The sequence below is a fragment of the Solanum lycopersicum genome, chromosome 8 (assembly GCF_036512215.1).
Source record: "Solanum lycopersicum chromosome 8, SLM_r2.1".
In the NCBI taxonomy this organism is placed as follows: Eukaryota; Viridiplantae; Streptophyta; class Magnoliopsida; order Solanales; family Solanaceae; genus Solanum; species Solanum lycopersicum.
In genome coordinates, this window is record NC_090807.1 from 59,399,358 (window position 1) to 59,471,446 (window position 72,089).

Below are 72,089 nucleotides of genomic sequence, written 5' to 3' on the forward strand. Positions count from 1 at the left end.
CGTTCTTACGCCTCAAACCTTTTTTGTTATTGTCAATCCAAAGACTCCCCCACATGTCTTCACTTGATCATATCACATTATTTTTTTCCTAAATCTATCATACATAGTGTGCCTCTATAAAATTCTTTTTTATTTCGATACGTGAGCAACTAAACCGAAGTTTTGAATAGCAAATAGTAGAATTTTGTTGCAATATATTTTCTTGAAGTTAGAATTCATTGACTGTGTATGCACTGGCTCAGAAGTAGATGATGCCAATTGTCAAAGTGTAGTTCACGGGTTCACTCCTTTCCTTTTCTTTGGAACTAGCAACACTCTATGCATTCTCCATTGCATAAATCATGTAAAAGAATTTTGAGCTTCTAAATTTATAGGTACAAACACAACGGTTGAAGTTAATAATGGAGGTACACCAGCACAACTATTTAACATCCTTCACTTGATTTTGTATAGAACCAAGACCATTCTCACTAGAAATAGAAAGGTTCCAAATCGGATGTTGTGGTTAAATTATTTTTCATAAGAGATAGTACTCCAAATATGTCAATTATTTTTAATAATTCCTTCATTTTTCATGTTACTTTTTCTACAAATAGTATTCACTATCTATTAGAAAACAATAACTTATAATATTATTTTTAAAAATGAAGCCCCTTAAAAAAGGCACATATCTTTTTTTTTTTGAACTGCCAAGCCACCCCTGAATTAGTAATGTTCATCAACAAAAACTTAATATAAACAAGACAGGTAAAAATGTTAAGAAGAGTTCTATCACTATGCTTATAATTAAGCTATAAACTATAACCAACTCCAAATGGAGACTCAGAAACTCAGCGGCATTTCACAGAAACCTTGGCGGAACTCTGCCACGTTGAATAGTTTTTGATACTATTAAAGTATTGGTAAAATGGAAGCGACCTTTGTAGATTGTCAACAACACTTTGAAGACCATTCTCTTTTTTGGAGCGTATGCTGTATTTTCCCTTCTTGATCCCTGTCTAATGTTCTGCCAGACAAATTGATATTCGTATAATGGGACGCAGAGTGCTTGAACCTACTTCTGACGGCATAATATATGCAAGTTTCTCTAGGATCCTGAAATTAATGATCATTCCCTACTCAAACACGCTCGTTCAACGCATCCGCTGGAAAACAAATACACTAACAAGGCCGTAACCACAGATACGAAAATGAGAGCACAGACCTTGATACATCACAATACTTCATCTGTCTCTATCAACCACTCTATGTAGTAGCTGAGAAATACCCATCCAAAAGCTGACTGGAAGGTGATACTTGAAGTGACTGATCAATGCTGAACTTACGTCACAAGCAAATTTCTGGAACTCTGGCTTCACCACCAAGCGAATCAGCATTGCTGACCACAAATCCGGAGCCAATTTCACTGCACGTCCTAGGGAATGAAACCCACTCAACACCCTAACCATAATACCATGTTCCTGAAAAAGAGAGTGAATAATAATTCTCATGAACCTTGCTATGTCTGAAACCAGAAAGGACCACTAGGAAACAGAAGTAACAAACCAAGAACTTAAGATGCAGACTATGAAGTGGCCACCAAATTAAACAAGAAAACCACAATCTGTCTGCTCACCAAAGCAAGAAACTGAATTTCGAGAGATATAGAAGAAGTGACAATGATATCCCATGCAACCATTCATAATCAGTAAATCACACCAAACAGAATCACAATTGGTAATTTTTCTAGTAGGATGATATATTTTCTTATAATTAATGAACTAGTAAGATCTACTTTAATTTGTTTTTTATTAGACTGAATATTTGGAGTTCAGTGGTGACGGTTAAATTGCTTCGTCAAGCTAATAGTATCGTGATTGTAAGATCAGAGTACGATGTTAACAATAGTAAAATATACTTTTACGTTGTTTTGATAATAAGCACTGTTGCTCATGATTTGCATAAATAACAAGATGAAATATACCTCATATCCAAATAAACGTCTCGCTCGAAGCTTCTCATCAAGAAGATTATTTAGAAATTCATCTTGATAGAAAACATCAGCTGCTTTAACTATGTCTCTGACAAGGAATACACGGACTCTTGAACCCTTGTCTGACAATATAAATTGGAAAAGGTCTTCTGTTGCAGAGACTACAGCCCGTATATCGAATGATCCCAATGGATCCGAGTAACTCTCCTGAGTTTCTCCTTCTGTTTCAGAAGCCTGCTGAGATATTGCTGCAATCTGCAGGAAGATACACACTTAACAATTCACATACAGGAGTCCTAGACAACCCATCCCCAGCTTTATCAGTCTCTGTGTCAACAGATGCTGAAGTATTTGAAAAGATCAAGCTTCAGGTAGTTTTTCTATTGTTTATCTTACCAAACAAAAAGAACAACAGAAAAGCTGACAACTTCCACCGAGTACTCATCACAACATACTATTAAATAAGATCATATTAAAAGGAAGACCTAGAAAATTCACACAAACTTTTCACATATAATAATTTTTGAATCCAGCAGGAAAAGAGCTAAAACGGCCTTCTTTTCACAAATAGTCGAAGGTTCTTGTTCAGGAAAGAAATAAGCCTCACTTGTGCTACCTGCAAGAAACAAGTATAACAACACAGAGAAAGAATAAATGACTTACCAGTCTCTCTAGACGATTCCATCTAATAGAACCATCATTGCGGATGAGAAGCTCTCTCAATATTCTCCTCATATCAGGAGTTGGATCTACCAAGAGTCTTCCGATAACAAAAGGATATGCACTTTCAACAACTTTGAAATCTGGATCCAATGCTTTTGCAGTTCCTTCAAGAGATCCAAGCGCTCTTATCACCAAAGCATAGTCAGGAGGAAGAGAAAAGTTGAACTCGTACATGACATCATACAATTGATTCATTATGCCCTGAAATCATTTGAAGTGCCACTTAATGCTTGCAAGGTCATGAAGCAAGCTAACAATCATGTCTCATTGAAGAAGATATCCAAGGAGAGTACTGAGGCCTTGTATAGCTGGGAGGAGGCAAGTGACCTTGCAAAAGACGGAACTAGATGGAGAATTATCCCCACTTCAATATGGTGGGCAATCTGGAAAGAAAGGAATTCCAGATGTTTTGAAGGCATAGAAAATAGTGTGCAGGATAATAAACTAAACTGCATTTTGTTGTGACGTTTTTGGTGTAATCAATTATACTCGAAAGACACTGTTTCTATAGTTGATGTTTTAGACTCGATATAGAAATAGAGTATAATAAACTAATTTGTTGTGACGTTTTTGGTGTAATCAATTATACTCGAAAGAGACTGTTTCTATAGTTGATGTTTTAGACTCGATATAGAAATAGAGTAGGAGTGTCTGGAGTGCATTTGTATATAAGGTTTGAGTATAACCCATGTATTTTTGTGATATAATACAAAGTTACCAGTTTAAAAAAAGGAAAAATGTACAAGTACCCCCTCAACCTATGCCCGAAATCCCAGAGACACACTTATACTATACTAAAATCCGATTATCCCCCTGAACTACCCCTTTTCAGACTAAGTGGCACTAGCTTGAAAAAACAGAGTCAAAAATCATTGGGCCCACAAGATAGTGCCACGTAGGTCAAAAAGGGATAAAAAATTATTAATAAACTAAGTTCAGGGGGTAATAATACCTTAGTATAGTATAAGTATGTGTCTGAGATTTCGGGCATAGGTTGAGGGGATATTTGTGCATTATCCCTTTACAAAAATATAAAATGAAAAGAAAAAATAAAATAATCGCAACAGGTCAACCAAATTCTGGAGGAAAAACCATCCTATAGTACAATGATGGGATGTTCATCCCTAGCATATTCCTTAGACAAAGATGTGATTTGAGAAGTTAATCACACAACTCACGAAATCCAATCAAGCAGCTCTAACCAATCCACCTGAGATTGTTTAGGTAGAGCCACTAGAGTACAAAGTAATTACGATCCGCATAGAAAAATGTAACATTTGGTTTATATCTTGTCAACATCAAACATCAATTCCAACCTAGTTGGAGTTAACCACATAAATCCCTCAATATTCATTCCCCTCCATTGGACTCATTTTATTTCAATACGAAGATTCAACAACACTAGAAGTTCTCTTCTATGGGCAATAGCTCCAAACAGACTTTGAAGTGTCTCCGCAAATACCGAGTCTATTGCAAGTGTACTAATACACCTCAGCCTAAACCCAACTGCCTATATGAACTTTTTGCTTCCATTGTGTTCTACATTTACATTAAGTCGGCATTTGATTCTGAGAGATGATAAAGCTTTTTTATACAACTTGTGATTTTAGGTCTAGCTTGTCCACTTTCATCACCTCCAATTATTATGAAGTCATACATACAAACAGACCTTATGGAGGTCTACAAACAACAAGAATATACCATCTTTGCATCCTTCACTGAATTTATCCTGTGTGCGCGAGCTACTTGCACCTTCTGCAAGATGCTATCATTTCTGATGTTAGCATAAGTAGACATCCATTTTAAAGTAACACTTCTAGAAGGTTAATTTCGTGGATGAATGATATTGTTAGTCTTTTAACAACGCTATAGAACCGGGTTTTCACTTTGATGAGGATTCAATCACATCACACATCTGCTGACTCTTCCATTTTCAAACATATCATGTTAATCATATGTCTTACATCACACATCTGCTGACTCTTCCATTTTCAAACATATCATGTTAATCATATGCCTTATGTATCATCTTATTCTCCTATAACATTAAATTGAAATACCTCAATTGTTGTATTTAAGCACCAAAATGTACCATCACTGAAACTCTAATGATATATGATAATCCTTCCAAACAATTGCAAAATTCCTTGACGAACAAATACAAATTACAAGTCATTGGCATGCGATCTTTTATTTTTTTTTGATAACTGGTGTCCGGGCTTGCTTTCGCGCACCTCGACCAATTCCATGGGATACCTGCCACCTTCCTTCCACCAGTCATTGGCAATGTGATCTTTCTTTGTGCTTTCACAAAGGAAGGATTTCATCTCATCTCAACTCAACATTATTCAAGTCTTATGTTTGTCCTATGTCGACTAATCCTAAAGTCCAAACCTCAGGTTGCATCTCCCTCTTAATCTATAGAATGCATCTCCAAAGTTCAAACTTCACTTTGACTCCGACTAGTCTCATCACTAAACATCACACTTTCTACAAAGCGCATATATGATGACCAGGGTAAACAAGAACCGGCTCATTGTAGATCCTTGATATAAACCCACAATTACGGAAAATCTCTCTATATCCCTACACTGTTCTCACACGTCATAGAGACCGTGACCATCATGGGCCGACAAATGATTGTGAGTATGACTGCTTCAATGGCGTATGCTGGTGCTTTCTTAATGGTGTTGAAGAAACAAAGAAATATAGAACCGGAAGTGATAAAAACAAAGAAGAGATAGTGGAACTTGGCCAGATGGAAGGGGCAGTAGTTGTCTCCAGAGGCAGTCACACTGATCAACTCAGTTCAAACTTGGATGACATTCCAACTAACATAATGTCACTGTTTCCTACCTCAGCAGGGATTATCAACAGATTGGACAGAGTCAGAAGGAAGTTCCTATGGCAGGGGAATAAAGAAAGGGAAGGGTATAACCTAGTTGAATGGAAAAAGGTAACTGTGGAAAAGAGATAAGGGGAAGTGGGTATAAAGAACTTGAAAAACCACCACAAGGCCCACAGAATGAAATGGCTCAGGATAACTTGATGAAGAGGGTATAACCTTATGCCCTAGATGTTTACTTTGTGGAGACAAGACAGAAACTGTAAACCACCTCTTCTTGCACGAAAAGTTTACAGGACAATTATGGATTTTTTTTTTAATTTTGAGGGGTATATCTTGGTCTATGCCAGGGAAGGTCACACAGACATTCCAAAGCATGAAGAGATAGGGATACATGCCAAAAGCAAAAGCAAATGGAGAATCATACCAGCCAGCATATGATGGACTATCTGGAGGGAAAGAAATGCTAGGTGTTTTGGGAACATAGAGAATAGTATTAGATCAAACTGAATTATAACTTAAATTCAGTGTTTTTGGTGTGACCAAATTTGGTCTAATGATCCTGTATCTATTATTGATGTTCTGGATTTTCATTATAGACATAGGATCATAGGATTCTGTAAATATGGTTTAGTACAACCCATGTACTACTCTTCTCTTATATAAAAATACAAAATTAAAGGCCATAATCCTAACTAAATTCCAGTAGAATAAATGTATATTTAAGTTGTCTTATACTACTATTTTCCTTATTTAAATCACTAGTTAAGAACTTACCTATTATAGGCTTTAAAGTAACCTGATTGTGAAAAGGAACTTCAACGGTCGGTGGATATTAGGTGAACTCCATGAGTAATACTTATGAGGGAATCTATGTACTATCTTATGGGGACAATATACGGAATAGATATGTAAGTATTAGTAATACATAGATTAAAATAGCTAAAATGACAAAGCCAACCCAGATAAAATTCCATTGTGTTTTAAGTAGTAAACATATTAATACATTATACGCTATTTTTATATACGTCAATGCAAACATCCATCAAGGGATAACCCATTATCACAACCCCTAGATAACTATTCCTGGATAACTTGTCTTTAAGCCAAACATCTCGTAGTGCTGAAGGTACTCTCTTTGTGGCTTTTTTTTCTTTTGGAAGGGGGGGCTATTCAGATCAAAAGAAAATTCCCTAGATTAACTAGATTGCACTGCTTGGTCTTTCTTTATTGCTCTACCATAATACCTATATGTATAAATGGGAGAATGAGCTTTATTGGGAAGCTTTCTCAAACTAGGAAAAAAAATAATAGAAAAAGGAACAGAGAGGGAGCAGGTTAAGAACCTGAAAATCTTGGGATTGTCTGGTTCCATTACCAAAGGACGCTTGCAAAGCTTCTGAAACAGATTGAATGTCTACTCCATCAGGTAGAAATCCCAGAGAAAGAAAGTCATTTGCTAAACCCAGAGAGTCTCGATTAACGAAGTGAACAAGCTGCAGTGCACAGCACTTATCAACTACCAAACATGAATTTATTACGAATACTTGCCAGCTTTTGCTTACAAAATCAATTACGTTAAAAATAGGAAACCCCATGCGTGAAAAATAAATAAGCAAATAAATAAATAATAATTGCAAAGATCCTGGAGTGCAGTCATCTGTTGAAACACTGGACATGTAATAGATCAATAATACTTAGACAATCCATGCAGACATCAAGATATGCAATCAGTGGCGGATCCAGAATTTCTTAGTTATGGGTGCTCAACTATTTGTAATTTGAAGTTGGTACCAAAATGGATGCTCAATTTTACATATTCATACAAATTATATTAGTCTTGTCTCCAAATGTAATGTGTGCTCACGCACCCATGCACTTGAATGTGCATCCGCCACTGTATGCAATGCCCTAAAGAATTGAAGTTTCAATTTTAGAAATTGTTTAAAACACATGCCAACACTATCTTGCTTTTGTAATGCAGTCATCTATACGACTTTGGGATGCGCAATAGGTCAATAAGAACTTCAGACCCCATCCATGTAGACATTAATATGCAATGCCTTAAAGAACCAAAGCTTCAAATTTAAGGACTATCTAGAAGCGCATGCCAACACTGGAATTAAAGATGTGACCTCTTCCTATAGCAGTATTCCATAAACTCAACAATGAAGTTCAAGGATATAACAGAAGCAGAGCATATGAAGATACACAGAATATTTTTAGACTTAGAAATGTAATGCAACTGCCAAAAAAAATAAAAAATCAATCCCAATCAGATCTGAATCATGAATAAGTGTAAAGCTAGAAAATAAAGCCTTTGCTACCAAACCTCATATCTCTACAAAGTAACAATAGGAACAAATAGTTGATAAGACATTTAGTGTAAAATTTTGTAATTCAATGAAGTTCTCACATCGTCCTAAATTTATTCACTTTTAATTATATAATTATAATAATAAGAAATTAGAGCATTCCTTCCCAAATCAAATCAAATTGATGCTCTCGCTTCCTTCTCAAATCATACTCGAAATCTGATGCTGCCTACATCATCTTACAAAAGAGTTTGGACTTTGGAGAGTTATTTTATCTTGTTTAACTCATTCTAAAAGATTAATATGTTTTTTCATTTTTTGTGCTTTTTTCTGGAAATCAAGAAATCAGCGTTTCACAGAGTTAATGCTTTAATTACAAGGTCTTTAGCTCATACACATTAGCTTAGCACTTAGCATGTACTACAGATTCAGATGCCAAGTATCACACCTTCATACTTCATCAGCCTTCTACTAAAAGATTGTGGTGGAGCTCATTTGTGATTGTATGGAGAGCTCTGTGTTTTTACAGAGAGGTTGGTAGATTTTCTGTCTTTTTTGGGCTTAAAATAGGATTTAAGGCACGAAATGGGCAGAGCTTACTTCTTGTCTGAAATGGACAAGTATACTCCTAGTGGAGGCAACAAGGGTTTTGAAGGTATCACTGCTGGAAAAAGACAAAGTTAAGTTGGGGAAGAAAATGATGAAAAAGAACATCACCCCAAAGAAGAGAGAAGATCTAATAAAAAGAGTACCAGTGGATCAGAAAATAACTGTAGCAAACAGGTGTATCGACTGGAAAGAGCAATAAAAGGGGAAATGAAAAGAGGAGGTTTGGTTGCATAGGCAAATGTTGAGAGGATGAATAAAATTAAAATGCTGTAACACCTCTAGATCTTTGATTTATATTTAGAGCCCCAAATCATTTTCTATCACAGCATTCTAGTATAGAAGCTATAGAGCATATAGGAATACGATTGCTTCACTAATATACATCACCTACACTCATGCATCTGAATTTCTTTGTGTGATCCCACCAGTTTCAGCGTACCAAGAACAACAGATTTACACTTTGTTTGGATCATTGTTACCCATTGTTTCATAATATATTGTATTGTATTGTACTCTTTGTACTTTATTGTATGGTAGATACAATGTTTGGCTAGATTGTATTGTTTGTTGTTGTTTAGTAACATTTTAATTGTTTGGTTTGATTGTATTGTACTATATTATAATTTATAAATTTACTTAAATATTCTTAATTATTCTAGGGTAGGAGGTTTGACTAGATTTAAATAATTAAGGTAAAGGGTAAAATAGTATTTTAAAATATTATGTAAAGATATAATTGAAAAAAGAAATTAAGTAACAATGAGAACACACCAAATTGATTGTTCCATAAAATAGGGTTTCCATTGTTACGTAACAACGAAATTTAACAATACAGTACAATACATTTTAAGTAACAATCAAAACAAACATTGTAGGTATAGTAACAATAATATACAATACAATGGATAACAATGATCCAAACATAGTGTTAATTAACTCCTTTTCCTTCCTTTCATTTCAGAAAGAAATCTCACTCAAAGAGGGATGCTCAGACAGAATAGAAATAGAAACAGTTAGAAGAAATATCCAAAGAGTAAATGCACGGCACACTCCAAAAAGAAGTCCTACAATCCAGGTGTCCCGAAGAAAATCCAAGGGATGATTTCATCGGGACTTTGTCTATAATGTATTGCAAGAAAGTGTTTTTTGAAAAAAGGTATAGCAGAAGAAAGAGAACTAAAATACGTAGTAGAAATATTCATTCCAAACAGCTCAAGTTTTCAAAACAGTGGTAACCAAAACCTACACGAGCAACTATAGGTCTCGTCTTGCAGCCCCACGTTAAACAAAAGAAATCACTCACTCTCAAACAATTTAAACTTGGATGAATGAACATTCTACAGGAATTGATGGACCACAACACACAGTGATATGCAACAAAACAGGATCTCAAAGACATTCAGAAAAAACTAAAGAGCAATGTCTGTCAGTAACTGCAAATTATTGATGAAGCTAGTTAATACTACTTGAACTAAAGGTGATGACATAAACCCAAACAAGTAATAAATGATGACCACATGAAATGCATCCAAACTATATCTCAATACTCCAAAACAGCAGTCAGTCAACCATGAATGATGAGAATTTATCACTAGAGCTGACCACTTTAATAAGTCCAACACGATAGTGACGTGGAATGTCTCCCATCATGCCAAAGTCAAAATAGGCAAGAGATCCATCCTCAGTAGCAACTAGGTTCCCAGGATGAGGATCAGCATGGAAAAACCCCACCTCAAGCAACTGCCTCAATGAGCAGTATAACCCCTGATAAAACAAAAGATATTTCACAAAGTTTAAGAACAGCCCAGAAAGGAGCAGATAAACTCTACTAAGGACGACAACTTCCTTTTTATTTTTTATTTTTTGTTTAAGAAAGACAGCTATTTACTTCCTTTTTATTTTTTATTTTTTATTTAAGAAAGACAGCTATTTTTTTTTTTTGAGAAGGCAAAGACAGCTATTTACCTGGTCAACAAGTCTCCTCCTGTTTAAGTTTGCCTTCCTCATTCGACTTTCATCTGTCAATTTAATCCCATCTATCCACTCCATCGTAAGCACCTCCTTACGGGTAAAGTTCCAGTATATTTTAGGGACCTTGATACCAACAGTTTTCTGACACTCGACATTATCAGTTACTGCACTCCCTGGGACAGTTTTCTCTTTATCTGTAAGTAAAAGCTAAGTTAGTGTAAATTGAAATGAACAGGGTTAAGGAAATATTATACTGAGCACTCAAAAAAATTTCACACGCATTAAAGTTCACTTATTTTAAGGTTGCCAAATATTGCTTTAGATCACTAAGCTCTACAACCTAGGGACACATTGTCGGGAAAAGGGAGACGGGAGATGATAGAAAAGGGAAGAACAGAAAATAATGCGAGAGATGAGAGAGAGTACAAGAGTTCATAGAGAGACCATTCACGGAGTCATACTCATGAAGTAGAGTATGTTCAAACAAAGTGCAAAAGAACCCCCAATTACAGTGAGAGAACCAAAGACCAAGCTAGATTCTCAAAACTATTGAAACTGAAGTGACAGAGAAGATAAAAGCATATATAGCAAAATAAAATCTAATAAACAATAATAACCTCAAAGGGCTTAGATTAAACTAAATATTAATAAAAAGAAAAGGCTCATAAATACCCCTCACATATGGAAGAAGGTTCATAATTACCCTCCTTCCACCTTGGTCTAAAAATACCCCAACATATTTTTTGGCTCAGAATACCCCTAACCTACTTGAAATAGCTCAAACCCCCCCCCCCAAATCCCACCCCAGACATTATACTCTCATGACCCAAATATATTCCATGACATTCAATCTACATTTGTGCTGACTAGTTCCAAAAAATGGAAGGGAAAAAAGATATTCCATAATACCACAACTAATAAAGCAATGCCTGGAAGAAACATACTACTGCATGCATAAAGAGATGCGAATCTTTCGGCATTTTGTGCTTCCAGGATGTAGTCAATTTCTTCGAACATGTGTCTCACCTATCCATTCAAGCAAAACCCCTGGGGTTAGCAAGTATATAATAGACAACTATTTAAAAGAAGTCATATTTACAGAAAATGGGGAAATAAGAGGATAATGAACCAATTAGGAAATGAGACATATGATGAGCTAAAAGCAACTACTAAAATACAACTTTGCCGGCTTTCTTTGATTTAGTCTGTTAACAAAGAATAGGTTAAGAACTAGTGGTCAATTGATAGTGTCATCTTTAGAGTAAACTCGAGATATTTTCCTCTGCCCTGATAGCTATTGGTTGAGTTGTTCAGTTTCTAATCAAGGATTTGATCTATTAACTGTTGCAGCCGTTTCATTCAGCTGTGCCAAGTGCACCTTGTAAATTTGACTATACATGCATTAGCTGAGTCAGAATTCACCTCATAATCATTCCAAAGAACTAGCAATAGACTAGTAATATACTCCTTGAGATAAAGAAAGTCTTGATGTATAACCGATCACATTTGGAATTTGGAATCTCACCATCTCATTGACAGCTACCAACAGATCCTTACGAGCTTTTGCAAATCTTTTTAGTTGGCCACCAATCATGTGAAATAACATAGCGTCCAGTGTCAGTAAATGAGACATATGAGGCCTCTGGACCTTAACAGCCACCAGCTCCCCAGAATGCAAATGAGCTGCAAAACTTGAAGCCAAGAAGAAACATTAAAAGCTTGAATACCATTGTGCAACGCACTCACTCTTCCAAAACCTGTTACGTTCCCCCAGTAGATTTATCTTCAAAACGAATTAACCTACAAAGAGACGCCCAAGAGCCAGAAGTATTATAGGAATGAATGCATCATGACATCGTAATATCACCAGAATGAATTAGTTGGTGCTAGAAATGTTAGAAGAAGTGAATGATATCTTGGATCAACAGAATGACCAATTTTTTTGTCTCGATAACCACTCTTAGGGAAGGTTCCACGTGGGGTTGGATATAGAAGGTTCCTTCCAGAAGATAAGGTAAAAGGTTAGGAAAAGGAAGAAAGTGAGAAGTAATGAAACGCCATAGAGAACTAATCAACGACAAAGGCAGAGAAACACCCAAAAAATTCAAGCTCTAACCTTTATATACTTGGCCGAGAGATGCTGCAGCAATTGGCTCCTTGCTAATGTCAGCAAATACTTGTGAAACGCGAACACCCAACTGGGACTCAATAGATCTTCTTGCAAGATGAGTTGGAAATGGGGGGATTTGATCCTGGCAAGATGAGAAGTACAAATTAAAGGATAAATACATTATGTTGAGAGATCTTATCCAGCTTTCAAAAATACAAAACTTCTTTCCTCCCATTTTAATTAAGAAATAGGGCTGGAAGGTAATTGTAGAATAGAAGGCCACAAGCTGGAGATGCAAATCAGCCATTTTAAGGATTTGAACTTCCTTTTGAATAAAGGTTTGAGGTCCAGGATATCTTTTTGTAATAAAACATTTAAAAGATGAGACATGCTTGGGACAAATCAGCATAAAAGAAATGTAATGGTAGTTGGGATATGACCATAGTAGCAGCACTGAAGTTTTAAGTTTACCTGTAACTTTGCAAGTTCTTGACAATACACTTTTGGTAATATGTCCGGCCTTGTGCTTAAAGCTTGTCCCAGCTGTTATTCAAACAATTGCAGAATTAACCATAAGACCTTTTTCCCTGCTGGAGACAAGTTACAAGCTCCTGTTGGAACCCAGGGCTGATGCACCATGTAAGCAATCTGAAATTACAAGGGCTCTTTGGCCCATTTAACCACATAGAATTGATATCACACATGACTATATGTAGTCAATAAAGAAGAAGCATATCACATCAGCAGAATATTTTTTCGATAATGGTGTTCTATCTATCATATTGATGAAGTGGCATCACTGATCAAATACATTCTCTTGCCATTTCATGGATACATCAAAGAAGACCTCAATTCACCCCCATCCCACCCCCACCCCACCCAAAAAAATCATTTGAGTACATCAGAAAAATAGATGCAAGTGCAAATTTCTAATCCCATCCTAAGCAAAACCAATTTGAGGGCAAGAACAGAAACAATCAACCATCTTTTTTTACATTGCAAATAACTGAACAACTTTGGAGGATTTTCCTCAATTCAAAAGGGATCATGTGAGTGATGCCAAGAGATACACTTGAAGTGCAGGAACAAATATAGCACTCATTCAGAACAGAAAGAGAGATGGAAGATTGTCCCTGCTTGCATTTGGTGGACAGTTTGGAAAGAGAGAAAACAAAGGTGTTTTGAAGAAGATAATAGCTCTACCCAGAGTCTGAAGATGAAGTGCCTAGCCCTTTCCTTTTTTAGGTGTAAACATGCATGTATGGAAGACATAGAATCTTTCTGCTGGCGTACTAGGATCTTTGTAAGTAGGTTATAGGTTAGTGCCTCTTCCTATATTCCCTTTTAAATATGGGCAGGTGCAGATTTTATGCATCAAATAGTTACATCAAAAAAGAAACCTTCTAAAAAATAAAAGCAACGAGTCCCATCTACATATAATATCTTAACCATTCTTTTGCCAACAAGGAAGCAGTAAATGCACTCTTTGTACTATATATACACGTAATTAGTGCCACCTACACCTTCTTCTCAATTCTTGTTTTGCATCATTCCTCTGCCAATAAGTAAGATATAAAAGCATAATTTGCACAAAATACCTAGTAAGGAACAAAGTTTAGTTATTCTCTAAATAAGTATTTCATCTTTGTCCACTCTTCTCCTAACCCACATGTTTGTGAATAGTATTTACAAGGTAAGGCAATTGAACTCTGTGATTGAATGAGTTTCTAAAGTGCTGGCCAGGTTACACGACCGATTTGTAAGACTCTGATTCTTCACCCCAACCCACCCCTCGGTTGATCAGTAAAGCAGGGCAGACAATTTCTTGAGAATAGTATAATTAAATAAAAAAAATACATAAAGTCCAGGCTACACATGTTCCTTGGTTAGAGCAGAATAACTCAATAAACCTCTCCATGTCTACTTAAATTCTTTCATATTTGAATTGATATCAACATTTCCAAAAGGACAGGCAGAAGCTTCTGGTCTACTCCTATGTACAGGTAACCGGAATTCAAAATATATCATCCTGACTTAAAAGAGCATGTAAGAATGAAATTTCCTCCATTAGTTTAGGATGTGGATGCTGCTTGACAATCAAATTCAGTGCGTGAAATTAAATGTACTAATCTATTAGCTATAGAAAGTAAAGAAACCTGCTAAGTTTAAATACGAGCACTTCTGGCGGTCAAAAGCTTTTGCCTAAAAACCAGAGTTTCCTATCTAGTATTATCTATATATAATAGGGAAAATAGATTCTGAATAATATGCCTCTTTGAGGTCTCCGGTTATGCCTGTAACCTGAGCTTAAATATCTTCTATATTGGCGTGTCAATGTATTCCACAATCTGAAATGCAAATTCAGAATGGAACAGAGAAGTGAGCCTGGCCTCTGGGCAGTGGCAGACTTCACCCAACAATTTATGCTCTTTCCATGTAATGATGATGAGGCACGACATCATGTACATTCTCCTACGAAATTAGTTGTAAGCCTATTGAAGCAGTATCCTCACCCCTCGTAAAAACAGCACCAAGAACAGAAGTGGTAATAGACAACATCACAGCAGACATATATGAATACTTCTACAAATAATGATGATGTTCTACACCAACATAAGAAGATAAGATGGTCTTAACAGATAGTATAGCTTGCCTTTATGTAGAAAGGACCCAAGTCGATAAGAGTTTCTCGGAACTGCAAATAAAAGAAGTAAACTCATTGTTAAGGTCTGCGTGGACAACCAATTAATCACTTGAAACTCAGTAATAGATGGAACCATAAACAACAGTAAAGAACAAATAAAACCCAAAACAAGAAAGCCTCTGTCTTACTAAAATCTGAAAACCAATCTAGTGAATTATTTGAAAATACACATTAGATGAAATATGACTTATAAGTGGGGCAAAGTAGGCTATGGGTAGAACCACAAAAATTAATTATCAAACCAAGACAAACCATCCTCATCCAACACAAAGTGCAATGCAACTGACACCGTATTTTTTAACAGCCAAACTCTTTAAGGAGCAGCAATTGAATGATTCGCAGATGTAGAGGTGTCAACAAGCTCAGAACAATTGCAGGAAAGCATATCTTAATACTTAATTCAACAGCAGGTGATTGCTTGACAAAAATGCATTGAAAAGTTCCCATTCAAATCACTATAATAAGTAAATACCTAAATGAAGGTATTCCGAGTAAAATTTAAAATATATAGTATTAAAGAACTACATTCAAATACAGTGTTGCCCATTTTCGCCATCTTTATTTTTCTGTCACATCAATAAGGAAAGGGTGTTTCGAGGCACACTAACTGTTACTTGGGATAAATAAAGTAGTATGGTTAAAGCATGTGAAGTTAGTTCCAGTACTCGCAACAGAAGAAGAAATAGAGGTTTTAGTAGTATGGTTAAAGCATATGAAGTTAGTTCAGGTACTCCCAACAGAAGAAGAATTAGAGGTTTTCCTTTCTCCAACTTTTCCATTTTATCATAGCAAGATGCTAGAAAATACTGAACAAATAATGGAAGTCATTTCACAGCTTTCATGCTCTGAAGCTGAAAAATCCATTTGATACAATCTTGCTTTTCTGTCAAAATGCCTACAGAACACCTACAGTGAAAAATATCTGATCCATTGTATGCAATAGACAGAATAGACAGCACACTGTCATCTGTCAATAGAACACCTACAGTAAAAAATAGCTGATCTATTGTATGCAATAGACCGAATAGACAGCACACTGTCATCTGTCAATAGAACACCTACAGTAAAAAATCAAACCTTTCGGATAGAACTTCATTTGAGAACTGAATATACCTTAACAGCACGTCTTCTTAAGTCATGGACAAATAAGCGCCAGACGGTTAGCTTCAACACATAGAACGAAATAATGGCTGCTCTGTACAAAGCCATGAATGGGCCAAAACGATATAATGATGAAAGGCTTTTCGACTTATAAGTAAGTGCATGACCGAATTCGCTTTCTAGTGATTCCTTCCTCAACCTAGCATACTCAGCGGTTGGCCTTTCTCCATGCACACTGGAAAAACCAGTAGAAAAGCTGCATCAAAAGCGCATTAACTCATTAATTCTTTGGGAATAAAATGTTCCACTACAGAATGTATGCACAAATGCTAGACTACAAGATAAAAATGAGGGTGGTGAAGCCAATAAATTGATCAATAATGCAAAAGAGAAGTACAAGGGCGTTTTGGAAACAATATTGAACTGGTTCAGTAATCAGTCACAAATCAAGAGAGAGAGGAGAACAATATTCATTCACTTACTATTTTGGGGTTGACACAAAATTGCCATGGTTTCCAGCTAAAACAACCTCAGGAAAACTACTGGATGAGTATTCCCACCAAGCAGTCTCAACTGAGCAGCCAAAACGCAGAGCTGAAAAGAAGTCAGGGTGGAAAAATAACCACTTAATTTTTTTATTAGTTGAACATGTTTGAGTGATGACATAATATCAGAAGCTCATTTAAAAGCTATAACTTCATCAGTAATAAGCAGAGGCTGATGACAGACAGCGAGAAAATATGAGGAACGCTAAAAAAGGTGACAGCTACAACAATTAATATTTCACAAGCAAGAGGCTGGTTCTAGGGGAGGGGAGGGGAGGGGATAGAAATCCAATAAAGTGAGTGAATTCAAAAGGGTCCCATATATAATATGTTAACACTTGAAAGTAACAAACTAAAGGGATAATACATAAATATACGCTCAAACTTAACTTCAGCTAGCAAGCAAACGCTCCAACATTAAGAGTGCATATATAGGCACCTTACTACAGATGGTCTCAATTGAAAACCAAACACTCCAACTCGTCACCACTTAATCTCTGGATACAATTTTAGAGGTGTATAGATGATCATTTGGTAAGTTGGAATGTTCAACAAACACAATGGAAATGATTTGAGCTATCTACATGCGCACTCTCAAAGTTTGAGTGCTTACCCACTGAGGCCAAATTTCAGCATCTATTTATGTATTATGCCTAAATTAAACCATGAAGATTAAATTCCACATAGGATTTTCACTCTCTCTTTCTCTAAATAGCAGACAGGGATAGCGAAATTTACATAATCTACATCAGGAATCGGCATTCCTTAATTACAGAAAAACTAACACACACTGTTAAATGGTGTATGCTATTTGCTAGCAATATTGTGTCATTTCACAAAACCAGTGAGAGTACACTCTAACTCTGTAAACTAAAGGTTACAGTGAAGTTTAGGTGAGATTCCAGTGCCTAAATTCAAACAATTCAGATATCTAGGTGTGATTAGCGCTATATAATAAGCAAACAATATTCTGAATGAAGGAACACTTCCATATAAAATAAAATTACGCAGCTAATTCGGTGAAGAAGTACTAATAAAAATGGCAAATTACTTGGGGACAGGACTGCCAGACGCCGTCGGTTAAGGCATGAAATGATACTCCTCATCGGCAATTTTGAGTGTTCGCATAACCTTGCCCAGCGATGTATGTCCTGTGCATATAAGGTGTTTGAGAATATGCCTCTGAAAAACTTAATTCAGGCGTAGTGATGGAAGGTGCCAACGGTGCGGTGCTTCTTTCGCTATTTTTCTTTGCTATTAGCTTAGGGGGCCTAACAATGCGCCACGTTCCACATACGTGGCTCACAGTGAGAGTCAGCAACTGAAAACGTACAAATGGTGCTGCGGAAAAACAATCTCTAAACTACTTATCATAGAACAATTATATCCTATTTTAAATTTATGAAAATGGAATTAGAAAGCATATAGTGTTTTATTACAATTTCATCTTCAAGTTAGAATTTTCTTAATGATCTTTTAAAAGAAGCCTATTTTTTAAAAAAAATAACTAAGCTTTATGATTAAATAAAATTATACATATACAATTAGGTTGAATCAAATCTAACTTATAGTCAATTAGCACTTTGCATCAAGTTCGAGCTAGATCATTATTATTTTTTTTTCTGTATATGTTCTCAATTAGGGACGGACCCATCTTGACCCAAGGGATGTCAAGCGACACTCCTTCGTCGGAAAATTATATTGTAGGTAGAGGTCAAGTTTTAATTTAATAAATATATATACAAGCATTGAAATGCGCCTTGATACAAGTAAAATGTCTAATCTAGTAATTTTAAGGTTTTGCAAAAACTCGGCTTATATTGTAATTATTTTTTTTCTTTTTCGAGTCCAGATTTAAAAATTATATTACACCATTAATTATTATTTTTTTAAAAAAAACCATAAATTTGAGGCATACATATTATAATATTTACATACATTTTAATTTAATAATTAAAAAAAAAGAGTAAATAATGTACCAAATTAAAGCTCACCTTTGACTAAAAATACATAAAATGGAACATAGTAGAGGGCAAGAGGCACACTTTTGATTTGGACTCAATAGAAGCAGAAGAAGGGCATTTGGTAAAAATTGGGAGAATCAGAGATTCACTTCACTTTGGCAAATGGCGAATCAGATTCGTCTTGAAGCAGTACCTCTTCTAGTAGTCGTACTTATTGGTGCCCATGTCCTCGCTTTGGTACTTTCTTGTTCTTTTTCAATTTCTATTTCTGCAGTAATTGTGAACATGGTAGAGGGTATAATGATTGATTCATATGATGAAATTGGTGTAGGTGTACTGGATTTATCGGCTAGCAAATCAGAAGCAACCCATGAGGCTTAAAAAGCAATAGCATTCACTTCGTTTTTTCGGTTTTTGCTCTTTTTTATCCTGTTAAATTTTATGTTTGGGGACATTGAAATGGTTGACAATTTCAGTTGAATAGAGAAATTGGGTTTGTGTATTTTATGTTTTGTGCCCCTTGGTCCCTTTTTAATACAATTTTGCTTTTGTTAATGCTGGATAACTTTAGTTATTCCTTATAAGTTATTGAGAGTTTGGGTTCTTGAAATTCCAAAGGGTAATCTATACCTTTATTGTACTTTCCATTTTTTGATTGTTAAAGGTATTTCATTGAAAAGAAAGTGCTCTTTCTCTCTATATATATATAGGAAAAACTGCTGCAATTGAAAAGAGCCTAAAATTCTGTATCATTTGCAATAGCCATGTTACATACACACACAAACAAAAAAGTGAAGATTTATTTGCAATAGCCTGGCACAGGCTGGCACTCAATGCTCAAGCACCCATTCATTCTGGACCAAAAGCTATTATTTGTATTGAGAAACTGGTTATGCTTACAATTTTTTTGTCTAACATGCTGCCTGAGAAACCAGCCGACTGAAGCATTCCAACTTTTAAAGGTGCTTTGTTTCCCCGGATACACTTCATGGCCAAAAGGAGATGCTGTCAGGTAAGTCACTTTGATGTTTATAATGTGCGCCGACTGTGAATTTCCCTTTTGCATCACCCTTCCACATAAGAGAAGATGGTCTGGAAGATGAAGGGTGCTGTTATGAGTTTCCTATTCTCTCTTTTGCTTGAGAATGAACTTTGGTGGGGTTCTGTTCAGTTTCTTTTTATGTTTGTTTCATTTAATTTTGACATATTTAAATTGTGCTCTATATTTAACATTGAATTTATGTTCTTGAAAGTCGAATTGGGAAATATACAATTAAGTCAGGATATGAATATGTGCTTCATAGAGTTGCTTTAGCATATCTGCATGAAAGGCCAAATTATGACCTGTTCCGTTGAACCTCTTCCTCTTCCCCTTGAGTAAAAGCAAAATACATTGTACATAAAAGGCTAAATATGTAGATAACCCGTTAAACATGACATGTTTTGTGAGATAACCTTACAAACTTATAGAGTAACCAAGTTAGACACTTCTACATGACAAAAACGTACCTTCTAAACACATAGTCAGAAAAACTGAGCACATGAAAATCATATGCTGATGATGTATCAAATGTCAAATGAAATAACAATATGTGTCAAAATTGAAGAATTTTTTTTAAAAATAAAAACAGGCCCACCCCCACGAGACTACACCTCAACTGATTAAGTATAAGTGTCTAACTGGTCACTCTATAAGTTTTTGATGAAATCTTACAAATTGTGCCAAGTTTAAGGGGCTCTCTAGGTATTTAGCATTATTCAAAAAAATTTAGTTCACAGGTTTAACCGTGGGTGACGGAGACCCGATGGTGTGAGCGTTGACCTTCTTGTTCCTTTATTTATTGGGGAAGAAGAAAGTGGGGAAAATGGACCGCTTGGTGTTTGGCCTTGTTCATCTGATTCTGGAAAATTCTTTTCCAAATATGGCATCATTTAGGGAAATTTTGTGTCTGTTAGATCAGATTTCTATCTTTTTTTTATGATCGTTGTGTACAGGCCAATTTTCACATATCTTTATTAATTTCACGGAATATCTGTCACCTCCCACCACCAACAAGTGCACAACAAGTACCAAGTAACTCTATTCACCAAGACTAGGATAGATGGGAAGTATCACCTAGTGTATTTTTTTGTCTCCGCTATATTTTGAACTGAGATCTCAGGGTTCTCAACCACTAGGGCAAAACCATGGGTCAGATTTCTCATCATTTCTTGTTATCTTTTTCTGCAAGCTGGTCAAATGGCATTAATTGGTTTGCATGACAACACCTAAAGCGAAATCAACTTCTTCTGCTGCTTTTCAATTTTAATTTCTATGGCAAGCAATGTGTCTATTACTGCTAAAATGTAATTGTCACTAGTAATTGCCTCTAAAAACCATATTTAGTGGCAACTAAACTATTGTCATTAATTAATTGCCGCTAAAGATCATTTTTGGTGTAGTGTTAGGAGTAAATTGGCTACTGAACTTTTGTACTTATGTGTTCGGTCAATCTTCTAAGTCGTATATTCATTTTGGTTGATCACTGTAACTGGAAACCAACATCCTAGCCCAACTTCAGTCGCAACGCCTGAAGATATCCATACTTTATACACTAAGATGCTTGAGAGGCTGGACTTTGTTGAAATCATTTTTTCTCCTTTCTTGAATTTCCTAAGTGTCTCTCCCATCTCTGAGTAGGACTCTGTACAAAACTGAGGCTCAACTTTGAGCTAGCACTTCTTAGTTCCCATTATGCCAAGCAACGGGCAGATTAACAAAAAATGCATGAGGAACCTTGTTGAGTTTCAAATTTTAATGCACCTAGTAGAAGTGCCATTGCAAGGTTCGTGCTTCTTGGTTATAGAATCAATGTAAGCCTAAAAGAGTTCTATTACTAACAAAATTCTTTTTAAATATACTAATAATGTATAATGATACATCATATGCAGCAGTGAGTTTTAATGTAATAAATTTATTCTTTGCCAAACCGAAGTGTATATTTCACTCACTTCCTTGCTACTCTTTCAAAATAACTTTTATTCTCCTAGAGAAAAATAATTTACCACCTAATGTAAGGAACAAATAACTTATAACATAATGACAAAAAGAGAAGCTTAGCCTACTAAATTACTTTAAAGTACTTGAGAGTGTAATTATGTTGCATTAAAACGTCAGGTTAAGCAACATGCAATGTTAGAAAACACATGTGAAAAAAGAAAAAAAAGTTTTGGTTGAGTCGAGCATATTATCATATACCTTGGGTGCGTTGGCATTTACGCTTTCCATCTACTACACAAAACCTTCAACTACGTGGAAGAGAACTCAAAAGCATTTGCATTGATCTTTACTGTTTTGTTACTTTGAATCTGGAAAAGGCTTCTTCGAGGAGCAAAAGAAAGGTATTGCTTACTTTCTGCTGGTTGTTTTAATTTTCCAGTTTTGGTTAGATTTTTGCTATAGCGAGGACTTATGCATTTAATGATAAACTGGTGAGTGTTTCCTGCTTTATTAGATATTCATTTTATTTACTGTGTCATCGCTAACTCTAGAAGTTATGGAATTTCTTATGGCTATTCTAGAATTACTTGTGCCTTTTTCCATTTTCTGAACTAATTCTTCTTATGTATGTTCTTGAATATTGGTTGTAAATTTTTAAAATTATGTCCAGGTTGCTACTCAAATGGAAAAAGAAAATTAATTTAATAAAGGCTATTGTAGTTATTGTCGAGCCTTTGGGTCAAGTATTCTGCATATGCATATACTTCATTACAACTATTACATGACTTGAGACTTTTAGCTTTCTCATGAAGATAATGTTGGGATTTTCCATACAATATTTTGGATAGCTTGGTTATTGATGCAAAATTTGCAAAATGACGCATTGATTGCTTTTACCAATTTGTAGTTTTATTATAAGGGATGAGGTTATGTAGGAATATAATTTGTTTCTACGTCTAAATGTATTTGTGATTTGAGGTACACTGCGTCCTCTTTATTTTGCAACTATTTCTTACTCTGTAGTCTTGTCACACACTCACACAGGATAAGCTCGCCACCCACCTGCTGGCCAGGTGAAGTGAAATTATCTTTCGGTCAACTATCGACCCAGTTAAGTGCACAAAACACGGTAGAATCATGCAATGCACGCTGCTGGTGTGCTTCTTGCTAGCGAGGAAAGGCATAAAGGAGACAGGGTTCATTTCAAGATCTGTGTGAGACTTAGAAAAAAGATTATTTGTTCAGTTTGTAATTACTGCTTGAGTGGGTTGGTTACTGTCTCTATTGTGGAAGTCATTTGCAGGTCCAATGTATGAATAAAGAACTAACCTTAATGGAGAGAGAGAGAGAGCGAGAGAGAGAGAAAACGGGTAAGTTTTCTGCACTTAGGATTTCGTTTGCAGCTACATTATGAAAAAGAAGTTGTATTGAAAAGAAAATGACGCTGCTCCTTTCAAATTCCTTAACTTTTAGAGAAGAAACCTATCTCTTTTTTGGTCAATTTTATGGTTCTTTAGTTTGTTCAATTTGCCTTTGAAGATCCAAGGTACAATTTTCTTGTAGATATATGAAATGGTTCTACAAAATTATGCTATAAAATGTCAATGCTCCTTTGTTGGATTTGACAATGAGCTAACCCTCTGTTCATTTTACTTTTGGTTTCTATAATTAATTATTTTTTTTGTTTACTTTGTTTGCATATTTGGAAATGTATGTATTTCAATGTGAACACTGAATGTTTTCCTAAATATATACTTCCAAGAATATCCATAAAGAGAATTTATGTATATAATTTGTAATTGTAATGTCATCTTTAATGATTCTGTGACATTTTGTTTTCAGAGATATTGCTGAATTCATCATCGTTAGTAAAAAAGGTGGAGACTGATTTATTTTTTTGTACTTTGATTTTGCATCTGTTCCTTCCACTCAGGTACTATGTGATTGCAGTGATTCATGAAATATTGATTATTTTCCTTAGTAATCACCCATGTACGGTGTTTTACATCTAATTTTTGACGTCTTAAGCAGCCTATCATGCTGATGTATATCAATTTTCCTATTATATGGTGTACTTCTGCCATGTTGGTTTTATTGTTCTAGAAACATGCAAAAGATACTTTGACATTCTATTCTGTATTTCAAGTTGAATTTGCAAATTTTCTGGTTTTTGCTTCTTTTCACTTGTTTTTGTTCTACTAACTGCAACTCTATTGTAAAAGGGGGAAAATCGAGTGACATCTTCTTGTCCCATTTTCTCATCTCTTGCTAGGGAATTACCCTTGTGGTTTAGGAGAATTGAAGGTGCTTCTACTAATCTAATGCAAACTTGCTGCAAAATCCTCCCTGTGTTGTTTGAATATATTCTGGTCTTGGTATCTCCTTGTTACATGTTCCTATGCAGATCCTTTAAATCACAACTGCTCCTTCAATTTGTTGTTGTTTTTAATTGTTCAATTTGCTATGTATTGGTGTGTGATGAGTTGGTTGCTTTAGTACTTGGGCTGATTGTCTTTTTTTTTAATATATATATAGTAAAGGAGATATTATATTATGTGTTTTTTTTAACTATGGAAATTTTATTACAAAAGTGAGAACTCTTAAGTAACAAAAAATTAACAGTCGCTGGACATAGTCCCAGTTCTGAGTGAGCATCCTTGCTCCTTTACTACCGATCTAGCTCTAGCAATGATAGAAATCAAGCTTGGACAAAACTCTAGACAATTTAGGCTTCTTGGAAACATATTAGTATGTATCTTGGATTATCAATCTCACGATTGTAGACAACGTTTGTTTCTTTTCTTGAAATATGACTTGGTTCAGAATTTTCTCCATTCTTGAATTGTGACAGCATCATTTCCAAATGCTTAATGTCCAGTGGATTTGTATTCCCCCTGCCACCCCTTTTTGGTCTTGTTTCTTTTCATTCTTTGTTATTTCTCCTCCTTCTGTGTAGTTGCTGATAGAGTTACACTAGGAGAGATTTATTAAAATGGTGATAACCTCACTTCTAAAGGAGGAGATTTTGTGTTGGGGTTCTTAGTCCTGCAGGTACTAGTAAAAGGTTTCTTAGTATATGGTATGTTGATGTACTAGGGGTATCACAGAATAGGTATTAGAACAATTACTAGATGACTTTTATTTTCCAGTATGATTAAATGGTATCATCATTAAAAAAATAATACAAAGACTATTAAGTTGAATTCTCATTGTACCAAAAATCACTGTATCAATCAAAATTTCATTGACCTTTTCATTTGAGCTACAATCAAATCCAAGTACTCCGTCTACCTAAAAACTCATGTAATTACCTTTCAGTAAATTTACAGTTACAGTATTGACATTCAGAGAACAAAAACAAGAAAAGGCCAGACCCAAAAACAAAGCTCTGTTATGTGTGACTTCTATGGAAGGGGTCCGATCGCATCATGTTTACTAGCAGCATTAGCTTGTATTTCTGCAACAAACAATTAATGGAACCGTTGTAACCAAGCTTCTCGCTCCCAAAAGACATAACTTTAACTTGGTTGCACCGCTAGACTATATGCTTTGTGAGATGTTGAAGATGACACTAGGAGAAAGTCATTTTAGGAGAAATAAAAACCACTAGTAAAAATTAATTAGAAGAACTACAATCATATGATATTTTAGAAATATAGAGAGGACAGTGGAAGAGAAGATTTTTGGATAAAAATTCTTTACAAATCATTGGCGAAAAAACTACTAGAAACTCATATCTTGATATTGAAGAGAAAAGATGCAGAAAGAGAACCTAGCTTTGTTGAATGTTAGATTATTTTCTTTCAAAAAATAAAATGATTGTGGTTGAAGTATTACAAGCGCTTCTGTTTATCTCTAAAACAAGTGGAACACAGACCATCAACTCTATAGTACTAATACGTCTTTCTTGTTTTGTTTTTTTTTTTCATATTCAAGGTAATATATACTTACTATTGGTAGTTAATATTAAAGCTAATGAATGATGAGTGCTGGCTTATTTTAAGTATTGGATTACGAGCGACACAAAAATAAGAAAAAAATGAGGAAGGAATTGGACTTGTTGAAGAAGCATGTATACAACAAATCATCTATAAACAAACGATCATCTAATGAAGACAACCAAGCTTATGAGGATGAAAGTGATTCTGACCCTGATGGTTGGTAGTAGTATTGAGGTTTCAAATTTGAAATATTTTGTTTTGGACCATTTTAAGAATCATACATTATTTATGTGGATGTTATGAATTATGTTTTTTTTGTTAGTTGTAATTACATTAGTCTTTGACAAATATTGGGGATTTGAAATAGATATTTGGCTAATTATTAAATGTGTCTAGTGATTTACACGGGAAATATTACTTGAGGATTTTCATGAGGATAAATGCTAAATATTTCTTGCAAACATTTTTTTCTTGCGGATTTACTTGGGGTATTTCGTAGGAATTTCCCAGTAAAATGTCGCAATAAATTTTCTTGTTTAAATTAGGATTTTTCACCTCCAATATTCCTTCAGATTTACTTGAAGATCTTCATTGGGGATTACTTGCGAATTTTTTCCATCATAAGCCGTAGGCGAGTTCCTTTTAATAAAGTTTTTTACCAAATAATTCTAGAAAAATTTTGATTATTAATTGCAAATAAGTTATCTGTGGATTTATTCCGCAACCAAATTATCTAGGGATATTTTAAATCTACATGTACAGTTACCTACAAAGGTTTTTCTATCGGATTCATTTTGCAAGAAAGATCCACAATTTACCTGGGGATTGGACCGCATTATCACTATGGAAATCCCCAGTTAATCAACACTTCTCTTGTGGTGAATTTTTTATTTTTCTCTACCCCTTTAATTAGCCTTATTAGATTCATTTTTCTTTTTTTTTTTAGATTTCTTGACTTTTAGCCGAGGGGTGAAGAAATCCATGTAGAAATTTCAGGTAGAGAAATCAAGGACTGTATTGATATGTGATCAATTATTGATGAATTGATATTTGATTAATATTGTTGTATTGATAATTAATAATGTTAATTACATACTCCTTATATAGGAGAGAATTGTAGAGTCCCAAGTTAGTTATACTTAGAGTCCTACTACAATACTTATTACTAATATAATGATAATAATAATTAAATCCTAATTATGCTATAATTCTAATAGTAATCTAACCCTAGTCATAATATAATTCTAATCATAATTTAATTATAGTCAAAATATAATCCTAATTAACATAGGTAATATAATCCTAATGTGACTCGAACTCTTCAGAAGTGTTGTAACTCTTCATTGACTTCGTTGGACATGTTCCTTCGACATGTTCCAATCCTCAACTTCCTTCTTCATCAAGACTTGTTGTAGACAAGTCAGTCAACTGCGTTGAACATGTTCCTTTGACATGTTCCAATCGTTAGTTTCCTTTTTCCTCAACGTTTTCCGTCAAGCTAGTGAGTAGAGGATGGTTACTCCTTGCTTGCTTTAAATATCCAGCAAAAAAAGAACTTTGAAGACCCAGCAAAAACTTGTTTTGTTAATGCTTCGGTATGTTAATGTTGTTGATTCCTCTTCCCCTGCCTTTTTGGACAGATAACACCATGATATGGTTTTGTTATGACATTTGTTTTTCTCTTTCCTTATATCAAAGCCTGTGAGAAGATCAAATTGATCAAGAGTGGAAATTATGTTATACATAATCTTTTAGCAAAATTAATTGCTTTTGTTGCTTGAATATGAACTTTTTTTTAAACATTCTCACATCTCTCTGTTGAGCAGCCCAAAATTAGTTGTGTGCTTTCTTCGATCAAGGTGCTTGAGATCCAACTCCTTAGTAGCACATCTTTCTCCTTCCAATCATCAATGGTGCCACTATCTTTTGCATTCTTCTTAGCCGCTACAACTTCTCTAGCAGTCTGTCCAGTGGAACAACTACTTTTAATTGATTCATTCTTTGTGATATGAATCAATTGGATGTGTGTCTTATTTATGAGGTATATTATTGGCTTAAGTTTAATGAAGCAAGCGACAATTATTTGGTGAAGTGAGGAAGTTGACATGGTTTTTGATAGAAGTGGTCATAGCAATATGTGGGGGAGTTTTCCATTTTTTTTACGATTAATACTCAGTGAGCGGAAAAACATTCAGCTTTGATACCATGAAAAATTCATGTAGAAATATCATCTAGAGAAATTAAGGATTGTATTGATATATTGATATGTGATCAATTATTAATGAATTGATATTTGATTAATATTGTTGTATTGATAATTAATAAATTTTAATTACATACTCCTTATATAGGAAAGAATTGTAGAGTTCTAAGTTAATTATACTTTATATAGTTGTGAGCGATTAGAGCAAGAGTTCTTTGATCGTTTCTATAGCATAAGACGTGTCGTTAGTATGATGAACTTACAAAGGCTCGTCAAGGTAAAAATGATTCAATTGTTGACTTTATAAATCGTTGGAGAAGTCTAAGCCTCAACTGCAAAGATTGCCTTAGTGAAATTTCTAACATTGAAATATGCATCCAAGGTATAATTGGGGTATTCACTACATTTTGCAAGGATTAAAAAAAGATCAACAATCTTCTAGCTTAGGCTCTGATACCATGTGAAATTAGGTCTTAGACCTAACTCACACCCCAAAGTCTAGCTCTAAGGGAGGAAGATTGTCCAAGGCTTATAAGGAGTCCACCTATCTCATTGAAAATATACTTACACTTTTCATAAAATATTTTTCTTTCTTGACCCTACAAGTTGTTGTACAATTTATTTAGATTACTTTTTCTTTTATATTCCTTCATCAATAGTATAGTTAGACTTAAATGAGAGTTTTGGTAGCAGGATAGAGACGTATACAATTTAAAGTAAATCATCTCTTTAATTATATGTAAAAAAAAAGAAAGTAGTTAAACATCTCTTTAATTATATGTAAAAAAGAAAGTAGTTAAACATCTCTTTAATTATATGTAAAAGAAGAAAGTAGTCAATTGTGAATGATAAGAGTAAGTAATACTATCATTTTAACTTTTTATCGGTGTATTAGCTATCTATGTATTATTTATTCCATCTTCTACTTTGCATAAATAATGTACGAATTTCCTCATAACTTATATATGTTCAGAATTGTCAATCAAACCGCGTATTAACTTTATACGTGAATATCTTTTTTCTTATCCATATTTGGAATGTCGTATTAATTATATCAATGAATGAATTTTTTCTTATCTACCTACCAAACGTCATATAAATTATATACATGAATAATTTTTTTCTTATCCACCTATCAAACGGTATACAAATTCTAATACATGGATAAAACTTGCTTTATATAGCTACCAAACAACCCCCATTGGTGAGCTACCAAATTAAATTTCATTGGTGATTTGAAACATTCATTACCCCTTGACTTTACCAAGCTACCAATTAAGCAACTTTGTAACTTCACATATTTTAAACACGTGAATACACCTAATCACTGATGTAACAATATCTGTAAAGTTTTAGTCTCTATGAAAGTGATTTTTTTGTTATTTTAATAATTTTCTTTATATGATCAAATTTTTTTTTTATTTTCACCGTAATATTATATTCTGATTTTCTTTAATCTAATTATATTTTTGTTTATTCACTTTTTATATTCAACTCAAGAAAAATTAGTATAACATGTTTTTTCCAACAAATGTTGTGTATCGAATAGAACAAACAAAACTAAACAAGCCCAGATTAAGTCAAATTATTGCTATTTTTTTTTATTTTAGCCTACCTCATTAATTAAGAATTAAGAGACTTAGTGAATTGAATTAGTACCAAAAAACCCCTTGTTGAGGAAAAAGGAAACTGACGATGAACATATCAAAGGATCATGTCCAACGTAGTTGACTGACTTGTCTACAACAAGTGTTGATGAAACAGGAAGTTGAGGATTAGAACATGTCCAACGAAGTTGACTGACGAGTTACAACAGTTCTGAAGAGTTAGAGTCTAACTAGGATTAGATTACCTATGTTAGTTACGATTATATTTCGACTATAATTAAATTATGATTAGAATTATATTATGACTAGGATTAGATTACTATTAGAATTATAACACAATTAAGATTTTATTATTATTATTATTATTATTATTATTATTATATTAGTAATAAGTATTATAGTAGGACTCTAAATATAATTAACTTAGGACTCTACAATTTTATCCTATATAAAGGAGTATGTAATTAACATTATTAATTATCAATACAACAATGTTAATCAAATATCAATTCATTAATAATTTATCACATATTACTATATCAATACAATCCTTGATTTCTCTATATGAGATTTTCTCATGGTATTAGAGCTTAAAGCTCTTCCGCTCACTGAGTATTGATTATAAAAAGAAAACAAAAAACTCCCCCATATATTGCTATGACCACTTCTATCAAAAACCATGTCAACCTCTTCACTTCACCAAATAATTGTCGCTTGCTTCATTAAACTTAAACCAGCAAAATCCCTCAACGGGACACCTCCGTCGATGCATATTGTAGAAAAATTGCCATCATCAATTTTGCTGGGAAAACTGCAGAGGTTGGTCCTTTGTCTAAGTTTGAAGATGCCAGTGCGCTCTACCAAGTGAGTGATAAACAAACCGGCGATAATTATTTTGGTCATTTGGTTTGTTTGGGAGGACCAGGTTCTAACAAATGACTTCTTTTCTAGTTATAGTTGACACTTGAGCAAAGTAAATAAATTAACGTAGATCTCTTCTCTCAATTATAAATAAACAAACTATTTCAACCACTTGACTTATTCATTGTTGACTTTATACAACGAAACCTTTTTCATTTTATTTATTGGATCTAGCAAGTTGGATTGACCAGGACATGAACTCAAATATGCAAAGAAAGTAAAAGTTCCAACAACCATGAAACATATAAAACATTCAATATCTTTGTGAGAATAAATAAAAATGCTATTAACATATAAATGAAGGCCTTAAACATATAAAGGTACAGGGGTGGGTTGTTTTTTGATTGAGCTGATGGGTTCTTTGGTTTCTTTTTGGAATGGAAGTTTGGGCCGGGCCGGGTCAAAAAAATAAAAATATGTGGGCTGCTGGAGTTAATTGGCTGGAAATAAAGGGAAATGGGTTGAGTTTTTGGGCTGAGAGAAATAAAGGCTCAAAACATTGGTCTCTAAATGGGTTTAAGGGAAAAGGGGTATCTCTTTGAAATTTAAGAAATAGTCAAACTAAATTTAATTTACGAAATTTGATTAAAATTTAAATAAGACGAATTAATATTAATTAATTAACAAGCTTCTTAATTTTAACAAAAATAAAATAATTAATTTAATCATAAACTTGTGATTCAAAAATATAATCATAATTTTAACTTAATGAATTTTAATAGAATACTTACTAAATTAAAATCTTTTTGAGATGATTTATTGAATCATAAAATATTCTAATTATATACATAATTATGTAAAATATATATATTATCTAAAAATTATAAGAAATGGCAAAACCATTAAGAATAACGCAAACTTTATATTTTTTCTTCAAAATTTATAAAACTAATTATTTTAAATTGTTTGAAAATTCGGAAGCTCATACCGTAAAGGGTCAAAATTGGGTATCAACAACTGTGTTGTATCTTATCGGTCAAATTCTAAATCGTCTAGAGTTGGGTGTTTTAGTGAGCGGTGTTGTATCTACTTAAGAAAAGTTTAAGTTATCTAGGGGTGATAGCTTAGTGGGCAGTGTTGTATCTGCTTAGGCTCTTTAAGTAATGGGTAGAATACTCGGCCGTGATATTTATAACAATTTCTTACATTAGTTGTAACTAGTAATGAAACAGTTGAAAATCATGTGCAACAAGTCATTGTTATACTCCTTGAGTAAGGAAATTTCCACGTAAACTGCTTGTGGTGTGTTTTCCTTGTTGTTTACTGTTCTGCACTGTTCTTGTTATGTGAAGGGACCGCACTAATTCTGAACGCACAATGATGAATGATGTGTAAGTAAATGTAGTCCATAATGTGTTTGAGAAAATGACATTTTTTGTATGATTGAATCCATATTAGAAATAACAAACAAAAACCTTAAAAGAGTAAATTAGTTGGTAAAAGCAAAGGCTATATGTCCCAAAAAGTTATGTTATTTTAAAGAGATTGAGTGTAGCATTAATAAGGAGACAATAAAGGCAGCCATTATGAACTTATCAACTATTCTTATTTTTATATTATTTTTTTGATCTAGTACAACATTCATTGCATTTTGAAATTTTATTGGGATTTGAATATCATTAGATTTTGGAAATTTTTTATGCAATATGGACCTACAAAAAAGGTTTTGAAATACTCTAGTTAATACTATTTGAAGTTGAGTAGAAAAAAGGTATTTGAACAAAAATACAAATAAATTTTTATGAGTGAGAATATGAAAGAACTTGAAAAACTCTTAAGAATAAAGATCGGATTGATGCATTCAATTGATGGTGTGAAACTTCCTAATATTGAATTCCAAAAAATAGGAGAGACTCCCTACATTTTTTTGATCCGTCTCAAGCTTAAGTGAAAACTTGGTGCGAGTGAAAGTGTAATGTATTGGAGACTCAAGATCACAAGCAAACTTGGTGTAACAATTCATATTCATTTGCAATACATGTTCTTAGTTATTAAACTAGACACGTAACTTCATGTCTTTCCAAACTTTAAATTCTATATTTTAAGTTTGACGTTAAATTAACAGGTCAAATTGAACAAGTGAAATCATCAATTAGAAATTCATAAATTAAGAAGACAGGACAAAGAAGAATACTATACCCTAATTATTAATAGATAGAATAGGTTGGTAATTAAAATACAGTATTTAGTAGATATAATATAATCTTAATTTTAGTAGTTACATCTGAAATATTTGCTAATGATAGTGTTATCCCCGATATAAAGGATGATAATCTAATCGCATTACCTTTTTGTCCCTTCCTAATTAGCCTATCCTCACTCTTAAGCAGTGAAAATATTAGCACTTTATCATATATTATATAAAATTATATAATATAGTACAGTACTTAATTTTTTAATTTTTTTTTTTTTTGGGATTTTTGTTTATTTGTAAATTTTAGGGGCCCAGGGGCAAGAAAACCCGGAGTTGTGCTGTCCACTATCCATGTTTTGGCTCTCTCATTTTGGGAAATTACTAGCTTCTTTAATTCATTTGTTTTAATGTAAAAAAAATAAATATACCTTTTTTAAAAATAAAAATAAAAAGGTGAAGTGGCTCCTTCATAATATGCTAAGACGGAATATTATTTGTTTTGAATAGCCTCTCTAACTCGAAAATAATCTTTCTATATTTCAGATAAAGATTGAATTCGTAAAATATACTATCCTCATAGTTGTTGACCTTAAAAATTATATTTAATATATTATTGGTGAAATATTAAAGACGATAAATGAGGCAAAGTTTAAAAGAGGCAGGTGATATTGATGATAATAACAATAATAATAATAATAAGCCGAAATTGTTTGGGATTATTTGTTCTTTAATAGATACTAAAATAAAACTAGGCAACTCTTTTGTATTTATAAGGTTTTTATACGGTAACTTTTGACATAAGAGATTTTAAAAAATTGACAAAGTTGATCCATTAGATTTGGGGATTTGCTTAAATAAGTCCTTTAAAATTGCTCTTGCAGTGTTTGGTCCTTAACATTAAATTAATTTCAACACTTCTGGTCCACATCAAAATATTAAGAAGTTTTGTCTACTAGACTTAATGGGAATCGTAAAAGAATTCTTTCTACGGGAATTTCACGTATGGGCGTTGTGGTTTATGCAATTTTTGTTGATTTTGGTCTATTTTTAATATTTAATATATTTTTAGGTGTAATTATTTGCTATCGTTTATTGTTTCTCTATTTAACTGTATTTTCTTATCAATTTTTATTTAAAAAAAATTATTTCACTGTTTATATTAAACGAAACATTTAGAATTTGTTAAAATATTTGTACGACCAAAAATGCTCACCTTCGAAAACTTAAAAGGACCAAAAACTATAACATTTCATTTAAGACACTATATTATATTTTAATGTAACCCTCTCCAAATATAATCAAGGAATCACTTGTCTCATTTTAATATCTCTTGGTTATTCATATGAGAATATAACCACTTCAATTTTCACGTGACACTAAAGACAATATATTCGAAAAAAATTTATACGTGAAATTTAAAAATTAAAATATAAATTACACATAAATTTTACTTTTATTTCGTAAAACTAGAGAAGATTTAATTTACTCCTATTAAAATAATTTTCTCTTTTTAATCTTTGCATGTATGCACTGTAACATGTCAGAGTTAAACGTGTGAGTTACTTGGATCCAAATGGAACCTTTATTTACATGAAAAATTGCACGTTTCTATCGACAATGTATTTAGTTTTTTTTTTTTTTTGCAAAGTTGTATACATAATATAATATTGTCGACTGATATTCTTTGCATTGCTTCTATTAAGCTCTATTCAGTCGAGGCTCGATTGGGCTCGATTAAATTTAGCTTAACTTATATCTTGACTTGCTTATGTTCCGATCCCAATAAAACTGATTTGATTTAATTAAAATTTTACTTAATTCAATTCAAGCTTGGTCGAGCCAGCTTGATCACAATTGAAGTACAAGAAAGTGAAAACGCATTTTTAAAAGATGTGATTAAAAAATATTTTAATATATTTCACATATTTTTAGTTTAGAATTGTTAAATTTAAAAAAATCTTTATTTTTTGAGAGAACTACTTAAAGCACCTTTGAAGTTGGTGTAAATTATAAGTTTTATTTCTGAATTATTGACAACTTTTAAAACAACCCTCTACTTGACTAGCTAAACTTAGATACGCCCTCAATCTAATACGATAACGTAGTGAGTAATTTCAAATTTTTGTAGGAGTATGTAACTCTTAATAAAAACCCGGAAAAACATATTGAATTTAAAATATTCCTTGATATATTTAAGTTTAGTAAATCAATAAAATAATCATTTTTAAGCCTGACAATAATTTTGAAATCACACTAATAATCCGTGCTTAACTTAAGGATATTTCAATACTTCTCTTATTTTTTAGGAAAATAGTTTGAAATATATCTGAACTTCTCTCTTATTTTTAACCTCCCTAAACTATTTAACAGTGTATTTTAAAGGTATATATGTGCTCACGTGGACAAAAGAAATATTGCATAGTTACAAATAATAATGTGTCCACGTGGACATATATATACCTTTAATATAAACTATTAAATAGTTCAGATAGGTAAAAAGTCCTCCATGAAATTTGGTATCGTAACAATAATTTCAACCAAAATTAAATAATTTTTCAGACGTTTTCCTTATTTTTTATAAAAACAAATGGAGTACTTATGAGTAGTTAGTATATATACATACTCCTTGTATATATGTGTATAATATATAATGTATATGATGTGAATAGAACTCCGTAGTTTGTGGGGGTTGTGTTTGGGACTACGTATTTATGTGCCCCAAGGCCCGGCAGCCACCACCTGAGACCCTACCCACCATCTTTTTCTTACTTATTTTTTAACATTCTTAAAATTATTTATCCAAAACAATTTATTCTGTTCGATTAATTCAAATTTATATTATACATTGTAATAGTTCTTAATTATTATTTCTTTCACGATCCTTTCAATTGTTATTATTATATCAATGTATTATATAGTAATTGCTTCATTTCACTCATTTCTTTCGTAAGAGTATTATTTTCTACTTTTATATATGATATGAATCGACCATTCGATCATTATTTTATATAAATTGGGGTCATTGATTCTTCTTATTCATTGTTGTTTGTGGGTGTATATTCAATGTATAGTAGATGTATAATTATTATATATTGGTTATATAATAATTAATTATATTTGTAAAAATTCGTTAAAGATAGAGATTGGAATTATTTATTTTCACAAATTTCTTTTTGGACTATTGTATATTGAAAAACAATTTGATTACTTCGTGGACAAAACTTCAAATTTTGGATACGATGTATTTCTTACATGTCTACTTCTTTAATAGTAACCTCCGTTGTACCCTTCATACATTCTTTAAGTAATGATAATACACTTTGCCTTTAATTTGGACCCAAACTTCAATATTTTTTTTGTTTCTTTTAATATGTGATTTCACTGTCTATATTTGCAAAATAGACAATATTGTTATATGCGTTGCGGGCGCAAATAGTTTCTGTATATCAAATTATTTTTAAAATTAATTATAAGAAAGTCGCATTGATATACATGAGATTCATAATCCTAAAAAAAAGATAATGTACCTAAAATAAGATATAAGAATAATAAATTGTGTAAAAAATAAATTTCTTTCAACAATTATATAAGCAACTCAAATTCTTATACTTAATATTTTGGAGGAACAACATATTTGATTATTTTTCTAGTTAGTGATGATTTGTGAGAGTTCAAAGTGTACACCTAAATCTAATGTAAACCCTTGAAATTGCTGCCTAGTCCCTTCATTCTTATTTATATGTTATTTTAGATTTCAAGTCTCTTAATAGTAAATTTTATTATTTGATATATCAATATGTATAGAATGGTTTAAAGTTCTGAATATGGACATAATCCTAATTTCATAGTTCGTTCAACTATCCTTGCCACTACATTACTATTCTATGGATAATGGTAATTTAGATATTTCAAGTCTCTTAAGAAATTATATAAGTTTATTATTGTACTAATTTATTGTTTAGTATTCTCTTGAAGTCAAATTTTCAATAAATGAACATAAATTCGTTTATTTTGAATTTTTATTAGTTAAATTAACCGATCAATATCAATTACTAATGACTTAGCTTTGTTATGTTGATCAAATTCATACTTCGAAGGCTAATAACTCTTGAAGATATAATAAGCAGAACAATAGTATTATTTATATATTGATTTTGTGAAAGAACAAGTATTAAGAAACATCTATTTTTAATAAAACAATACACAAATAGGAACGGAGAAAGTAATATCAAATACAAAAATTGACGTAACCTAATTAACTTGGAGTAAAGGCACTCTGCGTCTCGTAAATCCAAGTTTACAAGTTAATTAATCCGATAATTATGGAAGTTGTCTTGTGCCAAAGACACCTATTGGTCCATTAATAACCGGATAATTTAATTACTAGTAAAAATTACTTAATTAGTAAAATTATTATTCGAAAAGTGAGTTTCCTTTATTTGAGGTCCTCGTCACCTTAGTGGTCCTTCTGCGTTTCTTCTAATCTCTATTTTTTTATTAAGAAAAATAATAATAAACAAACAACTCTTTTTACTCACTCCTCCCAAATTAGTTATCGTGTTTCATATTTGAGAGTCAAATTATTTAAATCCTAATCAACATCTTTAAAAAATGTATTTTTCATCCAATTGACATGAAAAAAAGTAATAATTTATATTGTGAAATTAGGTTTTAAGTCTAACTCACACCTCAAAAGCTAACGCAAAAGAAGAAGGATTGTCCAAGCCTTATAAGGAGTCTACTCGTCTCATTAACCATCGATGTGGGAATTTTGTCAATCTTTAACACCCTACCTCACGCCCAATGCTTAGCATCTGGTGCATGGACAAATTTGATTTTGGGGGGCCCAACATTGGGTGAGATGGGTCCTACTCTGATACCATGTTTAATTAGGTCTTAGGCCTAACTTACACTCCAAAAGCTAGCTCAGAAGGAAGATTATCCAAGCCTTATAAGGAGTCCACCCATTTCATTAACTACCGATGTGAGACTTTTGTCATTCTTTAACATATATTAATTGTTCAAACTAAATATCTAAATTTTAATTATAAAATATTAAATTATTAAAGACGACATATGACAACTAATTTAAAACGAAAGAGTCCGCGGAAAAAGATTAGTTTTTTAATCTTTTAACTTTTAGTTGTACAAAAAGATGGTAGAAAAAAATGTTTACAAGACATGCATGCACATGCTACATGTGATTACTTCAAGCAAAAAAGATAAACTTAATTATCTTAGCTAATTGCCTGCCGTCCAAACTTAATTAAGAAAGAGTTGAGTCATATGCAGACGTATAAAAATATTTACAGAATTACATTAATTATTACTATATTTATAAGTAAATCTCGTTATAAGTAATTAATTGAATTAATTATAAGCACTAATTGATAATTAGTAAAATAATTAAATAACATACTATTACCTTTAGTAATATTTAAATAATCTGACAAGGTAGTTTTATAAATTTTGACTTAACGTGAGGCATGTATATTTAATTCCAAAGCACAATAGTGTGATACATATTTTAATAACTTGAAGGTTTTTATTTTTTATTTAAGTTTGAAGCTAGAGTACTCCAATTTTAGCTATGGATTCGACCTAATCCAATAATATTTGTTAAAATTTTATCTTTATATTAAAATCTTAATAACTATATAATTTATATAAAATTTATTTATACTCTAGTGATAAGTTGTAAATTTATAATTATAGAGGCATAATGCATTTTTGCCTTTTCGAATTTATGTAGCGATGTGATAGAGTTAGGAAGTTTTGGTTATGAAAGTAGTATAACAAAGATAGGTAGCGTCTCTATATCATATAATTTATTTTTAACACATTAATTTCTTTTTGAAAAAATAAATGAATTATATTCATCCAACTTAAAAGTCCTATGTTTATTTTGATTTAGTACGATGTTAACTAAAATAATAATTAAGTAGTGTGTATGAAAGTTATTGCTCCAATTTAAGTTGTTGTGTCTAATTCTGCTCGATATTTTGTGCGGGAGCAACTTATAGGAAGTATATTATGGATACACAATAATTGGGAGGCGGCCCTCTTATATTACGTAAAGAAATGAATTTAGGATTTAAATCAAACTCAAAAGATAGTTTATGACGTAGATAGTCTAACACTATATAAGCAGACTATTTATTTTATTATATTAACCATGAACTTGAGATGAGTCGTCACATATAAAGAAATAGATCTAGCAGATAATTCAAACCTTAATGTTAGTTAGCTCATGAAGATTATCAAACATCATCCATCTCATTAATTATCGATATGAGACACTTTAATATTTCACCTCGCGTCTAGGATTGGATATCTATAGCATAAAAATAATTACATGTTCATAGCTCAATCCAAAGTAATTAAAAAAATCCTCATTCTCTCAAAAAATTATTGTCGATAACCCCCTTCCCCCCAATTCATTAAGACTGATATCTTTCACATAACTAATACAAAATTAGTATATATCATTCTTAATCATATCATTAGAGCTGATAATTTTGCTTAATTAATATCAAATCAGTATATACACTGTATTAGTATCATTAAAGTTTGTTGTTCAGAAATTACTCATTATGCAATGAAAACTCTAAGAGTGTTTATATATATATATATATATAGAGAGAGAGAGAGATATATATATATAGATATATATATAGATATATATATATATATATATATATTTCATGTTAGTAATTATTTTTTCTTTTTGCGATATTTACTTGATTTCCCCGTAATTTATTGGGGGGGGGGGGCATTATTAACAAAATATAACTCAAAGTTTCACATATATGAATATGTAGAAACTTTATAGATTGTGTACATCGATTAAAGAGCAATATGTACATCAAAATAGCGCAAGTATTAACTATTAAGAATAAGATAGATGTTAATTTCTCTAAATTCTTTTATGATTTAATTTAAGATATTAAATATTCTGAGACATATTATTATTATTATTATTATAAAATGTTAAGTGGATGTGGTGCTCATCATTTCAATATACATTTCTAAAAAGTTAATTAACAAGTGATGAATGCGATCCTAACTGTCATAACCATGTTTAGCACTAATCAATAATGTCTTAATTAATAAAAACAATAGTTAATGATCAAAAAGCATTTTTCTTTTATAAAAGGAAAAATTAAGGAAAGAAAATAAAGCTAGTTTTGGAATGATTCAAATAAATGTTCCACGTGTCAAGATGTAGATGACGTGGACCTATGCTGAGTCAGCAAACATCACATGGGTAAGAGGTAAAAAAAAAACTATGCTTCTCAAAGCCATGTGGACAAAGTTGAAACTACAAGACAGAGGAGACTTAGATGTGTCTTAGTTGTACAATTGCATTAAATTAAACATAATATATTTAAATAATAATTATATTTATCACACACCATGTCCATCCAACTAATTGTTTTTCTTTTATTATCATTCACGGAGCCAGATAAGTCTAAGGGGTTCATTCGAAACACATTACTTATATATGGATGAGATTGTTTTTATATGTATATATCAGAAATGTTAAATTCTTAGTATTTTGAGCTTTTTTAATGAAAATTTTGATTCCGTTATTCAATGAGAGATGGAATGGAGTTACATCTAAATAAATGATTGAAGTTCGCTCTATTTTTTCATTTTTTTATTACTTGCCACCATTTTTTTTAATATTTTAATTTAATTTCTCAAAAATAATGTCTAAGGTAGATTCCTTTAACCCAACCAACCCATTATCAAATTTGACATACTAATAATAAGCACAAGAGCCAAGACAAAATCTAACAGTTCTCACCAATTATCATTTCCCTTTAATCTGATTCACTAAATATAAAATGTTGAAAAAGCATAAATATTGCTCTATAAATTATTCAATGAAAAGAGGAAAAAAAAATTGTGGTGGAAATTTGGGCCACTTGTTAAAATCAGAAATTTTTTGAATCCTTATTTAGTACTCCTTTTGTCAAAGGTTGATTAAGATTTTAGCATGTTCATTGGGAAAATATTGTATGTGAAATAGAGTTTGTCATATTATATTTAATTATTTATTGAAAACTAAATATTTTTCTTTATTTTCATTAACTTGTTCAATATAATAACTTTTTTAAATTTTTCGTTTTAGCAAATTAAGAGAAAACTTATTTTTTCAAACTTTAATTTGATCATTATGTAACTATTTCTTAAATTAAATAAAGTTTATTAGTTTAATTTAATTTAAAATTTTAAAATATAATTAATTGTGTCTTAATTTTAATCATTGTCACTCAATATCTTAATGACTTTTTGAAGAAGCATGCGGCAAAGAAAATAGCTTATGTTCACAATTTTTTCGTACAATTTCAAAAAATATCATAAATTAAAGAGATGATATGCAAATAACTTATAAAAATAACTTCTTAAAAATTGTAATAGCTAAATTAATGCATTTTATATACTAAATCTCAAATGAAATAAAATCTTTCGTTCTCTATTTATATTTCTTGTTGCCTTATATTTTATTATTTCATTATACATTTGAATTTTTTTTTATAAATAAAATAAAAGGCGTAATAATTAACAAATAACTGGTAGAGGGAAAAGTCAGAAATGCCACTTATAATGACTAGGTGCCGCAACAAATATTACTTGGGAATAAACTATATTATATATTTTTATTTTTATTTTATAAAAAAAGGTATATTTAATAAATGATAAGTATATGTATATATTAAGCTGTGGAACTTTAAAAAGTAGCCCCACAATCATTTCATAGGAAATTGATCCATTTTCCAGACACGATATTTAATTTTTCTTCTACTTCTTGTTGGATCTGGTTATTTACATAAATCAACTTCAAATATCCTAAGATATATTATTTTTTTCCATATTAATTATTAAAAAAAAAGCTCATAATTATAAACCTTATATTTTATAGGTTCCAATTTAATAATCACGAGGACCTTCATCTTTAGTTTCACACTTTAATTTCTCTAAGTGCCTCTCCATTTTAGAAAATTTAAATATGTATAGAAAAGAAATAAAGTGATAAATAAAAATATAAATAATGTTAAAGAATTATAAAGGAGTGTATTGGCTCTCACGTTCCAAACGCCAATTTTTGTTGAAGTTTCAAATTTACATATTCAATAAAAACATGCACATAATTTATTTTTAATAAAATACTTCAATTTGAGACTTCGTCATTTTGACTTCTATTTCCTTTACTTGATCAACTAGCAAATTATTGTTTGAAAATCAAGAATAACATTGTTGAGTCAGCTTAAAATTTTTGGTATATTCATTAAAAAAAATATAAATGAAAATTCACGAGCAAGAACATTTTAATTCTTTTTAAACAAAGAATTCGACAAAATTTGTTATGACTAATGATATGGTTAAATTTATGAGCAAGGAAACTGATATATATTATTTTGCAATAAAATCATTCTATATAAATATAAGTTTCTCGAACAAATTATAATCTGAATCAACAAAGAATTCGTATCGATTTAATATTATTCATGACTAATTTAATATGATAATTTGATTATATATTGCATATAATTATATCGACCTACTATGATTTATATGCCAAAAAATATTTCTATAAAAATTTCAATGTAAATAGCATCACAAATGTACTTCTCTATACAAATTTACCCAAAAATCCGTACACAATCGCATCGATTGGTGGTGGGGCCCGACGTCAAACACGTCATCAATCAAAATCCATTTCTCATATTAATTATCATATTTTATTTTCAAATTTTAATTATTTATTATTTTTAATTTTCTGAAAATTATATTATGCTTAAGATATTAATTTTTTAATCATATGATCGTAGAAGTATTACAATGAATACTATTCTCATATAATTTTAAGGTATAAATTTATATTTAAAATATTATATATATTCATGATTCAACCAATCAAACAACAAATTCAAATATTTTAGACATACCAAACCCACTTAAAAAAATATGCTTTTAATGCTATTACTATTATTGTGTGATAACAAACCTTCCACATAACGTCTTTAACATATTTTAGAGATTTAAATTGCAACGTGTTAAAGAATTAGTTCAATTAATTATTTTAGTACTTATTTGACCCAATATATCTTTTTCATCGTGCAATTTTATTTTATTTTTATAGAAAACCTTGCACACTTTTTTCTCGAAAGTTTCATTAGAGGGAATTTTCTGAAAAACTTTTAGGACAAAAGTTCTAACAAATATTCAACAAAATTTTCATGAAAAGGAAAATCTCCAAAATCACTATATAACTTTAGTTAATACACAAATATAATTTAGTCACTACTAACTTGTAACACATACAAATGTTTATAAGGATTTTTCATTTGTAGACTACAAAAGAAATAGTCAACTTGACATTATAATCTTTTCCATTAATTGAGACTTAACCTAATTGGAAGAATGAAAAAAGATGTAGAAAGGGAACGCATTGCACATATTATTATCCCTAGCAAGACAATATAAATATGCATTATTTAAGACAAAATTGCATTCATATCTTATTATATCCTATTAAGACAACATAAAATTTGTCTAACATACCATTTATAATATTTCAAGTACTTTAAAAGGTGAAATAAGTTGAACTGGTCATAAAATTCAAAGAAATTGTTGGATCTTTTGTAAAATATAAATAATATAGATCAATGATATATGGAGAGTAAAACGTGAAGAACATCTTATTCAAATGTTTTCAAGTGTATCACAATGATGAATAAGCATTAATAACTCTATCTATAGATTGAAAAATTAGTCACTATATATATAATATCGAAATTAATTAATACAATGTACACATATAGGTGTGATATTAAAAACGTTATCGGGAGTGATTCACAAGGTGAGACTAGGAAAGTGTTTGCTCAAGGCATCTAAAATTTTGAGGCTTAAAATTTTTTTAATAGTAGTTTTAATTTTCACTTAAACAATATTGAATGTTATAAAAAACTATAAAATTTAAATTAGTTAAGGAAAGAAAGTAGAATTATCAAAAGTATTTTAAAACTTTGAATTAAACAACTCAAATCTTTAGGTTAGTTAGTAATTTGTTTTACAAAAACATCTATGTTAATGTATTGCAAACAAATGGCCAGCTCGCTTATTAACTATAATTATTTCTTTCTCTTATAAATAATAATGCTTAAATGACTTTTAAGAATATTACCTAAAAACAAATAGAATCTAAGAATAAAAAGAGTTTATATATTATTTTGTATATATATTTAATATCTTTTATTGTAATTTAATTTTAAACTATTAATTTTACTAATTAATTTGAACATGGCGAAATAATCAATTCTTTAATGAATTGGACAACATAAAATGGTGGTTTGATTTTTAACAATGATGATGAAGAAGATGATGTAGTGACTGATGAAATATATTCAAAAGAAAATAATGTGAACAAGAAAAAAAAACCAAAGCAAAAATTCAACTTGAAATATAAAAAAGATTCAGATATTTTTGCTTCTTTAACCTATATTTTATTTTACAACAATTGCATATATACGATGTAATTATACCATCAATTGTTTAGTGTCATAGGAGCGAAGGAAGTTTAATTTTGGCATGGACTTTGTAATTATTCATTTAAGTATAGTAATAATGAAACACAATGTTAAATTGGATACAATTCAAAATAAGTAAAATCGAAGTAAATAATAAAGTTTATTTTAAATTAATAAAAGAGGAAAATAAAATTCTAGTCCAATTTTCATTTGTTTAAAACAAACTAATTCAAAGTTATTTCGTTTTTATCATAATCGTTTTTATTATCGACTTGAAAAAGATGAATTAAAAAAATTAATATTATTATAATTTATAATGTTCTTTTTTCTTTTTGCTTTTTTCATTTTATAAAATGAAATTTGATTTATTTAGATGAATTGTGGTTACACCCAAAGTTGAAGATGTTTGGTTGTAAATTGATTCTAATCATTGGACAACTCATATTAGTATAAACAAGTCAAACAACAGATAGAAGAGAAACAGAACTGACTCAAAAAATATAGATATACAGAGCGTGAAATACACTCGCGTAAAAAGCGCGTGACCTCGTAAAAGGCGGGGAGCAACTCGTCGTCTCCGATTTTTTTTTTTTTTTTAAAAAACAAACAAAAAACAGTGATCCCTTTCTGTCTAATTGACACCAAAAAATAGTAACAAAAAATACTACTACTACAACTATATTATACTCTCTCACTACCAGCTAAATCATTTCTTCATAAACAATTACAAAAATAAGAGAGAGAAACCAACTTTTTTTTAGTGAGAGAAAACAGAGTTCTTGAAGTTTTTTCGTACTATGAATGTAACCAGAAAAATTTAAAAAGGGGGCGGGGTTATCACTGTATAAAAAATTGAAATAAAAATTAAACATAATACGAAGACTTACAAAATGCACATGGCTTCTTGAGTTTGGTCTCCACATATTTTTTGTTTTTCACAAATTAGTATTATTTTTTTCTTTTGCTTTCACATGGTCTCCTTTTACATTCTTCATAATGGTCCAAAGGTTTTGGGTATTATTTTTATTTTTGACTGAGCACTTTCAAGAGATTCTTTCAGATCTACAGTGAAAAAGGAGAAAGAACAATGGGTGGGTGTTCTCTAAATTTTCATAACCAACTTTTTCTTCTACTTCTGGTTTTGATTTAATGGAAGAATTGTTGAAAATAAACAAAGGTAGACTCTGCTTTAATGCAGTTTGGTTGACTTTGGTATATGTGTCTACGTGAAATTTGATCTCAATCTCAATTGGCCACATTTCCGTTGATATACACAATTTCATTTTGCGTTGCTTATTGGATGATGAATGAGTTGATGAATATTTTTCAAGTTTTAGTCTTGTGAATTATTAATCTCAAATATATGTCCCACCTCAATTATGTTGTTGAATTGTATTCTTTATGTTCTTGTTGGAAGTTGCACTAAAGGATGAAATTCTTTTTTATTCTCTCTTTCCACCTTATTTCATTGCTCTAGTTGAATGCATAGCTTTTAAGTTGTTGGTAGTTTTTTCTGAACAGTTGAAATCATAAGCTTTTAATTGCAGAAGAATTTTTTACATCAAATTATTTTTGGCCTCTGTTGTAATAATAAAAGAATGAGAAATGAGCTGTGATGATTGATGAAGCAAAAAGGATGATGATTAAAGAATTTCATATCCCCATATTTGGATCTTAATAAAAAAAGTGGCCTTTGCTTACTAAATGTTTGTTGAAATCTCTCTGAGAGATTCAGCTTTGTGTATATTTATTCAATAAGGATCAATATACTCATCTCTTTTTGATCATTTTGTTTGCAGATGTTGTTGAGAAGTTGAGCTAAAGGATCTCGAATGGTTACGTGTGCCTAGAAACAGTTTTTCGTTCTTGTTATTGGTGTTGAGGATCTTATTGAAAATTCGATTCAGTTAAGCTCAGATGCGAGAATTGTTGCTTAAGAGCTAAGTATAGTTTGACTTTCTGGTTGTATGTAAGATAGAATAAGTTGAATATGGTTTGCGAGATGGAAAGTGATCAAACAGAGGACATGGAGATGGAAGTTGAAGTACTTTCGTCGATGTGGCCTGAAGATATGAATGAAAATGGAAAACAATTCAATATAGATTGGCCAGGAGAAGACCAAGATATGTTGGAGGAGGTTAATATCAATGAGGATTCCACCATAGTTGATTTCAAGCGCCTTGTGGAGCTTACTAATTATAGCGAAAAAGGGTCATCTCAGTTGGCTTACTTGGTGAAAAACTGGGAATATAAACAGGAAAATGCTGTAAGGCTACTTAGAGAAGAGCTTGACAATCTTAGCAAGCAACAACAAGAATCAGAGCTCAAGAAATTGGAGATATTGGAGAAGTATCAATTCGAGGAAGAACGATATGGAGGTGATAAACGTCCAATATCTATATTGGATGAAGACTTGAAGAGATACATATTCCAGGAGGCTCCTAGAAAAAGGAATGATGTGAAAATTCAAGATAAACTAGAAATAGATGCTGAGTATGACAGTATAAAATACTGGAAGCAGAGAGCTACACATTTGGAGAAGTTGTTGGAAACGAGTGGTCAACGGGAGCAAATACTAACTGAGAAATTGCAGGAAAGCATAGAAAATCTTGAAAGACAGTCCTCTCCTGTGGAAGAATTATCTCAGGTTCTGAAAAGAGCAGATAATTTCTTACATTTTGTCCTCCAGAATGCACCAGTTGTCATTGGCCACCAGGTCAGTTGTCACTTGGAATAATTTGATGACTATTCACTTACCTAAATTGGAAATGCTCCCAATTTCTTCTTCTAGTTCTGTAGATGTTACCTTATTGGGTCCTCATATTTTACAAAATTCCAACCGATTTTTTCTTCTTAACTTTTTGTTTCATCAAGTACTTGGGCTATAGTCAACTAATTAATTTGATTAAGTGGTATAAAGCCATTGTGCAAACACTTTCTCTACACTACTAACACTACCGTCTGTTGCTTGGGACATATGAAGCTCGTGGATCTTGTTAATTGAAACGACGAATCTCCGATCAATCAAAATAGGAAGAAAGGTGGTAATAGTTGATGCTTGTATGGTGGTCCTCTTTTGATGACCTTTTAGCCAGATAAGGGAGTAATGAAAAATATTCTTGTCAAACATCTTGTAGTGTTTGTTTGCATCAGTTGCAAGCGTGAGAAAGTCCTGGCTTCCGGCATAGTCCAATTGATGTCAGTAGAAAATTCAAGCTACTCGGTGTTACTGTCGAAAAGCAGTCGAACTTTCATTCCTCAATTATTGTAAGAGACAAAAATTTGATCGGATATCTCCACATACCTCAATGATCTGATAAGTTTTTTTGCTCGAATATATAGAAGCGATTAAGATGATGACATTTACATTCTACTTATTCCCTCAACCCTCTTCCTTGATACATCGCCCTCATTTGTAAACAGATGTTGGATCATTTCCAAATCATTTTTAACCTCTATGTAGTTCTCCTCAACTATTTCAAAGGCATACTATTTGTTGACATAATATGTTTTGAAGAAACTAAGTGTTCTGATACTCTTTTGTGCAGGACAATGAGTTACGCTATCGTTTTATCTACAATCATTTCCCAAGTTTGCGTGAAGAGGTATATCAACCTTAATATGCTTTACTCCTACCTTTCTATAATCCATCAGTTTACTTTGAAGAAATTTCTTCGACATTTGAAATCTGGTACACTTTTTCCTCAATCATACTTATCTTTCAGGACATCATTGGCAAAACAGATGTAGAGATTTTTACTGGTGCTGGTGTAAAGGAATCTCAAGACTTCAAAAGAGAGGTTTTGGAACGGGGAATACCGGCAAAGAGGGAAATTACGTTTGACACAGGATTATTTGGGTCAAAGACTTTTTTAATATATGTTGAACCTGTGTTCAGTAAGGCAGGAGAGACCCTTGGTGTAAATTATATGGGAATGGAGATAACTGATCAGGTGAGTTAGATTCTTTACCATTAGCTCTAGATTCTTCACCGATTACTCTTGTTGGTACTTAGCAGTAATTTTTCCAAGGAAGTTTGAGTTCTGATGTTCCAAATATATACCATGTTATACTCTTTCTTCATGGAAGCTTAATAGCCATGTCATGGTTAAAATGCAGGTAAGGAAAAGAGAAAAAATGGCAAAACTGCGCGAAGAGATAGCTGTACAGAAGGCCAAGGAGACTGAACTTAACAAAACTATTCACATAACAGGTTCCTTTTTAACATATTATAGGCTTTATGCACATATGTGAAGTCAGCTTCTAGAAGAATAAACATCACTAAGGTTATATACTTCATTTGTTGCAGAGGAAACAATGCGAGCGAAACAGATGCTTGCAACCATGTCTCATGAGATTAGATCTCCTTTATCAGGAGTTGTCAGCATGACCGAGATTCTTTCTACTACAAAACTGGACAAGGAACAGCGTCAGCTTGTGAATGTAATGTTGTCTTCAGGAGATTTGGTTCTTCAACTGATAAATGACATCCTTGATCTGTCCAAAGTCGAATCAGGTTTAATTTCATTCTCTTCTCTTTTGCATTGCAGTATCATTAAAAATATTTGATGTGATCTCCTAGATGTTTGTATTTAAATGTTCCTATGAATCGTGTAGATCTAGTTTTAACTCTCTCCATTGTAGGAATAAATTCCATGAGTTTTTCATTTGCACGCTCGGGCTGGGATAGTTGAAGGACAGAGTTCAATAGTAGAATAGCTTGAGAATATTGTTCAACCCCAAAGTGACCTTTCTATGTTATGTTTTCGTTTCTATATGTAGATTTCCTTTTGGATTAACCAAGTTCTTACTCTCTGGAATTTTCTGTAAACAATGTTTAGTGATTTTGTTTCTTGTCTTAGCAGTAATTAACTACATTAAATTGATTGTCCTGAAAAAAGGTTATTGTCTAATTCTTGTTCAGGAGTAATGAAGTTGGAAGCCACAAAATTCCGACCAAGGGAGGTTGTTAAGCATGTCTTGCAAACTGCAGCAGCATCACTACAGAAAATATTAACATTGGAAGGCCACATTGCTGAAGATGTTCCCATTGAGGTAAGATTTCTCATGAATTATAGGATCATGATAACAAAAACCGGCGGGCATCTGTATTCTTTTTGCCCATACCAAGACCAACCTTACTGTCATTCACTAATGAGCATCCAATTGAAGAGGAAACATTTTAGTACTCTCTATTATTCCTTCAAGTGCGCAAGTGAGATGATTGCTATGGAAGAGGTTGCAAAATTGCGAAAATTTTGTACTTGATTCTCGACCTCGACTTTTTGCAGTAATGATTCAGAAATTTGACACACTAAAATGTCTTAACTGCTTCTTTTCCTCCCCCCCCCCCCCCCCCCCCACCCTACTCATTATCTCTGTAGTTTATCTTTTATGAGCTTCCTACTGAAGAGTTTTCCTTAAATCAGGTTGTCGGGGATGTATTAAGAATTCGCCAGATTCTCACAAACTTGATCAGGTATGAAAATCATTTGGTGGATGAAGGCCTCTAAGGTGCTATCTTTCATGTTAATAACGCTTGTTAGTCAAAACATCTACGGCATATTCTGATTTATTCGTAAGTCTTGCTCTTATTTTCCGCAAACAAGAGATGTCTCCACAATGGAAATGAAGTGAAATATGTACATAACTTCTGTTGCTTGAGCATGCCAAATTTTGGCTTCCTGTTATTTCATAGTACTGCACCAGAGTTATTTTTTTCCCCTTGTGTCATAAAAGCACTTAAACTTTTTCGAACTTTTCTCTGAAAATTCCCCATAATAACTGTATCGAAGATATAGGAAACCTGAGTAGTTTCTTACGTTATGCAGCAATGCTATAAAATTTACTCATGAAGGGAAGGTTGGGATAAAGCTGTATGTGGTTTCCGGGCCATGTCCTGATGTGAAACAAGGATCCCATAAGAGGATGGCTTCTGATCATTCAAAGGTTTTAGCAAAGATATGTAAGGAAGATAAGTGTACATCACCATCTAACAATGCCCTTGATCGTAAAGGCTCTGGTGGATGCAAAGATGCCGATGGTGCAAATGAGAGATTGTTGCAGAAGGGGGAGGGTAACTATTCAGAACAAAATGGAGCTTCTATAGAAGATGAAGTGGATGATCCTAATCAACAGGAAACAACTGTGTGGATACGTTGTGATGTTTATGACACGGGGATTGGAATACCAGGTACGTACTTCTTACAGCCTTCCCATGACCTGGTTGCTGATCCATAAACTTCATGGATACCTTTGACCTTATTTTGTATAAAGTTTATGTTTAATGCACTGACAGTGTAAAGTTTTTTCAAAATATTATGTTAAGAGTAACTTTCCACAATGAGGCCTGATATGATAACCTGGAAAACAGTGAAATAGTTTGCTATAACTGGTTAAGTTGTACTGATGGTGTAAAAATTTACGCCGTCAGTTAATATAACATAAAACTCTGTTAATATATTTAGCTCTTTTTTCTTACTGTTGCTAAGCCAGTTTTACCTTGATTAACAGAAAATGCTATACCGACTCTATTCAAGAAATATATGCAAGTCGGAGCAGATACTGCTCGGAAGTATGGTGGGACAGGACTAGGATTGGCAATTTGTAAACAGCTGGTAATTTTTAGAACTTTCTAAATTCAATTTAGTTTCAACTTTGTCTTTGAACAGAAGTTCAAAGATTTGATTATGTTCCATTGAGAAAATTTTGGAGAAATGTGAAGGATGCTGTTCTACTAGGATCGTCTTGGCAAGCCTTCCATCATTTGAGGTTACTGCATCCTATTTATGATTGGATCTTGTCAAGACAATCCAAACATATGCAGTCTTCAAATGTAGGACGACCTAGTAGGACGACCCAATCCTTTCAAATGTAGGATGACGAACCCAGGGGTCGGCTCATATTCTTTTGACAGTTCATTAAACTTTTAGAGTTCTCAAAAAGGATGAATGCATAGTAATTGAAGCGTGTTCTCGATAACAAATTTCACTTATGCTAATGACTTTGCAGAACTATATATGATATTAGTACTTACCGTGACCCCTCGTATTCTTATTGAACAGGCTGAGCTTATGGGAGGTCATATGACTGTATCCAGCAAAGAGCACCATGGATCTACCTTTACATTTATTCTACCTTACAAAGTTTCACCTGTATGCGATAGCTCGGATGATAATGAAGAACTCACCGAAATGGATAATCATGATACTTCTTCTGAAGGAAATGATGATGATATAAATTCTGGTTTTTTCCAATTCCAACCGCGCACTTTAGGTTCTCTGTTTTCTTCTCATAGTTCTGGAAGAGCCCCAAAACTTTCACCAAACGGTTTTGGGTATAACACTTTGAATAAGACTAATGGATTTCAAGTGAACTCCCATTCTTTCCCTTTGGATAGCAATACATCAAAAGAGACAGGTTCAGTGGAAGATGCATGTTCAGTAGCTGATGCTGTTGAGACATGTTCTGATCCTGAATCTACCTTCAAACACACCCGAAATTCTGGCAATCCAAGTACGTCTGGTAGAGAACAAAAGATTAACGGTGTTTTAGATCATACCCCATGTTTATCTTCCCCTAATTCAGAAACTACAAATAGTGATCAGGGTGAAATTACAGAAAAAATAGAAAAAAGTCAGATACAGGAACAACCTGATAAAAGTTCCGAGTGTTCTTCTAGCAAGGATGCACAAATTTCAAAAACCTCTTTGAAACCCAAAATCCTCCTTGTAGAAGACAACAAAATACTTGTGATGGTAACGCGTTCGATGATGAAGCAGTTGGGTCATGACATAGATATAGTGAATAATGGAGTAGAAGCTTTGCGCGCTGTTCAACGCTACAGATATGACCTCATTCTAATGGTATGTTAACTGAACATTTGGTTTTCTTTTTCTAGATATTTTATATGTTGCATGGTGGCTCATAACTCACTTAATGTCCTATGCATGCATGTTTATTGTTCATTTCAATATCATTTGCTGCAGTGGCGGATCCAGAATTTATACGTTGTGGGTTCTGATATGTATAGTAACTCTTGTTTTCCATACATATACACAGAGTTTGACCCCAAAATGTTAGGTTCTACTGAACTCACGAACGCTAGCTGGATCCACCACTGATCTGTTGTACAGTTAATTAATGAGAATCCTTGAACATTTAAATAACAGAAGGTTAAGACTAGGAACTTTCCTCATCTTTTGGTCCATAAGTAGAGGTTAGATATTAATCAATTTAGTATCCAGATAATAAACGTAGCACGAGGGGACAATGCACTTTCTGGTCCTGTTTTCGCAGCAGATGACATATACCAATAACTTGGCGGAATATTTACTTGATCTCAATCTCTACACAGGCTTACATTTGGTATCAAATATTGGTCAGGGAGGAATTCATGCTAACTTGTGCTGGTCATTATTTTATTTATGCAGGATGTATGCATGCCAGTCATGGATGGACTTCAAACTACAAGATTGATACGATCATATGAAGAATCTGGTAACTGGGATGCAGCAAAAGATGCTGGCATTGATGTAGAGGTTTCTCCTTCAAATACCTCACAAAGAAGTGATGAATCCTCTACGAAGAGGATTCCTATAATTGCAGTAAGAACATACACTCTAAATGCCTTAATTGCCTGTACTTTACGACCTCTATAGTTCCATATTATCTCTTTCTTGCTCCGTTTCTCTCTCTGTTGTCTGTGCCTTTACAATATCATCTTTACAATTCAGAAAAATGTCTATAAATTGTGATCAAGTTAGCTTCATTTGCAAAGCAGGCTATTGAAGTCTAGCCTCATGCAACCTTTCTTTCCATCAATTTTCTGCTGCAGCTAACAGATGAAACTCGTTTACTTTATCGCAGATGACAGCCAATGCAATATCGGAAAGTGCAGAAGAGTGTTATGCAAATGGTATGGATTCTTTTGTATCAAAGCCAGTAACACTTCAAAAATTAAAAGAGAGTCTACAACAGTATCTACCATGATTGTAAATGAATGCATCTGTACAGGAATAGAAAAACAAAACAAAAAACCAAAAAAAAATGTGTTTAGGAAATTTTGTACTTAAGTTGCTGTGCTTCTAGTTGTCTTGTTCAGAATGATGTACATTAATAGTCTACCTTCTGTTCCTCTACTAGTCCTCATAGCAGCAGCAAATCACATATTTGGAACTCATGTATCTGGACTTGCCAAAATGGAAAAGTATTTTTTTATATGAATTCCATTGAAGAGGGAATAAGTCATGAGAATCATTATTTATCACTTGTGTGACATATTTTCAATCAACTCACTCTGTTTACTATCCCGACTTGTTTGAGATTGAAGCGTTGTTGTTTTTCTCACTCCAGTCCATTCCCAAAAAACTAAAATAATGAGCACCTTTGTATTAGTACTAATCGTAATTACAATCTCTAATCTTACAAGTAACATCTCATAAAAGAAGCCAACTCCCACGACCTAGTCTAGACAGGTAAAAGAGCTTCTAAATAGAGTAAAATAAGAAAAGACACAACTTTCGAGAGGAGCAAAAATTGATGATCCTTGTAAGAGACTTCAAGTCAATATGCATCAAACTACACGCTAGAAGGAGAGTATTATCAATACACCATAAGTACTAGTTAACATTATCAGTCGATCAAGGTTAGGTCACATAAGTCAATCTGCAACACACTACACTCCAAAAGTATATATTAAGAGTATTACCAATACAAGACACACGTACTAGTAAGCATTATCGGTCGATCAGGGTTGATCATATAACATAATATAGAAATTAAAAGTTCAATATAAAAATTTTATACAACAAGTTCATATCTAGGGGTGTGCAAAAACTGAACCGACTGATAAGCCGAACCGAAAAAAATATTTTTGGGTTATTGCGTTATTGGATTTCTAATGGGTTTATAAAAAAAATTATTGAGTTATTTGTTCGGTATCGATTTTCACTATTTGGTTATTGGGTAAACCGATAACCTAATAAGACGGTAATAATTTATTATTTTGCCCTTCCTTATTATTAAAAATAATTTAATATATAATTAGACACTATAATTATATCAAATCATTAGTACTCTACCAACTTCACACTACGCCACTTTATCAGGTTTTACTGTTTACTCAAAACTTAAAGATTAAAGTAAGGGGTTCACAATTGTAGCAATTTGATTTTAGTTTTAGTTTTAGTTTTAGTCTTGTTGGACTATTTGATTTTAGTTTTAGTTTGTAATTGTAGGTTGTAGCATTTGCAAGTTCGTAAAGGTCCGTAATTTAATTGACACAAAAAATGTCATACTATGTTTTGATGGTAAATGTTATTATAGCTTTCTTACTATATTTTCTCTTATTGATGCAATTTTTCTTGTTTCACTATAAAATCGAAAATCAATAAAGAATATCTTATTGATTTGTTATTGAGTTAGCATATTTAAAAATCAAAAACCAATAAACCAAATCGATAATACATAAAATCGAATCGAACCGACCGATGCACAATCCTATTCATATATCAACTGAAGTTGAGTTAGACTCAGGTACCCTATCTTTACATAATTAACACCCTCATTCACCTTTGATTAATAGCCTAACCATCAAAATTCTTTAATTAACATGATAAGTATAACATAACAATCAAATCATAATATAACTTTTCAATATATAAATTTTGTTTAAGAAAATGCAAAGATACTTTATTCGAATTCAGCCTGAAAATTTTATAGCTTATCCTTGTACACAAAATCGTGTGGCGTAAATGAGACAAGAAAAACAATACTCTCAATGCCCTTAATTACTTGTTTATTTTTAAATAAATATACTTATTAAAAATTAATAATTGATATAATAAATTTATGATTTCACCCTATTAATTATAAAGTAAATGAATAATTCGGGAAAACATTTTTGCAAACTTGAACTAGGAGTGTAATTGGGTTGGTTCGAGTTTTTTAAATATCAAATTGAATCATTCGTGTAAAAAATTTAAAATTTATAAATCAAATCAAACTAATAAATTTTGAGTTTTATCGGTTTTTCAACCTTGGGTTTGTTCGGGGTTTTTGAATACCAAATCAAACCATTGTATCGAATTTTTAAATTTATAATTCAAACCAAACTAATAAACCTTGAATTTTTTTCGGTAAAATTTGCATGCAAACATATAATTAACTTGTGCTCTAAATATTTCTTTAGTTCAACCAATACACAATTATCTTAGGTGTTTCTCAAAAAATAACACAAAATATGAGATGAGTACTAGTGACACAAAAATATTCAATAAAAATAATAATGAAATCATCATATAAAATAAATATTGTAAAGTCATAATGAAAATGACCATAATTTAAAAAGTACTAAATCATGCTAAAATAAGTTTGATAAGTATTAGTTATGTTATTAAATATTTAAGGAAACTTAAAATTAGATTATGTATTTTAATTGTCTAAACAAATGTAATATTAAAGAACAAATATTTAATATTATTGTCATTCTTAGTGTTGAATTGATTTTTTTTTGCTTTAGTATTAATTTGATTTTGATTTAAGTTTTATCATAATTATCAAAATGTATGAACTATAATCTTTATTGGACCACTCCGAATTTTAAATTTTAAACTTGAAATAGTATATTAAAAGATAAAAACTATAAAATAGTATAAGAAATATTTTAAAATTATATCAAAGTAAATATTTTTATATAAAAAATAAAATTATAAATTTATATGTGGATAATATTGGGTTGGTTTGTTCTCAGGTTTTTTTTAAAGTTAAAACCAGACCAACTCAATTATAGTCAGATTTTTTTTTCTATACCAAATCAATAGTCAGGTCTTTTTTTAGTTTGATTCGGTTTGCGATTTGTTTCGAATGCGTACACCCTTAAAATAAATATGAATTAATTTACTTTGATTAACTAACTTGATCAGTGAAAATGAATTACTTACTTAATTTATTTATGTTGGACAAATATGTCAGCAATAACTTTCAAAACCTATAACAATTATAAAAAGTATTATCATGTATGCATTAATATTATGAAACGGCATATACTCAGACATTTATTTATAGTAATAATGACGATATTAATAGAAACAGAGTTAATACTCTTAAGTAAGGGAAGTGCTAATTAAATAGCCAGAAAAGATCAGCATTTGGCCAAAAATTTTTTTAAAAAAAACCTATATTTTTTTGTAAGAAAAAAAAATCCATCTTTTTTCTATTTTTTAATTAAAATGTATTAAAATTAAAACGGTAAAAATATTTTAAAATGTAAACTAACATAAAAAAAATTTCATTCTTAGACAAATTTTGACCAAAAAGATTTTTTCTTTTAGTAAATAGTATTGCTCTCCAATTAGAGTTGTCACCTCACTTTTTTTATTCAAATTTATTACTCTCAGTTTCACAATAAGTGAATTGTTGACACGTTTTTTATCATTTAAATTAATTTAATCATTTAATTTTCAAGAATAATTTTAAAATTTTCTTTTATTTTTACTCTTTATTTGGGTTTTTTAAGTGACGGTTTAAGAAATTCTAATTGCTTTCAAGTATTGAGAGTAGTTATAATTAATATTTAATCATTATAAAGAGTAATATAACAATAATTAAAAGGATAAAAATAAAAAAGTAATGTCTAATTAATATCTTAGTATTCTTTTATTAAAGGGTGTACAATACTCTAATATCTATTTTGAAATGGACTGCTAGAGAGTATATGAGGGTAAATATCTCACGAAGTTATTCTTTTATCCTTTTTATCTAAAATCAATGATTACGAAAAATTAAAATTATTGCATAATATTTTTAAAATATCATAAATGAACCTCGAATTAAATGAGTGCAGATTTGCTCCGGTAATATTAAATATTGGTCTGCTTGATAATGTCTCCATGAAATATTTACGAAATTAGATACACTTTTTAATAATAATAATAATAATAATAATAATAATATATTTTTATATAAAAAAAGAAAATTGAAAAAATAAACAAGAAATCCTTGTTTTGTTTTAATATGTCATTTTACTTTTACTGTAATATAAGATTCATGATTAACGATAATTCCTCGTTGACACTTTTTTATGTTACCCTATTTTGATAAAAATGAAAACGTCTCATGTAAAGAATAGATCAAAATACTCTTAAAAATGGCCAGCAATTTTTTTAATAGATTAAATAATACAATGCGATATTATTTCTTAATCTCAAAATCTTTACATAAAATTTACTTGCATATATATTCAATATTCTAGAATATTCTTTTGGTGATTTTTATTCTTGATAATATAAAAGTTTATCAGAAATTGAAACTTTTTGTGACATTGTAATTTTTAAAAAATAAAAGATAGGGTCATGATATGTAAAATAAGGGGGTTTATTTTTTCATTTAAAATAGGGAAAATGCACAAGTAGCCCCTCAATCCATGTCCGAAATTCCAGAGACACACTTATATTATACTAAGATCCTATTATCCTCTAACTTACTTTATAAGTAATTTTTTATCCCTTTTCGGCCTACGTGACACTAGTTTAAAAGAAAAAGTCAATCAGTCTTGGGCCCACAAGATAGTGTCACGTAGGCTGAAAAAAGGTAGAAAATTATTAATAAAATAAGTTCAGGGATAATCAAACCTTAGTATAGTATAAATGTGTCTCTGAAATTTCGAGCATAGGTCGAGAAAGTACTTATACATTATTCCTTTAAAATATGAAATGGGTATTATTCTTCATATTCAAAATGTTAACGGAAGTAAAGTGAGTTTTTTCTTTTACATATTTGATTGAGTGATTTTTAAGACAAACTTTCTAAGTTGAGTGACCTTATTGATAAAAAATAAAATTAAATGACTTTGCTTAATAATTCTTCATAATTGAGTGGATATTAACTAAGAGTATGAATATATAAACTCTCGTAATTAATTTTATTCTTTATATTTTTTTGGGAAAATACACAAGTACCCCCTCAACCTATGTCCAAAATTTCAGAGAAACACTTATACTATACTAAGGTCCTATTACCCCTGAACTTACTTTATGAGTAATTTTTTACCACTTTTCGGCTTATGTGACACTAATTTGAAAGAAAAAGTCAACCAGCGTTGGGCCCATATAATAGTGTTATGTAGGCCGAAAAGGAATAGAAAATTATTAATAAAATAAGTTCAGGGGGTAATCGGACCTTATTATAGTATAAGTGTGTCTTCGAGATTTCGGGCATAGGTTGAGGGGGTACTTGTGCTATCCCTATTTTTCTTTCACATCAATACTAATAAAATTACTTCCTCCGTCCGGTTTTGTTTGTTATAGTTTCTATTTTTAGAGTTAAACTATAAAAATTTTGACTAACATTTTAATATGTATTTTTTCATCATATTAATATGCAAAAAATTGTAATTATAGTATTTTTCATATAGTTTTAGATTATCTAAGTTTTTTGTTTAAAATATCGAATTAATGTGATCTAATTTACCTTTAAAAATTAGTCAAATTGATTTTTCGATAACCGCAACATGACAAACAATTCTGGACGGAGGGAATATAAATTATTTCACTTTTTTCTTTGTATTCATTGATTAACCTTTTTGTTTAACACAAAATTATTTACCACAAGTAGTTATTACAAAACTTACACTATCTTTTTAAAGGTTCGCTATTTCCTCATATTAATTAATTGTATTATAATTACAAGATTTAGGAATATATTTCCATGTCATAAGATTAAAAGGTGTTTATAAGATGGTTCATAATTTAGAAATAAAACTAATAATTCACATCAAGTTTAAGAGTGTTTTTAATAATTTAAAAACTCTTTGTTATGGTCATTAACATTAGAAATGCATTAAATAAATCTGTACAAGTCTTTATTTTGTTTTTTCAAGTTGACAATATTAGAATTTCACAGAATAGTTTAGAACATTAAATTAAAATTTTCAATTTTTTATATATGTCAATAAGTTTTTTGTGAACAAGAATCGTGTAGTGTATTGAAACAAATGGTTTAGCCTTTAGATTAAAACTCATATAAAGTTTATTTATAAATTCAAATAGCTTGTTAAAGTTGACTTTAAATACTAATTTTATAAATTGATAGTATATATTTAAAACATATGGGTTGAGTAAAGTCATTCATCTTATACAATTTCTTTTCTGTATGAGAATTATCCTATGAAATTTTCTTTTCTGTATGAGAATTATCTTATGAAATTTCAAAAGAAATGTTTCCACGGATTCTTAAAAAGTATCTGTAAATGTCTTTTCATGGTCTTTCGACAAACCATTCTCTAATCTATAACAAAATCAAACTGTTCATTGTTTAATAGTGAAAATATATTTTAATAAGCAAACATCACTATTGGATAATAAAATCATTTTCACTAATTATTTAAAAGAATTATTTGTATTTCACTACTAAAAAAAGGCCAAAAAAGAGACGTAGAAAAGAGACCTCACGAGGTCTTTTTTCGGGAAAAAGAGATCGAAAAAGAGACCTCAACGGTAGGTCAGTAAAATGCATGTTACTTTTGTATAGACACCTCGTGAGGTCGCCAAACGGAGAACTCACGAGATCACCAACAAATTATCTGATTTTTTTTTTTAAAAAAAAAAGACCTCATGAGATCACTATTATATTATTTAATTTAATTTCAATAGAGACCTCATGACGTCACCAGTTTTTCTCTTTTCATAGTTTAAAAATAAATGAACTGTTCATAGTTCAAAAAAGTAACGTTGTTGGAAATTTCTTTCTTTTTTTGCCTCTTATTTACATTTTGTAAGTAATAATTTCAAAAGAGTGAACGCTTCATATTTATGATTTTACTTTGAGTTAGTTATATTTTCAAGAATAATTTGAGAATAACTAAAAAATGTAAAAGTGAAAAGTGATGTTTAATTTATATCATTTTTCTTAATGGATGTACATTGCTTAAATAATTCACTTATTTTAAAATAGAAAAAGTATTATGATATAGTTAAAAACTTTTGTCTAGAATTTCTAAACAATTATCCATCAAACTGATAAAATATATAGTATATACATAATCTATGTAACATATGTGTATAATCATATATAATTTACACATATCACCTTAAAAAAGTGTATAATAAATTTGTCCGACTATTTATACGAAAAAACACATTTATTTATTTTTTCTTAAAAGTAGTGACATGAGAGGGAGGGAGGGAGCAATCAGTACACCAATATTACTTGATGAACACTTCATTTAATGCATCAAATCAACTTCAGAGCATTTAACTAACAACAATTTTAAACTTTATTGTATCTTCCTATTGTAACAACTAGCAAAGAAAATTGTTTGTCCACATTAGACATCAACAAAATCAAACAGCTCATTTGGTTGTAAGAAACATTGGATAATGCATATAAATACAGAACTCGATTATATACGTCTCCTTTCTACTTTTATCATATTTTGTTTGATGATGTCAAACCATGTAAGAATCGAATACTCAAACATAGAATTCAATTTGTTGAATACTCATGTTATGATTTTTTACATCATGAATCTTCTCGTTTCGTTTTTTCATTTGTGTTTTTTTTTAATGTAGTATTCAGATCAAAGATCTTTTAGCTAGGTATAAAAATAAATATATGTTGCGGTATAAAAGTAAAGATTGATCTCTTGTGAAATTGTTGTAGAAATTGAAATTTCATTGAACTCTATAAGGCGTAGTTCCATCCTAGTTGGGATTTTACAAGATGTGTTTAATTCCAATTAGAATTCGTGAATGTTACTCAACCCTAAACCCTAGTTCATGCCTATATAAATGGTATATAATTCCCGATCTCAAATATCCCATAAACTCTTGCGTATTTTTAAAGATCAAGATCTCGAATGATGTAATATTCATATAGAAGTCAAATATAAATCATCCTAATTCGAGAAATACACCACTAACTGGAGGAACAAAATTGTACCCGCACTATTATTAATAAAATATTCATGTTTGTTCAGATTTTATTTATGTGTTTATTTATTTATTTTTTATATGTTTAACATTTATTGCAAAAAAAGTCATAAAATTACAAATATAAATTTATGAATATATAATTTCAAAAATCTCCCCTTAAATTTCACTTTATTACACTAAACTCCCTTGTGATTTATTTATAATACTATGGAACCTCCACTTATTTTGATCCTTGTGTAACAAATAAAAAAAAAGAGAGAGGAGGTTTTCATATTTTTCGTATTTCAGTTTTGCTAAAAAGCTACAATAAATCTATCAAATCCATGTTACAGTATGGTGATAAATTTGCTATTATCCCAAACTTTTTCTATAGCACCCACTAATTAATTTAAACTTACTTTTTATATTCGAAATTTAAGATCCATTTTCTCAAAATATTATACGTCAATAGTTATAAGTTCAAAAAATATATATTATATACAATAACTAAGAAGAAGAAAAAGATGATTAGCTTAACCCTTTAAAATCTAACATGTCATCTTCATGTGGGTTAACACTTAATTTGAACATAACTCAACTCAATCATCGAAAAGTTTGGTCAGTTTCAATTTAAACGTAGTCCAAACTAATCATACGAAATTATTTCAATATTTCAATTTTATAATTTGATGGGTCAAGTATAAGTTATATATGATTAAGCAAGAGGTTATATTACTTTTGTTCGATAATTAAATAAATGATAAGAAAAAAAACAAAAATACATAAAACATGAATCTGTAAAATGTTGGGCAAATTAAATTATTTACTAGGGAAAAGACTCAAATATTTCAGCAGACTTTTTAAAAAAGGCTCATTTACGTATAGAATTACCGTTTAAAAAAGGCTCATCTATGTCATTATTTTTTAACTCCAATTTTACAAAATCGTCTCTTAAACCACAAACGACTTTTAAAACTTTTCGATTGGAGTTTTTGGATCAAATATACTCTTTTTGCTTATTTTTCCTTATCAGCACATAAAGAACATCAACAACTCCCAAATTCCAATATTCTTCAATTCTTGAGGAAATGACCTCAAATTTCAACAGTAGCTTCCTTCCATGCTAGATACTAAAACTCAATATCTTTTTAGCTCAAATTCAATCTCACTCTATTTTTCTTCACAGATTATTTTTCTTGTATAGTCTATGAAATACCTCACTTTGCTCTCAAAATGGTTTTTCTCTCTATATTGGTGTGTTCTACAAATGAGCAAGAACGCTCTATTTATAGAAGGATAAAATCATGTCTATGTCACTAATGACATATGTAAATATAACAAAGTCAAAAATGGTCGCAAATCTTACCAATTTGCCAATCACTAAATCTTTTATTTTCAACTCCAATTACTATTCCTTTTTAACAATTGTTTGTAGCAATTGAATAGCAAAAGTTGACCAAAGAATGGGATCGATTCAACAATTCTCTCCCTCTAGTCCCATTTACTGGAAGAAGGTCAGAGCTCATACCCACAAGTTCTTTGGATAACTCGAACTTGTCTTTCGTTATCGTCTTGATCAGCATATCTGCAGGATTTTCACTTGTGTTGATCTTTTTGACATGAAATGATTCACTCTCCACTTCCTCACGAATCTAATGATATCTGACGTTGATGTGTTTTGTTCTTGCATGGTACATGAAGTTCTTACTCGAGTCTGTTGCAGTCTGGCTGTCACAATAGATAATATAATCCATCTGATTCAAACCAAGCTTTTGAAGAAATTGCTTTAGCCATATCATCTCCTTGCCGTCTTCAATAGCCGCAATATACTCAGCTTCAGTTGTAGATAGTGCAACACACTTTTACAACTTTGACTGTCATGATATAGCTCCCTCTTAAAAAGTAAACAAATATCCAGTAGTGAATTTTCTGTTATCAAGGTCACCTACCATATCAAAATCTGTATAGCCTTTCAAGATTGGATTTGATGATCCAAAACACAAGTATTCATCTGATCTTCCTGTAAGATACCTAAGTATCCACTTCACAACTTCCCAATGTTTTTTTTTCGGATTATCAAGAAATCTGCTGACAACACCAACTGCGTGAGCAATATCAGGTCTAGTGCACATCATTGCATACATTAGACTTCCGATGACGGAGGAATATGAAACTTTAGTCATGTTCTCTTTTTCCTCCCTAGTTGTAGGACACATCTTCTTGCTCAACTTCATATGACCAGCAAGAGGTGTACTAACATGCTTAACATTCTTCATATTGAAGCGCTCCAGTACACGTTCAATGTACTTCTTCTGGAACAAATATATTTTCCTTTCATCTCTGAGATGAGTAATTCTCATGTTCAAAATTTGTTTAGCATGACCCAAGTCTTTCATAGAAAAAGACTTACACAACTCTTTCTTGAACTCGTCAATCTTGGAAGTATTCTTCCCCACAATCAGCATATCATCCACATACAACAAAAGGATGATAAAATCATTATCAGAAAATTTTTGTACAAATACACAATAATTTGAAGAAGTCTTCTTATCGCCTTGCTCCCCCATAACAGATTCAAACTTCTTGTACCACTGTCTAGGAGCTTGTTTTAGGCCATACAAACTCTTTCTGAGTTTGCACACAAAATTTTCTTTACTATTTACTTTGAAGCCCTCAGGTTGTTCTATATAAATATCTTCTTCTAGGTCACCGTGAAGGAAAGTCGTCTTCACATCCATTTTCTCAATCTCTAAATTAAGACTAGCAACCAAACCTAGAACTGTGCAAATCGAGGACATTTTCACAATAGGAGAAAATATTTCGTCAAAGTCAATACCCTTCCTTTGACCAAATCCCTTAACAACCAATATAACTTTGTACCTGGGCTTCAAGTTGTTTTCTTCAACTTTAACTTTGAACACCCACTTGTTTTTCAAAGCTCTCATGCCCTTAAGCAATTTTACCAACTCATAAGTGTGGTTCTCATGCAGAGACTTCATCTCATCTTGCATGGCTTCAATCATTGATCCTTGTGCTCATCTTTCATGGCCTCCTCATAACATTCAGGTTCTCCCCCGTCCGTGAGTAACACATACTCATTAGGTGAATAACGGGAGGGAGGAAACTGGTGTCTTATGGACCTCCGAAGCGGGATATTTATTTTGTCCACAACTTCATGAGCAACATGATCATCAATAACAATATCATTGTTATTATCAACATCAATATGTTGACACGATACATGATTCTGGGCGTCACCATGATTATCAAGTCCAACAACATCATGCAGACTTGTGTGAGGAACGTCATCATGATGAATTATACCATCAAAACTTGAAGAGTCTACCTTCTCCGCTTTGTCAATATCTTCAATTGTTTGATTCTCCGTGAAAATAATATCATATCTTCTCACAAGTTTCTTTTTTAATTGGATCATATAGCCTGTAACCAAATTCATCAAGGTAATATCCAATGAAGATGCACTTTCTTGTCTTGGCATCTAACTTGACTCTCATCTTTTGGCACGTACAAAAGGTTTGCAACCAAATACTCTCAAATGGTCATAGGAAACATCCTTTCCGTACCAAACACTATTTGGTACATCACTTTGCAAAGCAACAACTGGAGATAGATTAATAACATGTGAAGCGGTCAATAAAGTCTCACCCCAAAATGAGTTCGACAACTTTGCTTCAGAAAGCAAATATCTAACTCTTTGCATCAAGGTCATGTTCACTCTCTCAGCCAAACCATTAAACTGAGGAGTCTTGGGAGGAGTCTTCTTGTGTCTAATACCTTGATGCTTGCAGTATTCATCAAATGGTCCACAATATTCACCACCATTATCAGTACAAATACATTTTAGTTTCTTTCCAGTTTCTCTTTCAATTAAAGCCTGAAACTGCTTGAAGACACCTAACACTTGGTCTTTAGTCTTCAAGACATAAACCCAAAGTTTTCTCGAGCAATCATCAATGAAAAGGACAAATTAGAGTTCATCACCCAATGGCTTTGTCTTCATTGGACCACATAAATCAGAGTGCACCAACTCAAGAAACTACGTCTTTCTCGAAGGAGGGTAGGACTTAAAGGAAACTCTATTTTATTTACCAGCCAAGCAGTCTAATTTAGCACTTTTGAAATTTGACCAAAAAAAATTCTTGGCTAGAACATTAAGTCCTTTCTCACTGATGTGGCTAAGTATCTTGTGTCATAACGTTGAGGAGTTATCACTCTTAACCGCATTCACCATATCAACACAAGCAGATGTCGTAGTCCAATATAGACCCCAACGTTTGTTACCACAACTAAGGAACCCATAATGAGCTTCCATTTTCCATCACCGTTGGTACTAACATATCCTTCATCATCTAAAACACCAATAGAAATTAGGTGCAGACGAACTTCAGGAACATGTCAAATTGTTCAAAACTAGCTTAGTTCCAACACTAGTTTCCAAACAAATTATACCAATACCAACCACCCTAGAAACAGTCTCATTACCTACACTCAAGGTACCAAAATCACCAGGAGTAAAGGAAGAGAAAAAATCCTTCCTTGATGTCACATGAGATGCGGCACCAGTGTCCACAACCTAGCTTGACTCATCACAATCAATATTTATCATATCCGCATCAAGGAAAATAACAAGATCTTCGGTGGTAATGGTGGCTAGGAAATTTTCATTGCCATCTTCTTTAGTATCCTCTTTGATTTTATTTTCCCTCTTCAACTTCCTGCAGAACTTCTTTGTGTGCCCTTTCATGCCACAATGATAGCACTCAATATCCTTAAGTATGCTTCTAGATTCGCTCCTATTTTGTTCTCTATACTGAGAACCACGATTTTTGTTTCTCCCCTTGGGTCCAATTATCAGGACATCCAATGAAGAAGAACCTTGAGTTTTTCTTCTCTTCTCTTCGTTCAAGACACTACTCTTGGCGGAATCCATAGAGATCACACCATTCGGAGCAGAATTTGATAATGAAGTTCTAAATGTTTCCTGAGAGTCTGGTATGGATCCAAGTAGAAGCAAACCTTGAATTTCTTCATCAAATTTGATGCCCATAGCAGATAATTGGTTCATGATCCCTTGAAAATTATTCAGATGGTCTGTCATCGGAGAACCATCATGATACTTTAAACTCAACATCTGCTTTATTAAGAACATTTTGTTATTGTCAATCTTTCGAGCATACAAACTTTCAAGATGCTCCCATAGGCTTCGAGCATGTGTCTCTCCAGAAATATACACATTATCGTCGACCCATTGCCTAATAAATCCACAAACCTGTCTGTGCAACAGACTCCACTCATCATCGGTTTTATTATTAGGCTTTACAGTGGTAAATACTGGTTTGTAAAAGTTCTTGACATAAAACATATCTTCCATTTTCCCCTTTCAAATGTCATAATTAACACCATTCAAAATAACCATTCTACTTGTGTTGGCTTCCATTATTTTTCCCAAAAAAATATTGTTATCGCAAATCAAAGTAAATTTTTTCTGATGTGAAAGTTCAGACTGTGCTGCAACCACAGAGCATACTCAGATAAAATCTTGGCTCTGATACCAGTTTGTTGGGAAAACGCGGATAAACACAAAAATATATATGGTAAAAGTAATGAAAATAAAATGGAAAAATAACGACACCAAGGAATTTACGTGAAAACCCTTCTCAATAAGGAAAAAATCACGAGCCAAAAGGAGCAATTGATATTACTATAGTAAAGAATTTTGCACTGTGTAGTCACGAATATAATACTCAAAGTGACTACTACACACTCAAAAGGATCAACACTCTTTTGGTTTTCACCTTACTAAAATATCGCTCACACTTTATTTTTCTTCACAGACTATTTTTCTTGTATAGTCTATGGAATACCTTACTAAAATATCGCTCACACTCTATCTTGGTGTGTTCTACAGATGAGCAATAATGCTCTATTTATAGAAGGATAAAACCATGTCTATGTCACTAATGATATATATATATATATATATATATATATATATATATATATATATATATATAGCAAAGTCAAAAATGGTTGCAAATCTTACCAATTTGCCTACCACCAAATCATAGTCCTTCAGTAGTTCCATCCATATCCTCTGTCTCAAATTCAAATCTTTCTGAGTAAAGACATACTGTAAACTACGATGATCCGTATAGACTTCACATTTAACCCCATATAGATAATGTCTCCATTGCTTTAATGCAAACACTACTGCCGCTAACTCCAAATCGTGGGTCGGATAATTACGTTCATGCACCTTTAATTGCCTCGAGGCATAAGCAATTACATTCTTCTCTTGCATTAGCACTGCAACCAAACCGGAATAGGATGCATCACAATAAATAATAAAATTCTTACCTTCCACTGGCAGGATAAGAATTGGTGCAGTAGTCAACAAGGTCTTGAGTTTCTGAAAGCTTTTTTCACACTCGTCCGACCATACAAATGGAACACTCTACTTAGTCAAATTTGTCAATTGGGATGCAACAGAGGAAAATCCCTTGACAAATCGACGGTAGTAGATAGCTAAACCAACGAAGCTCCTTACCTCTGTAACATTAGTAGGTCTTACCCAACTCTTCATTGCTTCAATCTTGGAAGGATCCACCATCAACCCGTCCTTAGAAACTACGTGCCCCAAGAAGGACACTGAATCTATCCAAAACTCACACTTAGAGAATTTGGCATAAAGCTTTTTCTCCCTCAACATTTCCAATACCATTCTCAAGTGCTCCTCGTGTTCTTTCTTGCTCTTTGAGTATACCAGTATATCATCAATGAATACAATGACAAAGAGATCCAGGTATGGCTTAAAAATCCCATTCATCAAGCTCATGAAAGCAGCAGGGGCATTCGTAAGCCCAAAAGACATTACTAAGAACTCATAATGCTCATACCTGGTCCGAAAAGCAGTCTTGGGCACATCCATTGCCCGTATTTTCAATTGATGATAACCAGATCTCAAATTGATTTTTGAGAAGGTACAAGCACCTTGTAACTGATCGAACAAATCATCGATGCGAGGAAGAGGATACTTTTTCTTAATAGTTACCTTATTCAGTTGTCTGTAGTCTATGCACATCCAAAAACTTCCATCCTTCTTCTTCACAAACAAAACAGGAGCACCCCAAGGGGAAGCGCTTGGTCTAATGAAGCCTTTGCCTAACAACTCTTGAAGTTGGGCCTTTAACTCCCTTATCTCAGCGGGAGCCATTCTATAAGGGGGTATGGAAATGGGGCGAGTACCCAGCTCCAGATCAATGCAAAAGTCAATATCCCTATCCGGTGGCATACCAGGAAGGTCTGCAGGAAACACATCCAGAAACTCACGGACTATCGAAACCGACTCAATTGAAGGTACTTAGGCAGTATCGTCCCTGAGGTGTGCCAAGAAAGCTAAACACCCTTTACTAACCATTCTCTTAGCACGAAAAAAGGAGATGATACAAACTGGAGTGGAAGTGTAGTCACCCTCCCACACTAACGGATCTGTCACAGGCTTGGCCAATGTCACAGTTTTGGCATTACAATCTAAGATTGCAAAGTTTGGAGAAAGCCAAGTCATACCCAGAATTACATCGAAATCAACCATTTCTAAGATAACCAAGTCTACATGAGTATTGCTGCCCATAAAAGTCACAAGACAAGACCTATACACCTTTTCAACTATCACAGACTCACCCACCGGAGTAGAAACACGAATAGGCATGTCAAGCAATTCACAATGTAAATTAAGACCAGTAGCAAATGAGGAAGATACATATGAAAATGTGGATCCAGGATCAAATAACACAGAAGCCATGCAATCACAAACCAAAAAATTACTTGTGATAACAGCATCAGATGTCTTCGCTTCAGACCTCCCAGGGAAAGCATAACAATGGGCCCTATCACCTGTCTGTCTGTTGCCCCTACCATGTTGTGCTGCAGTCGCTCCGGCTTGCCCGCCACCTCGGTTGGTTTGGTGACCACCATTACCTTGACCACCACGTCCTCCAGAATGGCGGCCTCTTCCATGACCACCTCTACCTTTGACTATTGGGGGTCTGTAACTCTGTTTTGGACAATATCTCTTAATATGTCCAATTTCCCCACATCCATAACACTCTCTGGGTTCAAGCATAGTCTCTGTGAGAACGAAGGAGTCTGGGGATAACCTCCAAACTCAGAGAAATGTTGACCGGTCTGCGGTGGACCCCAGCTACAGCCTGTAGTGAAGACTGAATAGGTCGGGCTGGATAACCTCCTGAGCTCTGCCCTCTGGAGTAAGAACCACTAAACTCACCTCCCTTACGAAACTTCTTAGTTGCTGATGCCATGGTGAAGTCATCTGGCTTCACTCCCTCCACCTCTATCACAAAGTCTACCACTTCCTGAAAGGATTTTGCTACAGTACAGTAGATACTTGTAAGGCTGGAATCTGCAAATCTGACCTCAATCCCTTCACAAAACGGCGAATCCGCTCTTGTGGACTAAAGCAAAGCTGAGTGGCATACCTAGATAATGCACAAAACTTAGCCTCATACGCAGTAACCGACATTCTGCCTTGCTCTAGGCTCAAGAACTCATCTCTCCTCATATCCCTCAAAGTCCGGGGTATATACTTCTCCATAAATAAGCTAGAGAATGATGCCCAAGTCATAGGTGGTGCCTGTGCTGGTTGACACTCAACATACGATCGCCACCACATTTTGGCATTTCCCTGAAACTGATAGGTTACAAACTCAACACCGAATCATTCCACTATGCCCATCTTATGTAGCAACTCATGACAATCAACCAGAAAATCATAGGCATCCTCAGATTCAGCACCCTTGAAAACTGGAGGTTTCAATTTCAAGAACTTACTGAAAAGTTTGTGCTGATCACTTGTCATTATAGGCCCTGTAGTCAATCGAGGAAACGTGCCTATTTCCAATGAGGCATCCATGCGGGGAGCCACAACAGCTGCATGTTGTACTCCCGGAACCTGAGGTGCTGGTGCAGAAAACACTAGAGGTGTCTGGCCTTGATCAGATAACCCGCTAAGATAGGCAAGAACCTGATTAATCATCTCTAGGGTAGGTCGGGGGGGGGGTAATTCCTCACTCTGCACTTGTTCATTCTCCCCTTCCTCACCCTCTCTTACTACTTCCTCAGTCGGTGGAGGAGTCACCGCCCTAGTACTAGCTGGGCCAGGTGCTTGTCCTCTTCCTCTAGAGGACGTCCTCCCGCGACCTCTACCACGGCCTCTTGCCACTGCTCCTCTTCGAGCTACAGCCTCAGTGGCTGGTTCAGACGCATCTTGTCTTGCCGGTGTTGGTGTTGGCGCAGTCATTGCTCTAGTTCTAACCATCTACGAAATAGAGTGAAGATGGTCAGATACCAATTTGTATCACCTAGATACCAATTGGATCCAAGTAATAACACGAAAGAAGGAAAGAATGGAATTTTCCTAAAGTCTTATAGCCTCTCAAAGAAAAGTAAAGGCGTCCCCCTACCGTTCCTCAAGACTCTACTAGACTCTTTCTTGTGTGATGGGACCAACGAACCTAATGCTCTGATACCAAGTTTGTCACGACCCAAAACGAGTCGCGAGTGACACTCACACTTACCCTCCTATGTGAGCGAACCAACCAATCTAAACCCCAACATTTTAACCATAATAAACAGAATATAATGCGGAAGACTTAAAACTCATTAATATAACCAATAAATAACTCCTAAAATTTAATACTTATTATTCCCAAAATCTGGAAGTCATCATCACAAGAATATCTATTCTCAAATTACTAAGCTAAGAGTATCTAAGAAGCTAAAATAAGTAAAAGAGATGGTCCGTGTCCGAACTTCAAGACATCAAGACGTGAAAGAAAGAATCCAGTCCGAGCTAGGAACAATAGCTCACCCTGAAGTCTGATTTTGCTGAAGTCTGGCTAGAGTTGCGGTTGATTCGAAATCGATGGCACGTTTACTACACTCCACAAGTAACAAAGAAAGAAACATACAAGTAGGGGTCAGTACAAGGCACAAGTACTGAGTAGGTATCATCGGCCAACTCAAAATAGAAAGTAATATATATCAAATAATATCATAAAATCAACTACAATACTCAACAGATAACAACAACAAGTATCATAACCATTGGCCACAACCCCAGCACATCTATGAGGACTCACGCCTCCACACCATACTCGTTTGGGAAATAGGTTCTTTAAATTTGAGTATATTAACATAATTCAAGATTCATTCTTTTTACTATCCTGGTGTCAGAACGTGACACTCCGATCCTCTACTACTATCCTGGTGTCGGAACGTGACACCCGATCCACTACTACTATCTTGGTGTCGGAACGTGACACCTGATCCATTACTACTATCCTGGTGTCGAAACGTGACACCCAATCCATTACTACTATCCTGGTGTCAGAACGTGACACCCGATCCATTACTACTATCCTGGTGTCGGAACGTGACACCCGATCTATTACTACTATCCTGGTGTCGGAATGTGACACCCGATCCATTACTACTATTCTAGTGTCGGAACGTGACACCCGATCCATTACTACTATCCTGGTGTCGGAATGTGACACCCGATCCATTACTACTATCCTAGTGTCGGAACGTGACACCCGATACACTAACCTCATTCTTTTAGTTCATCAAGCCTTCTTTTATACCAAGGCATCATCATTAACAAAGAGGCTTTTAGGTTTAAGCTTCACAACCTTATCTTTCCAACCCATTACAATTACATAATCACATTATGCAAGCATACAATTAAGCATATAGAAGACTTTACAATACTACCCAATACATATCATTCGCTATTAAGAGTTTACTATGAAATAGCATAAACCATAACCTACCTCCACCGAAGAATCGTGATCAAGCAATCTACTTCTCCAATGTTTTGCTTCCCTCTTCGTTCTTCTCACCTCTCGCTCGCTCTCCCTTCTTTTTCTTTTTAATTTTCTCCTCTTTCAAAATCCCTT

General features: G+C 32.6%; 2 protein-coding genes and 1 long non-coding RNA gene across 6 annotated transcripts; 2 read left to right on the forward strand and 1 right to left on the reverse strand.

Moving 5' to 3' along the window:
- Positions 1-607: 607 nt before the first annotated feature.
- LOC101244978 (uncharacterized) lies at positions 608-18,528 on the reverse strand. 2 transcript variants are annotated; one of them, XM_010326881.4, is made up of 15 exons: positions 17,947-18,528; positions 16,833-16,944; positions 16,363-16,606; positions 15,199-15,240; positions 13,017-13,088; positions 12,552-12,687; positions 11,961-12,118; positions 11,380-11,461; positions 10,430-10,629; positions 10,067-10,228; positions 6,887-7,036; positions 2,636-2,896; positions 1,964-2,227; positions 1,205-1,460; positions 608-1,095 (listed from the first exon to the last, which is right to left on the reverse strand). In XM_010326881.4, the coding sequence occupies exons 1-14, from the start codon at positions 17,999-18,001 to the stop codon at positions 1,224-1,226; spliced, it is 2,175 nt and encodes a 724-aa protein (XP_010325183.1). In that variant the 5' UTR covers positions 18,002-18,528; the 3' UTR covers positions 608-1,095; positions 1,205-1,223. The 2 variants fall into 2 exon arrangements, with proteins under 2 accessions (XP_010325183.1, XP_019070907.1); XM_019215362.3 differs by lacking the exon at positions 16,833-16,944 and having other exon boundaries at positions 608-1,460; positions 17,947-18,231.
- A 229-nt stretch (positions 18,529-18,757) lies between these two features.
- LOC101245275 (uncharacterized) lies at positions 18,758-24,022 on the forward strand. Of its 2 annotated transcripts, XR_003247680.2 has the most exons (3): positions 18,880-19,096; positions 19,191-23,051; positions 23,143-24,022. It is a non-coding gene; the product is annotated as an uncharacterized lncRNA (long non-coding RNA). The 2 variants fall into 2 exon arrangements; XR_183028.5 differs by lacking the exon at positions 23,143-24,022 and having other exon boundaries at positions 18,758-19,096; positions 19,191-19,469.
- Positions 24,023-44,819: 20,797 nt separating this feature from the next.
- Positions 44,820-53,450, forward strand: LOC101245570 (histidine kinase 5). 2 transcript variants are annotated; one of them, XM_010326882.3, is made up of 13 exons: positions 44,820-45,273; positions 45,982-46,898; positions 47,731-47,787; positions 47,908-48,135; positions 48,302-48,395; positions 48,492-48,698; positions 49,107-49,237; positions 49,612-49,661; positions 50,014-50,375; positions 50,696-50,799; positions 51,247-52,047; positions 52,615-52,788; positions 53,051-53,450. In XM_010326882.3, the coding sequence occupies exons 2-13, from the start codon at positions 46,173-46,175 to the stop codon at positions 53,171-53,173; spliced, it is 3,057 nt and encodes a 1,018-aa protein (XP_010325184.1). In that variant the 5' UTR covers positions 44,820-45,273; positions 45,982-46,172; the 3' UTR covers positions 53,174-53,450. The 2 variants fall into 2 exon arrangements, with proteins under 2 accessions (XP_010325184.1, XP_010325185.1); XM_010326883.4 differs by having other exon boundaries at positions 45,122-45,359.
- The last annotated feature ends 18,639 nt before the right edge of the window (positions 53,451-72,089 follow it).

Bases quoted from the DNA above. Each gene is read 5' to 3' on its own strand.
- LOC101244978 (XM_010326881.4), bottom strand. From the start codon at position 18,001: ATGAGGAGTATCATTTCATGCCTTAACCGACGGCGTCTGGCAGTCCTG. The intron at 12,119-12,551 runs GTTAGAGCTTGA...CAAGTTTTGCAG, and splicing joins TCTCGGCCAAGTATATAAAG to CTCATTTGCATTCTGGGGAG. The intron at 10,229-10,429 runs GTAAATAGCTGT...TTGTTTTATCAG, and splicing joins GGAGGAGACTTGTTGACCAG to GGGTTATACTGCTCATTGAG.
- LOC101245570 (XM_010326882.3), top strand. From the start codon at position 46,173: ATGGTTTGCGAGATGGAAAGTGATCAAACAGAGGACATGGAGATGGAA. The intron at 49,238-49,611 runs GTAAGATTTCTC...TCCTTAAATCAG, and splicing joins CTGAAGATGTTCCCATTGAG to GTTGTCGGGGATGTATTAAG. The intron at 52,789-53,050 runs GTAAGAACATAC...ACTTTATCGCAG, and splicing joins AGAGGATTCCTATAATTGCA to ATGACAGCCAATGCAATATC.